This window comes from Microtus oregoni, unplaced genomic scaffold (genome assembly GCF_018167655.1).
Source record: "Microtus oregoni isolate MIOR12 unplaced genomic scaffold, Mior012 000020F_ref0000438, whole genome shotgun sequence".
NCBI classification, from domain to species: domain Eukaryota; kingdom Metazoa; phylum Chordata; class Mammalia; order Rodentia; family Cricetidae; genus Microtus; species Microtus oregoni.
In genome coordinates this window covers 9491527-9563446 of record NW_024543079.1, presented here as the reverse complement: position 1 = coordinate 9563446, position 71920 = coordinate 9491527, and the positions used below count along the sequence as shown (strand labels likewise).

Here is a 71920-nt window from a genome sequence, read left to right as displayed (position 1 = left end):
TGCGGTGAGGGAGACGCAGATGTGGCCATAGAGTTAGGTGTCTGGGGAGGGAGTCACCCTGAGAACAGACCAAGCACCAACCAAGTGCTGTAAGAACAGTAACGAAGCTAGAACAGAGGAAAGCGAAGGAGGGAATCATTTGCCCACTGGAGAGGTCAGAGAAGCCTTGCTGGAGGAGTAGGGGTTAGCATACTGCAAGTGTGAGGAAACACTGTGGCTTCACCTTTTAAGACTGAGGAAGGAGCTTAGTCTCTAGGGAGAGATGCCTTAAGTGTCACCAGAAGGGAGGCCACCAGCAGAGTTTCCCTGTTACTTACGCAGGATCCAGACCCAAGTATTCAAGGAGCTCTGAGATTCGAACTCAGGGCAGCTACAAGCAGCTGGCCTCAAGGTCAGCCTGAGAAATAAGGTGGAAAGGTCATTAAAGAGGCCTTGTGGGCATCAGCAGGGAGCCGTGCTGAAGGCACAAGGACCCCAGCCTGGAGAGGCCAACAAGGTCAAAGCAAAGGGGACAGAACGTGCCCAGGCTCCTGGCTAACCTTTAGCCCACAAGGACGGCTTCCATAGATCTCAGTAGCTAGAGCCAAGTTGGGATCCTAGGTCTGGCTGTTCCTAACACTGGCACATCGTGTCAGATCCACCAGAGGCCTCTGTTAGGAATGAGAAACCACTCACTACACAGCCCCGCCTCAGATGGTCTCTGTTCTCGCCTGAACCCATGACAACCCACCCTCCCTAGGGGTTCAGAGTCAGTGTAGCTGCTTCGGAAGTCACTCCCCACCCATACCTAAATACATATACCTACATGGCTCTGCTCCAGCCTTGCCCTTGTCCCTTGCTCCTGCATCCCCCTTGTCCACCCTGCCCCCCCCCCCATTTTTACAGCTGTCACTGGGACCTACTGTAAAGCCACAGGGGAAGCCCTTGGCTGACATCCACCCCAGAAAATCACATTAGCAACTTCATTCATCAGGGTCAGTCTGGGCTTCCATTGTACACTGTAATCATTTGTTTATTTCAACTTTGGAGGCAGCCCCGTTTTATGACAATCATCACTGCCTGGCAGGGCAGACAATGCGCTTGCTTTCTACAAACGTGAAGCGATAGTTCTTGCGATTCATAGCATTTGCTTTATTCAGTACCACCAAATACATCAAATACTGTTAAAATCAGAGTATGAGCTCACTGGAATGCATGAGATACACACACACACACACACATCTGTTTTAATTAACAAATAAAGCTAGTTAAAATAAAATTTAAAAGGTAATGGCAACATACCGTGTAGCAAGCTAAACAGCAAACAGTAACACTCGGTGCTGGTAAGGCTGTATAAAAATTTCTAGATAGATAAAACTCGGCTGGAGGCAAAGAAAGCAAGGGCCTTTTGGGGATGTAAATTGGAAAATATGCACCACAGGCCACAAAACCATTCCCATCCTGAGAGCCACCAATTCTGCCTCTGTGAACACATCTGAAGGAAATGAGACAGACAAGAGACATGTTCTGTGGGTGCAAAGAGGTGTCCATTGAAATCTCATTCCAACTGGGGGGAAATGAAAGCCAAGTTCATCCTCAGTTCTATGAAGTCCCAGGAAACCCTCAGTATGGTAACGGCTCGCCTGGGATGAGGAGTAAGTTCCTGTGGAGTGTATGGTCAAGGCCAGCATGGACTAACGGGGTCCCCACCGCCCCTGCTAGGCTGCCAGCCTCAGGAGGAAAGGTTCATCCCTCACCCCCTGTTCTCCAAACATTCAGTTGGGTTCTCTATTGGTTTTATAGTTTCTCTTAATTAGAGTTAACAAATGATTGTGCTTCACCAAAGAACTACAAACAGCTTAATTAGCCTGAGCAGCTTTCACAAGACCCTCTGTCTGTCTGGGCCTCATTTCCGTCTTCTTTAAGATCATCTATCCCATAAATCGAGTGTGGGAAGTAGCCCTGGGAAGGCTTTGTATGTCTTTGTTCATCTTTAAATCGAGGGTAAGGAAGAATGACTTAGTCAAAATACTTACTTCACGGCTGTCAAGTATTAATGCCCAGCCATTAAACCTGGTGCTACCAACTAAACCTGCAAAGTGTGTGCTGTTGGCCCATGGCAGAGATGGGAAAACTGAGACTCCCGAGCCAAAGGGCTCATCCAAGAAAGACGCAGACAGTGGGAAGAGGAAGGAGAATCTAAATCCACATCTCTTCAGTCTCCAGCCACTGTCGTTCATGAAGTTTTCAAGTGTGTGGATGGTTTCTTTCAATCGGGTCTATGTGGAAAGTTGATTCATTGGAAGATGGTAGAGGGTGTGGTTGGAAGGGGACCCCAGGCAGCCGGTTCAAAATGCCTGAGGGGTACGGCACTTCCGTCTTAGAAGGGCATTAGCAGCCTCAGAACCTGGGTCCCTGCGCTGAGACTCACTCAGAACCCACCGAGTACAAGAACACCAGAAGAAAGCATCCACTTTCCCAAGAATCTACCTCAGGCACCACAGAAACAAGCCCTGGAGAAGAAAAGTAGGGCCAGGGTGTCGCTGATTGGCTTGTGGTGATGTCATGCTCCATCCCTGAATGCCTGTAAAAGGGCCTGCTCTGAGCCACTTTATGGGGGCCTCGGGTATCTACGTGTGCCAGGCCAGCATGATGGCTCCTGCTCATGGCACCCCACCCAGCCCCCACAGGTCCCCAGTCTCCCTGCCCTGGGCCTCTTTCAGCCTATAATTACCCTCAGTGCCCAACTTTATGGTCCCCGAGAGGGCAGACAGGCAGCAAGAAGAAGCTCCCTGAAAGGGAATCAGTCAAGCATGTTCTCTTCCTTCCTCCCCAGGAGGAGCTCTGAGAGCATGCCCAGCTGAGCCTGCCCGATACCAACTTAGCTTCTAATTCCTTCTTGAACTTCCCTACCTGCAATTCTCTGTTGCTGCCCAAGATGCAAGGATGGAGTACATGTTGTTCTCTGTGGTCTCCATGATCTGCCTCGGCATCACAGCCCCGCCCCACCAGATGCACCTGCACTGAGCCATAGACCCCCACTGTGCCGCCCAGATACCCCAGATCTAACGGGTCCCCTGAACACTCATCCCTTCTTCTCTCTCCATCCTCCAGGCCCCTTCAGAGGGCTAACCCCCATCCACTCTGAAGACTTCCTTTAGATTCTTTGAGGATATAGCTGGCCCCATATCTGACTCACAGACCCTGTATGGCTTGTTTTATGTCAATTTGACAAAAGTTAGGGTCATCCATGAAGAAGAAATCTTTATTAAGGAAATACCTCACAAGATTGATCCATAGGCAAGTCTACAGGGCATTTTCTTGATTAATGATTGATATGGGAACGACCAGCCCATTTTAGGCAGTGCCACCCCTAGGCAGGTGGTCCTGGGAACCAGAAGGAGTGAGCCAGTAATCAGAACTCCTCCTTGGCCTCTGCATCAGCTCCTGCTTCCAGGTCCCTGCCCTGTTTGAGTTCCTGCCCTCACTTCCCTCCGTGACAAACTGTGAGGTGGAACTATAAACTACAATAAGCCCATTCTTCCCCAAGTTGTTTTTGGGCATGGTGTTTTGTTCTAGCATTAGAAACCCTCTAGTTTGCCTTACATCTCTGAAGCCTTCCCCCTCTTCTACAGGGTACCAGCCAAGTTCCCACTACAGGCAGCCAGAAGTCTGCGCTGCTGGGACTGTGGGGGCAGAACAGGCACCTAAATCCCCCAGTGTGACTCCCCAGGCTGTCACTCACCAGCCGTGGGCATTCCTGGTGAAGATCAATCTTTAGATTGCCATCAGCACTGACAGTGTAGACTTGGGCAGTTGAAAGTAGGGTAAGATAAACAGGTCACCCACAACCCCTATGACTACCACAGCCTAGCACTCTGCCCTACCAGGGCCTCTCCCTGTATCTGCCCTGCCTTATTGAGAGTTATATTCCCAGGGCCTCATCTGATTCCTAGCATAGAGGAATATGTGGTTAATCAAACTGATGTCCTGTGTGAGGCGGCCCCCCAAGGCCACCAAGGGTCCAGGGATCCTATCTTCAAAAGATGGAGGAGGCAGAACAGCAGGAAGGAACCAGAAACACCTTTACTGACATGTGTTAGCCAGACATTCCAAGGGCTGTCTTTCCCTGGAAGAGCCATAGGGAATGACTGCATAATTACAGTCAGGGGTCTGGGTTCAAATCCCAGCTCCACCCACTACTGTATGGCCTGGGGCTCCTTGCTCCGCTTCTCCACACCACAGTTTATTCAGCTGCAATCATCCTATAAGCTATGAATGATGATTGGCACTCTTAACATTTTCAAATGAAAACACAAATACAAGATGCATGGTCATTAAGACAATAACCCTTACCTCTGGACCAAGAAAATCATTTTGACTAAACAGCCAAGAAAGCCCTACCCCTGAAGCTAAGGAGTTACCTGGTATGACCCCTTTGTTTGATGCCAGGCTTTGGGCTAAAGGGCCCACCTTCTGCAAGCCTGCCTACCATAGCACTCCTGGCCCACTGTGGTCTCAGCTCTGCTAGTGGGAGGAAGTGTATCCCATTTCAAGGGAATGGATGGGTCTCAGACAGACCTAACTGGTAACACCACCACGGTTGCCATTCAGCCAGCATGAGATGTTCTTGGTCCCATAATCAGCTTCCTCCCTCCCATGCCAGGGCAGTAGCGTCTCATGGCTTTGAAGTCCTGTCTTCAAGGTCTTGTTCTTTCCCTCTCCTGGAAGGAGTCTAATGTCTGAAGTAAGTAAGCACTCCCATTAAGATGTTCCAGACACACAGAACACAATGTGCCTCCCTATCCCCTCGGGACGTTTTGCTTCAGTGCAAACAGTTGGGTGCTATATCAGTATGCTGGCAGCTAACACACCATGAGGCCCTGGTCAAGTCACTTTGTTTCTCTGAGCTGTAGTGTCTAGCCATAAGGTGGGGGCAATGCAAAAACCTCCATCATAAAGATATTGGTGTGGTTAAAAGAGAGTATATATGAAAGTGCTTAACACCGCACTGAACAAGCATTAGGCCATATTAGGAGGCAGCTAAAAGTCTAATTCGGCCTTGCTCACATGACCCTTCCTATCTTTAGTTCTTCTGAAGTCGATAAGCTGTCAGATTTTAACTGGATCTATACAGACAACTAGGAACAGACCGGAAGCATATTGGAGACTGACATCAGGGGCTCTGTGGCCCACCGAGCCCAACTCCAGGAGCACAGGCCACACCCACCATGCCTCCCACCACCTCCCATGCCCACTGAATGCAGATGCCCCAAGGACTGACCCGAGGTTCTCTCTGTATCTTCGTCTCCTTACTTAGCAACTGACCAAAGGACAGAAACTGAATCCCTTCTAGCCGTGGCTGGTCTAGATCCAGGAAGACAATTTGAGAGGCCGTTCTTCTGACTTTCGACAAGGAAGAACAAGGATGAGGACAAGTAGGAGCCATCACTGGGCTCTCGCCAGGTCACAGCCTCCTCTAGTAGCTCACTAAACCTCAACTATGGTATCAGGCTGCCCTGTGCTACTGCCTCCGCTATAGAGGTGAGAAGCTGAGCTCCAGGTGAGGTGAGTGGTTTGCCCAAGATCCCGAGGATTTAGTCATAAAACTAGGCTTTGAAGCCAGGCCTGAGAAGCACCAAGCCTCTTCTCTCTTTGGAACAGATAACTAGAATGTTCTTTACCAATGTGAAAGCTGAATCGAAAGTGGATCTGTTCTTCTGTTTGTTGCGTAATCGTGGGCCAGCCTGATCCCAAAGATCGACCACGCAGAAGTCACTCATGGCGGTTCTGATGTCGTAAAGTCCTCCCACAGTGCTTCCGTGGGTCTGTGGTCCGTCCCCTTGAGCTGGGCCACCTCTGAACACCAGAATACAGGGGTGACACTGCATGTCATACAACCTCCACTTTACAGACTAGAGCCCTTGGGGGCATCAGCTTCCACTAAGAAACTCTACTTCCCCATGTGGGATTCCATGATCCATGTTGCATTGGCTGCTATGGGTCAGGAAACTTCTTTTGCAGTGGCATCGATGACTGAGAGAATGAGAGACCCTGACAACCTCTCCTTACCCTCCTACCACAAAAAGGAACAGTCCAGGCAGGAAACTATTGGAGAGAGCCCTTAAAAACTGTGATTGGGATGCTGAAGTGTAGCTCCTCACAGCCTCCTCACCAGGCTTCAGGCAGGGGTGGGGATGGGGAAGCACTCAGTTTTTATTAAGGAACTGGCCACTGGAAGTTTGACCATGTTTCATTGAGTATATGGGCAACAGTTTTTTTTCTTTTTCTTTTTTGGTGGGGAGTAGGGGTGGGGTGGGAGGGTGGACTTTGGAGGAATGGAAAGCAAATATGACCAGGGTGCATTGAATGAAATTCCCAAATAATTAATAAAAAAATTATGTTGGGGGAAAAAAACAAATAAATCCTTTTCTAAATTGACATGCATTGTTACTTTTATCAAGCTTTTGTTTTTGCTCTATGAAAAAGATGCCCTTAAAATTTAACAATCTGAGAGGAATCTAATGTGTCAGGAATAAAAACATGGCGATAACTGAAAAGATATTTTCCCAAAGTTACTTAAAAGAAAAATAATATTCTTGTAACTTGAATCAGACTTTCAAATAAATTCTACCTAAAAGTCAATAAAAAAAAAAAAGAAAGGGAGGGAGGGAGGGAACAAGGGAAGGAGAGAGGAAGGGAGAGAGAGAGAAAATCCCTACTTCCTGAGACCATGATACTTGGGACCACGTGTGGTTCTTCAGATGACCATCCACCAAGCCCGACCTTGAGCCAACCCAGCCCAGACCCCAGACACAGGAGAAAACAAGTGTCTTGAAGTGGATCCCTGTTCTAGGCATCGCAGTGGTACCAGCTGAAGTGCCCACACACTGCAGGCCAGAAAGGTGCTGTCTCCTCATGTCTTGTACCGATCTCTGCCCTCAGAGCCTGTGAGCAGGCTAAAAAGATATGGTGTGACCGCAGCAAGCTGTGAGAGGTTTGTTGTGCCCAGTACCCACGTCACCAGGACACCTTCTGACGACACAGGCCCTTATTTCCCAATGCTCTGGACTTGACCGTGGAATTGATTCCAAAATCAGAAGCTCCTGTGGACCACTGGAACGTTCTCATCTGGCCCAGGTTTTTGGCTGAGTAGGAAGCCAGGCTTGGTAAAGGCATCAGCCCCTGGCAGCCATTCATTCATTCCTCGGTAGTTATTGTGTTGCTATACCTGTGCCTGTCCTTATGCTAGGGACAGGGTGACAGTGACACCAAAGCGGAGACAGGCCTCGCCCTCAGGTAGCACTTGGTCCTGACAGACGTCAGACCAAACATTTTAAGTGAAAAGTGGAAACACGCAATTCAGGGACAGCAAACTGTATCCAGTACACGAGCAGGGTGGACCTGACAGCGTCTAAGTCGATGTGCGTCCGCCATGGACCATGGCAGGGGTGGAGGACTGGCAGCAGAGGAGAGAGCATGGGAAAGGCTCAGTCAAGAGAACTGAGGGGCTTTCCAGGACACAACAGGTGGGCAGGGCAACTAGAGAAGAGCCCCAGGGGCAGAGGGGAGACAGGGAGAGGGATGTGGCCTGTGGACTGTTTCCTTCCCTCCTTGCTGGAGCTGTCCCCTGACTTCCCCTCTCTGATGTCCCCACCTCCATTTCTGGGCCACTACCCCTTTTACCCAGTCACCAACATAAAGAGAGCTTTCTCTCCTCACAAAACAGGTACTGCTTCCCCACTGCCTACACATTATTTAGATGACCCCAAAATGTTGAGTGGAGACCTGCGGTCACAATATAAATTTGTAGTTGATCTCTTTTAAAATAATAATAATAATTTCAGTTGTTCTCCTTAATTTGAAGCTATCCCCTCTTGTGAAGGCCCAGTCTTTAACACAGAGCACATTCACTGTCTTCTGAGCTTTATCACTCTAAATTATTATGAAATTATTAATAATTTCTGACAGGCAGGTGGAATTCCAACACGCCCAAACCCTGTCTCTTCCTGGGTCTTAGATTTGGGCCTCACTACATCATTTCATCCTGGAGTTGTAACCCCATCTCATCTCTTCAAACTCCCTCACAAAACTGGGTAAAGTATACCATGTCTGGGTCTCAGCCACCGTGGGGGCCAGATACCAAGCACTCTTCCTTAGGGCTACCCTGTGTCCTTCTAGACCTGGGTGTTCTGGCACCCCTGATTGCTCTACAGCTGCCTCACGCCAACCTAAAACGTGATTGTGGCTATTGGAACAGCCTGTGCAGCCAAGCCAGGCCACATCTGACCATGCCAATTTGTGTGTGTGTGTGTGTGTGTGTGTGTGTGTGTGTGTGTGTGTGTGTCAGAAAATGTCACAAGAAATCAGGCACAAAGAGCCCTTCTGCCACCCTCAGTGGCAGCTGAAATGACTGTGTCTGAGGGCAGAGAAAGGAAACAGACACCTCCCCCAGTCCCAGGCAAAGCTCATAGTTCACAGAAGACGCTGAGGACTGGGCAAAGTCTACCGAGCACCTCACAGGCACCTGGTGCCTCCCGGTACCTCCTGACTTAATCAGCTCCCAAGGAAATTACAGCTAAGGAATTCAAAGCATAGGAAGGCAGTGGTACACCTGTGAGAAATTCCCTGAGAAGCAGGTGCCACGCTGTCTTTACTCATCATTTAATTCCCAGTGATTGTCACATAGGAGCCAGATACCCCATAACTCTCTGTTGAACATGTGAATGAATGAATGAATGAATGATCAGAAAAAAAGATTGCACCACATCTGGTGCATTCTAGACATTCCAAAGTCTAGAATGTCCCTTGTTTTTGTAGATATGTGAAAACCAAAGAGGACTGGAGAAATGGCCCCTACAGTTAAAAGCACTTCCAGAGGACCCAGGTTCAATTCCTAGCACCCACATGGAGGCTCACAATTGTCTATAACTCCAGTTCCAGGGAATCAAGTACCTCTTCTGGCCTCCATGGGCACCTGCACTCACTTGCACAAAACACACACACAGCACACACATGCATGATAATTTTTTAAGGTGAGTTAAGTCAACACAAAGCAGCAAGGAAGCAGAGACTATAGTGCTAGGCCCTATTGAGCACAAAGATAATTTTAAAAGGAGATAGGGAAAGCAGATATTTGGTGGAGCTTTTGAAACTTAAGTGGAAGTTTCACAAAGTGATCACTCATTTTCCAAATGTTTAGCAAGCACCTACGGAATGTGAGACATCACTAGGAAGTCAGGATTTCTATGCTCCTAGATCACGTGTTCAAGAAAACCCAGAGGAAATGGTATTCCAAGCAGAGGGTGAATAATCTGTGTCTCAGAGGTGGAGAATATGGAGCTCATTGGATAAGATAGGGGTAAAGAAGTGAGTAAGATCTAGAAGGTTCTGAGGAGTGGCTAGATTTTGTATGATCTTAAGACATGATCACTGTCCAGCCCCTGAACTGAGCATCTTTGACTATATTTGTAGTTATGTTTTTATGCATCCATCTTTATCCAGTCCTGACCAAAGATCTGGAGCTACAGAAGTATGCACTGAGCTACAGAAGTATGTACTGAGTGCCACTTAAGAGAAAATGGAATGATTTTTGCTCCTTATTCACTTTTTCCATATCTAATACTGATTTGAATATTGAAAAATATTTATTTCCACATTAAAAGCCAGCATCTTTATGTCAGGTATTCAGGTTCCTGCAAGGATGGTTAAGTTGCTTATAAAATATGTGACATGTTTTAATTTCTCTAAATCAATCAGTCAATCAATCACTGCTGATGCCTTTGGCAGGAAAAAAAGATAGAAAGCAGGCTTGTATTTTATTAGGAGGCAGCACTTGTCAACATTTCACGTGGGAAGTTGCCTGGCCCAAGTTTCTGCAGATTGCCGGAGAATGTAAAAGGAGCCAGCCAGCATTCAGCTGAGTTTGGGTGCGGCTCTGCAGAAGAAGTGCTGGTCTCTGGTCCAAGAAGGACCCACTGGGACAGGGGGCTGCTTGGAAACTGATCGGAAGCCAACAGTGAGGCCATAACAGCTGGGCTCTACTGGGTCAAGTGTCAGCTGCCTGGCCATCTGGGAAGCAGGGTCTTAGGAGCCAGTAGCGGTTAAGGATGTGAAAGAAAAGGAAGGGACCCTCGGGTCTCTGTGAGCCAGGAGTAAGAAGAAGGGTGGTGATGAAGAAGCAGGCACAGGAGTTGGGAACCAAGATTTGTTAATAAGACCTGGGAATAAGCCGAGGCCAAGTGATAAGATGCCCAACATAAAGCATGGCCCACAGCAAGTGCTTGGGGAAGACTAGCAAGCATTGGGGGAGTCTAGCAAGCATTGAGGGAGTCTAGCAAGTGAGTGACTTTAGACACCACACTCACATCTCTGTTTGGTTGAACTCCCTAATCACTTTGTTATATTGGATTCTTTTCACTTCATCCAAGGTCCCCTTGTGAAGACTCATCATCTGTTTCTATAAATGAATAAACCGGAGTCCAGGGAGTTTATGCCACTTAGCCAAGATCACAGAGCTAGTAATACAACCAAGGCCCAAACCCAATGCCATGTGCACCCAGCTTCTTAGTCTTTTGTTTCTTGAGACTTCAACCCTTGAAGGAAGGGAGTGCAAACACTGGGCTGTGTATGGTTTTCATGGACCTGGAAAACTTTAGTATTCATGGGGCCCTTTCCCCATCAAAAGGTTAAACTTCCGCCCAATGTCTATTGACACAACAGCTTCTTGTTTCTTCCAGTTTCTTGCTTCTGGTTTCAAAGGCATTAAGGCATCTTCTTCAGCTTCTACCGGTATCCCCCGCTCTATTTCCCATAGCCTGTGCCTGCTAGGGATGTTAGCCACAGGGTGTGTCTGTGTCTAACACAATCAGCTCCTGCACAACTAACCAAGGCCACACATCAGGGTGAGTTGCCCGTGAGTGAGGAGGGTACCCACTGCAGCACCTGCCAGCACCCGACTGGGTCACCTCGGAGGCCATGGTGCTTCTCCTGAGACCCTTTGTTCTTTTCAACTGGGCGGCTGCATGGGCAGGAGAAGCAAAAGCCCAGCTGTCCTGAGACTCAACCAGGCCAACTTCATGTCTACCGAAGAGCAGCAGAGGAATGCAGCCTGCCCAAGACCAGCTTGCTGGAGTCTGCTGGGAGAGAGAGGCTGTGGTGGCCCTTGCTTCCTGGGAGAGTCAGGCCCCACGGGTGACCTTTGGAATCTCTCTTTCCTCTCCACCCCTCCTCCCATCACTCAGAAGCTTAGGGCAAAGACAATGGGCATTGGGGGGAGGGGAAGGCTGCCCAGCTCAACTTCCCAGAACTGCTAGGCCCTGGCCCTAGAGTTCCCTTTCCTGAGGCTTCCAGATACTCTACTCAACACTAGCCCTGATGTCAGTATGAAAGAAAACATGGGCATTGACAGCCTTTACCATATGCCCAGCTCTGAACAAAATAGGGCACTTAATCAATGCTGAAAACAACTCCGCCTACAGGCCTTCCTTAGGGCTCACAAAGCAGCCATAGGGGGTCAAGAGACTTGCTCCCAGAAACAAGTGACTATGTCAGGATTCAAATGCAGCCTTCCACAGGGACCCATGCTCCAAGCACCAGGCCACTTTGCCTCTCAGGCGCTCCCATTTGGCAGAGGAAATCTTTCAGCATCTTTTTTGACTGTCGCTGACCTCCCAAAATATCTTGTTCAGACCTTTCGGAAACCCTATCAGGAGCCGGCACCCATACATGTGCACACTTGGGTCCTTCCACATAACAGAACGCCAGGCCCCAGCCCTGAAGTGTCCACACCTTTTCACCCTCCCTACTCTTCATTGGCCTGGAATACCTTCCCAAGTGCTCTAGCCGATGACTGTGGAGTTTTGAGTCAAACTGACCTAGGTCTCAGTCCCACCATTGCCTGTGACCTTTGAACAAGTCATCTGCTCTTTCTGAGCTTTGACTGTTTCAACCAAGCAGCCAGGGCCACCAGCCTGCTCTGTCGGCTGACGTGAGGTTAGTCAGGCTTGGGGTACTGGGTGGAGAGTCTCTGCTGGTTCCACCTGCTCAGCCTTCAGATAGCTTGGCTGCCACTCAGAGATGCGGTCTAAGAGACCCTACGCTATAAAACACAGAGGGTCAAGGTCTCCTCTAAATCCCATCCACAGCACAGAGCCAGCCTCCAAGTAGCTGTGGGAAGGAAGAAAGGAGGGGGCAGGGAAGAATCACGTGAGTCAGAAGGCAGAAGAGGGGGAGGTCTCTAGGTTGGGTAGTAGGGAGTGACAATAGGAAATGACTTGTATCTTAATTCTTTTGACCGTTAGTCTGTAAGTACCTGTGCATAGGAAGAAAGACTGTCTAGGTAACCCAGCTCCTTCTCAGGATGCTCCTGAGAGTGTTCCATGGCACACCTCCTTCTCAAGGCACTTTTATGGAAACAAGACCCCTGCTATTCCAGGTCCTCTAGCACTGCCCCCCTGCTTTGACCTCACAGTCCTGTTCACCCCCTTTCCTATTAACCCTTCCTCCATCTCCTCTATCTCCCCTCCCCCTCCTTTCTTCCTCCCTCCTTCCCTGAGAGCCTGGTAACGAGCTTACAAACCAGACTAACAGGTTCCTGAAGCCTAGCCCAGCCTTCCCCCTAGGCAAGTAGGGACCTGGGTAGGAACCGCCAGCTGCTAGCTCCCAGAAAACCGGGAATGCTCCACAATCAGTCGCCGGCCTGCCTAACCCAGGAGGACACCTCCCAAGAGCGGGACCACCTGCAAGACCCTGCTGCGGTCCACGTTCCTGCCAAGCCAGAATGTCCCCACTTCTGTGAGCTGACAAGCCCGAAGCCTTGTGCCAAGCCTCACACATTGACTCACCATGTGCAATTAATAACACATCACATCGATCCAATTATCTGGCTGAAGTGGGTGGAGTTTCATAAAAGGAAATGTGAAAGGCAATGAAAAACATCGGCAACTTTTCTTTCCTTGACATATTCCATTACCAAAAGCTTTGACAAGATCCAACAACAAAAACCCCTAGAAAGCTGCACCCATGGCTTCTCTTATAACCCTTAGACAGTAATGATAGGAGATAGGAGGGGAAAGAGAAGGGAGGAGAATCCGAAGGAGGGAGGCTGGTTAGGTTAGAACTGGGTAGTGTGTGTGTTGTGTGTGTGTGCACGCATGTGTGTACACAAAGTATCCAAAATGATAAATGTGACCTAGATAGCCTAGGTCCAATTCTAGCTCTGTTTCTTAGTTGTGAGACCCTGGGCAAGTTATTTAACCTCTCTGTGTCTCAGTTTCCTCATCTATAAAATGGGTAAATGGGACATAGGTAAAGGGAACCTGACCTTCCTCCTAACATCGTTACAGTGACTGAGCAGCCATCTGTGAAGCACTTAGCAGAATGCTAAGTGGTATCATCAGTATCAGAATTAGAAGACTAACATCCTTCTTCCTCCTCAGGACTGTGCCTACCCTTGTCTACTCACCCTGAGTTGAGGAGCAGTGTAATTGGATGCACATGCACATGTGTGCACAATGACCAGGGAAGGACCTACGGGTGGCTGAATGGAGCTTCCTGGAGAAATCACAGGTCTACTTTATGATTTCAGTCACACATGTGTGCTGAAAATTCATGGGGATCTCTTACAGCTAATCTCAAGGTACCACGTGTACCATTCTGGGAGCTCTTTGCCTCCAAGCTTGGGAGGGGCACCTCCTTGGCTTCTCCTACCTCTTTTTATCCCCGCCCCCCAAAGTTAGCAGTGCTGTGCTTCCTAACAAGGTTTGTCTAACCATACCTACCTTGACCACAGCTAGGAAAGCTTTTTAGTTGAAAGATCCCTTGTGATGACATGACACATGCCCCACCCCAAGGCTGATGGCCCCTGCAAAGTCCTTTTAGCCAAAATAAGGAAACATTTCAGGGTGTAGGGATTATGACATGGACATCTGTCTGAGGACGTTATTCATCTCCTGGACCCTGGGGATGACAGGAAAGGACTCTGATGGTTTTATGTTTGGGGAAGTTGGATTGTGAAAGTGTTTGTGTAGGGCTATGGATGCTGGGAAAGTTAGAGGCAGTCGGGCCAACAATCTTTACAGCCCAGAGAATCTTAGTGAAGAGTTCTAGATCCCACAACTGGACATATTTAGAGAGCCACCCACAGAGATCTAAAGGGACAATGAGGTATAGCACAGACTCTGCTCCTGGCTCTATTTGCATGGAAGATGCTCTTGTCTGAGCCTCAGAATTTCCTCATCTATGAAGGCCTCAGAGAGCCACAGGTACCAACATGTGAGGCTTCTGTGGTAGCACTGGACATGCTGAGGAGTGTCTCAGCCTGCCCACTCCACAACCTGGAGGTCAGGTTTGCATTCAAGACAATGGGTGGGTTGTGTGGCAAGGAAGACTCTCCTGGTATTAGGGACTCTGGGGTTCTGCAGTTCTGAAATGCGTGCATGCGTGCGTGTGTGTATGTGTGTGTGCACGCGCGCGCACACATTAGAAGGAGTGTGCAGATATGAGCAGCAGAGGGAAAGTCAGTATAAGAACTCACTTCCAGGATGGAAAATGTAGCCCTGGGCTCTTTTCACAGGTCAGTCTCCTCCACATTACCCTGAAGGCCACAATCAGCTACAGACTCCACAGTTCTCAAATCCTGGACACCATGAGCTACCATAGATTCAAAGAAACAGAACACGTCTTTGACGTCTCCTGCACGGCACATCTGCTGCTAGACTATCAGAGAAGGCCCAGAACACCTAGCAGTCATGACAAAGTGGAGGTCAGAGGATGTGCAGCCAAGATGTTCAAAAACCACACAGTTAAGGAGAAGCATAAAACAAATTTCATAACACCAGATGTAAGTTTTGCCCGCCGTGTGTGTGTGTGTGTGTGTGTGTGTGTGTGTGTGTGTGTGTCCCCATCTGACCACAGGTCTCAAAACACAGATGAATTCAAGGCGAAGAGTAAGAAGTTTGATGGCTGTAAGACTCCAGAGTGACTTTAGACCTTGTCAAACTACACAGTCTAAACTCCCTGCAAAAACATTCATATCCCGGGGCTCAAAGAAAGCAGTTGGCCTTTGACATCTGTTCTTCAAAAGGAAAGTGAAAGAGTGGGGGAGGGGAGCTGTCGAGAGACATTGTTTGTTTGCTGCCTATATGTGCTATACGTTTGGAGTCACATGGTGTGTGAATGGGGGGTATTCATGATGGTTTTGCAGTGAAAGATGAGCTTCAAGGGTCCTGCTTTCTTTCATTTGTTTTTGTTTATAATTCACAATTTCTTAATTTTATACAGCAAGCTCATAAAGACCTTAGTGCATTTTTGGTTTAAAAAGCCATTATTTTTCTGTCCTAAAAGCCAAAGACAAGGCAAATATTTGTATAAGAATAGTTCCCCAGAAAAATAGATACGGCTTGTCTCAGAGTTTCCGTGCCCTCGGTCTGCCGTACCAGCACTGGCCAGCTACAGCGCCTGCAGAAGGCCTGCTGGATGGGCAGAGGTTGTTCTGACCTCAGAGAAAGTCAGTGGCATCCGAAGGCAGGGTGCAGAGTGTGTACTGCCAGCCTGCACAAGTCTATGAGCCTGCACACAGAGGTCTATGAGCACCCTCACGCCACAGGTCTGTCATTCATTCTCAGCAGGCAGCAGAGTGGCAGAAGACAGGATCCATGCCAACTCTGCCCTGGCCAAGTGGCTAGCCGTTTTCTCTCTCCTACCCTGGCTTTAGCACTCTTGCTACAAAATGAAGGTGAAAGTGTTAAAAGACGCAGAGTTCCCAACACGGTGCTGGGTACACGTTGGTACCCAATGGGGCTTAGAAAGAAGAGGCGCCACGGATTCTGCAGTCCCTGACTCTGGCCAGCAAGAGTTATGTCATCAGAGGCCTTCTGGCTGCCTGCAGGGAGCAGAGTCCAGCTACCTTATCAGGCCAACCTCACTCTGCCCTATACAAATCTGGCCTCTGGCTTCTGTCCACCTGGACCGGACTGGTTCCAGGCCCTGTCCCCAAGGTTTATCTAGTGTCCCCAGGCTCAGAGGGTCCTCATTGCCTGCCTGGGAAGCAAGGAGGGTGTTCCCACCTTGGAGATAAGAAAACTAGAACTCAGAAAAACTGTGTAACTTCTCCTGGGGTATCGACTTTCATTCATTCATTCGGTATTTAAATGATATGCTAATGAGAACCAGGTCTACTGAGCCCCTGTTGCCTTGCAGTGCCTGGTGGTTTAAAATACAGTGCCAGATTTAATGGTGCTGCTCTCTTGATGTCTCAAGTAAAAACTAAAGCATTTTTTTTGATAATTTAATACAACTTATTTTTTTTTAAAGCAGTGTCTTACTACCTAGCTCAGTTTGGCCTCAAACTCACTATCTAGCCCAAGATGGTCTTGAACTCTCTGTATTCCTCCTCAGTCTCCTGGGTGCTAGGATTACATGTGTGCATTGCCACACCCAGACCTCATTAATCTTGGAGTAAGAAGCTATTGGTTCCATTTTGCACCGTTCTCTACAAACTAGACAGCTAATGGCATTTATAGCTAGGAGGATCATGGAAGAAAACAAATCCATCCCTATGGATGAATGCGGGGAAGAAAATCTGAGCAGACCCGAGAGAAACGAGGCTAATGAAGACAGTGGGAGCCAGAGTGCCTGACCCCATAGAGAACTTTAGGTACCAACGTGCTAAGGAAGTTATTTTATGGATGAGACCTGAGGACTGACTTGGAAAAGAGATTTTTTTAAAAAGGTGGAATAAAAATTATGGAAAGAGAGCCCATGAATTTGAGAGGGGGTGTAGGGGATTACAAGAGGAGTCTGGAGGGGGAGAGAGAAGAGGAGGGGATGCAATGAGGGATACATAGATGACTGTTTTATTTAAAGTGAGCGTCAGGGCGGGGATGTAGGGCAGAAGGTAAAAAGCCTACCTAGCATGGAGGAAGCTCTGGGTTTGAGCCAGGCAGGGTCATGCATGTCTGTACTCCCTGTGGAAGGAAATAGAAAGAACAGAGTCAGGAGCTCAAGGTCCACGGCTACCTGGCCGGCATAGACTACCAGAGACCATCCCAGAAACGACAACATAACCCTTGGCTTTCCTTAACTACAAGATGGAGATGATTTCTGACTTCACACAAGTGTGTGTGTGTGAGTGTGTGTGTGTGTGTGTGTGTGTGTGTGGTGTCCTCAAGTATATGCACTTAAGTGTGTGGTAGCAAAGGGTAACACTATATGACTGTGATGTGTGAAGGGCAGAGATTAATACTGAGATGCTCTCTGTTTATATATATTATAATTATATACACACACATACATATGTTTGTGACAGGGTCTCTCACTGAACCTGGCACTGGACACTTCAGCTAGGCTGGTTAGTCCACAAGCTCCCAGGATTCACCTGTCTCCATTCTCCAGCACTTGGGTTACAAGCACCTACTGCCAGTCCCAACATTTTTGGGCGGTCCTTGGACTTCCCACAGGTCAGGGAACCCTGATTGCTCTTCGAGCTGATGAGGGAGGGGAACTTGATCAGGGGAGGGGGAGGGAAATGGGAGGCGGTGAAGGGGAGGAGGCAGAAATCCTTAATAAATAAATAAATAAATTAAAAAAAAAGATCAGAACTCGGTCCCTTATGCTTACACAGAAAGTCCTTTACCCACCGAACCCTCACCCCAGCCCTAGACAAATCTTAATTCATTTATTCATCCCATTCGCTCATTGGTCCTGGTCTACTTGGGCCTATAGACAACAATACCACAGGGACGGGCACAGCACTCTGTGCCCTTGACACAAGTCCCAGCCAGGAGATGGAGGTTAAAACAACGGATTACATGGACAATTATTTATCTGTTCCTGGGATTTGAGGGTTGGAAGGCACATGGAGTACTAAGGGAGCACACGCTGAACCAGACCAGACTGAACCAGGAAACAGCCACTCTAGGACTAGGAGCAGAGAAAGCCATGGCCTGAGTGAGACCTGTCAGATTCTCTGGGGCAGAGCAGGTCATCTGCAGACTCAGGCACAGCAGGGAGCCCTAATCCCAACTGAGTTCCCCAGGCATCCAGCCAGCTGCCCGGCTATGCCCTGGTCTCAGGGGCAGAGGGAAAGGGCCAAAGAGAAATAAAAATAATAATTTTTATTATTATTAAAGGCAGGCAGCTTTCAGAGGACAAGAGGAAGTAAGCTAGCTGGGCTTCCTGATCAGCTGTGTGTGTCCAGTCCTTCCATGGCTCTGTCGGGTCATCATCAGAGCCCTCAGAGGCAAGTGCACCCTCCTTATAATAGACTGAACTAAAACTCAGACAAGTTAAAAACAATCTCCCAAGGTCACATGGGAAGTTGAACCCAGGCTCCTAACTCGCAGGATAAACTCTACTCCCTCCCCTCAATCCATCTGACTTAAAATTGACCCAAAATATTACCAACCAAAAAAATAAATAGAAATTTAAAAAAATAGATGTGTATACACACACACACACACACACACACACACACACACATCCTGTCTCCTACCGGAAACCTTAAGTCTCTCCTGATCACAGTAGGGTTACCTCTCTGAACTTAAAAGTTGATCTTTTTGTCCCCTTCCCATTGGCTGTTAGGGGGCTCATAGTTAATTCCTGGCCCACCGCAATACAGACTTCATGTCAACATGGTACTTTCAGTCAGCCTTACTTATAGACCTTTGCTTTTTGCTTTTATTTCCTTTTTTTTTTTTTTTTTTTGGTCAGAGATTTCTTTTGGTTTTTTTTTCTTGTTTCTTAATCATTTATGGGATGATCTGATTCACCCTGTCCATATCTGTCTTCACCCAGTCTTCTGAAACCTCTGCAGCCTCCTCCACATATCCACTCCATCCTTTCTCTGGCTCCTCACTCGCAAAGTCTAAGTGAAGTTTCCCTGGCTCTTCATCCCACCACAATCTTGCCTTCTCTGTAGAATCCAAACCTACATCTCGCAATAAACCCATGGCTAAGCAGCCGTGTGATGTGCGGGGTCATCATCACATAACGGAAACGTGACAGCAGACTGCACCAGGACAGGGTACTGCCAAACCCTGACAGAATTCAAGGTCCCTGACAACCACACATGGCCTCCCCTTTCTAGTCCTAAACCTGCTTTCTTATAGAACCCAGGACCACCTCCCCATCGGGGACCCCACCCACATTGGGCTGGGTCTCCCCACATCAATCACTAATTAAGAAAACACCCTGCAGGCTTGCCTATGACCTGCTCTTAGGGAGGCATTTTCTCAGCTGAGGCTTCCTCCTCTCCAGTGACTCCAGCTTGAGTCGAACTGATAAAACTACTAGCTAGTACAACTGACTGCTTACCAGCTCGGCACACAAACAGATCACTATTAATCCACAACCTTCCCTTTCTTATTCATCCCCAAGAGCTCACATTAAAAACATAACTTTAAAAGTCCCACAGCCTTTACAAATTCGAACACATTAAAAATTCACTCTCTTGAAAATATCCTGTCTCTTTAAAGACCCAAAATGTCTTTTAGAAGTTCAAAATCTCTCAACTGTGAATTCCTGTTTAAAAAAAAAAAATCAAATTAAATACTTTCTACTTCAAGAAGAAAGAACCCAGGTGCCGTCACAGTCTTTAAAAAAGCAAAACCAAACTCTAGTATCTGGAGTCCAATATCTGGGACTCCCTCATAATCTTCTGGGATCCTCCAAAGTTCTTGGGCCATTTATCTGGCTCTGCCCTCTGCAGCACATGAAGCTTGTCTCCTGGGCCCAGGCCAGCTCCATTCTCCATCTGCCATTGTCCTTGGTAGTCATTCCCCAAATTCTGGGGTCTCTTGCTGCAATCGGGCTACCCTTTACCAATAGCCTCTCCTAGGCTCTCTTCAGGGACTCCAACCCTGCCACACAGTGCTAAGCCTCAACTGCCCTCCGTGACTCCAAAACCAGCACCACCTAGGTGACTCTTCACCAAGTTCCACAGCCAGCATGAGGTGCAATCCTGGCGGCCTCTGGAACATAGCTTGCCTGTGGTGGGTCTGAGGAAACACTTCCCAGAAGATTTCTCCTCAGTGATGCTGGGTTCCTCTTAATCACCACTAATGCCTCAGTTCCAGCTGACCAGCATCCATCGGTCCAGGAAAACGAAGGGTTCACGTTAGTGGGTCTTGTATCTTGTTAATCATAGCTGATTCTTCAGGCCCAGTTAACCAGAACCACAGATTCTTAACTCAAAATACCAAATGGCCCTGATTCAGGGACTGTCAAACTTTCCTCCGAAACTTTACAAGCCTGGCCTCCATCGACTGCCCTGTTCTCAACATTTTTATCTTCCAAGCTCCCACTGACCAACTCACCAAGCTTTGAACACTCAATGGCTTTTCTCACACAAAGTTTTCAAAGTCCTTCTACAGTCCTCCCCCAAAACACATGGTTAGGTCTATCACAGCAATACCTCACTACCCTGGAATCAATTCCTGTTCTACTTAGGGTTTCTATTGCTGTGATGAAACACCACCACCCAGAGCAACACGAGGAGGAAAGAATTTATTTGGCTTACATATCCAAAGTTGCAGTCCGTTGAGGGAAGCCAAGGCAGGGACTCAAATGGGGCAGGAACCTGGAGGCGGGAATGCCGAGGCCATGAAGGAGTCCTTGGTTTTCATGACTTCCTGAACCTACTTTCTTATAGAACCCAGGACCACCTATTCACAGGTGGCCCCACCCACAATGAGCTGGGTCCTCTCACATCAACCGCTATTTAAGAAAATAAACTACAGGCTTGCCTACAACCCAGTCTCATGGAGGCATTTTTCTCAGTTTAGGCTTTCTCCTCTCCAGTGACTCTAGCTAGTGTCAAATTGGCATAAAACTAGGCAGCAGACACGTGCCCACTTCCCTCTTGGTTTTCGAGGACAGAGAAGAAGGTTACCATGAATCATAATTCCACACAACCCACCTCCCAGCCTGCTGCCGTCATCACTAAAGAACATTATTTTCTGTGGGCTCTGCACAAATGGGCACAGTCTCCATGAGTTGGTGTGCACATGCACACACAGGTACGCAGGCTCCATGAGTAGATAAACATGCACACATGAGCATCCACACAGCAACTCACAGAAACACAGACACCCAAAACAAGCTACGTTCTCATCAAGTTAGGGACCCCAGCCCGAGAGCTAAGAACCCTGATGTTCTCTCTAAAATGTGATTCCCAGGTGAAAGGCAAGTTTGCACCAAGGCCAAGCGGGTGTCCCTCCTTGAGAAAATGCCGCCAAGGCCTCAGTCTAGGTTCCTGGTTTGAGCATCTGAACAAAGTCCCTGTGGGTGAGCACGTTCACTCTCAGGGCTGGACCTCCTGGCTCTGTCTGTGCTCTGTGTCTGTAATCACTCCTCCAGCACTCCTGCTGGGGTATGCACATTGCCTTCCAGGCTTTCCTTCACAATCCAATTCAGAGCTATTGGAACCCAAGGTCTCAGCCTTGGGTAACCAGTTAGACCTGCTGGACGGTCTCTGCAGCTGCTTCTAGCAGCCTTTCCCTAGGCTTGCTCCTCCAGCAGGGCTGGCTCTGGACAGCATAAGAGAGCAGAGATGGCTTGGATGATGCGAGAATTTCCATGGCTGTGCCAGCCATCACCGTAGCAGCCACCAGACGACTGCATCTGCTGTCTCATCCCGCCCCCTTGCTTGCATGCACCCACACCAGGTATTTCTAAAAAGCTGTGGCTCCAGAAATCCCTCCCGAAACCAGATGTGGGCAAGATGTTCCCCATTTGCCTCAGAGGAAATTGAAGTTCAAAGAGGTGGCATGGCCTGCCCAGGTCCCTACAGCCAGCAAGCAGAGCAGCTAGAATAGAGCTGGCCTGCCTTACCTGTTTCCACCAGATGAGTTCCTCCAAGGTCCTGTTATGGCCCAGGACAAGAAAGAAGGGAAGATGTCCTCCTCCTCCTCCTCCTCCTCCTCCTCCTCCTCCTCCTCCTCGACTGCTTGCTTGGGACGGTGACCTCAAAAGTCAAAAAATGTGAATGTTAGGGAACTTTGTAGATTAAAAAAAAATGCTTAGGATAAAGTATGGAAGTCAGAGGCACTCAAACAGGGTCCGGAGTCAGTCTGCCCAGAGCATCAGATGAGGAGTTGAAGCATAGAGACCCGGGACTGCAGAGTCTTGAAGGCTAGCGTACACAAAGCTCTAAAAGTAATGGGAGCCATAGACGGTTTCGGAGCACAACTAACTGCTAATATGTCAATAAATATTTTTAAAACGGCGCCCCTAAGTACATGCATTTTAAGAAGAGTATGCACAGTGGCCTGAAGGGGGCGCTCTTCTCAAAGTCTGGCCTCATTGATGATAACCTCTAAACATTTTCCAGCTGGCTACAAAGTCACCCATCACCCAACCCTTGACCTTAAAAGGAATTGGAGTTGAAGATACAGACCCCAGACTCAGTCTGTCAGGGTTTGAACACTGTCACGGCTAACTAGCTGTCTGTCTTTGGGGAAATTGCCTAACTTCTCTGTAATTTTATTTCCTCATCCAGAACATGGGGATAGCATCTTCCCAGCCCTTAGAGTTACTGGGAGGGTTGTGTGAGTGGCTGGAGAGTCACAAACCATTTGACAGTACCAGGCACGCAGAAGGTGTTTGTTAGATACAGACCTTTGCATTCACAGAGACTAAAACAGGATAAGTCTTATACAGTGGGTTCCTCATGTCCTTTTCTAGATCCCATTAATAGTTACCAATGTTGCCAGGTGGTGGTGGTGCACGCCTTTAATCCCAGCACTCAGAAAGCAGAGGCAGGTGGAGGCCAGCCTAGTCTAAAGAGCGAGTTCCAGGAGAGCTAGGGCTACAAAGAGAAACCCTGTCTCAATAAATAAATAAATAAATAAATAAATAAATAAATAAATAAATAAATAATAAAGGAAAGGAAAAGTTAAAGTTATCAATGTCTTTGCTGCCTACACCACCCTTTTAATAATATGAGTGGAACTTTTACATATATGTGCCCATAACCCACAGAATAAACTATGACATATTAATAATTGTAGCAGCTTGGACCCAGTGATTCTACTTTTTGACTAAGAGTAAGTCTGAAGAGACCAGACTGAAAGATGACAGACCCCTGCCTGAGTCCCAGCATAGTGTAGCAGCATGGGCTCCTGGTAGAGAGGGGTTCTGAAGTCAACAGTCACCAAGGACTGGAGATGGGACAGAAAGAAAGACTGGAAGGGGCCACCAGGGAGAACCCCCTACTTTTTGAAAGCTGGAACCCTGGCAAACTTCCCTTCTTTGTGCAAGCAGAGATGGTGGTGACCCCTGGAGACACAGTAGGCCCTCCTTCTTAGAGACTAGAAGCCAAAAAAAAGAAAAAAGACTTAAATGTGTGATACATAGGATTCATAGGATTCAAATGACATATTTTGTACTATAGGAATCTATAATCTATAACCTTGAAGGACACAAAGATTTTGGACAGGCCAAAAGGAATCATCTGAGAGTACGAGCAGTTGGGTGCTGGGAGAGGGGGCTCTCCACTTAGCCTCTGTCCCTTGGCATCTCCAAATGTCATTAGAATCTGTGCTTAGCATCTGAGAATAAAATTTGGAGCACAGCTCTCCTCTAGAATAAGGTCAGACCAATCACTTGTTGAGTTTGTAAGCAAGCAAGTAGTGGGCTCCGGAATAAGTTTTTGAAAGACGCCACAACAGTCTCAGAGGAATGGGTGGAGCCCACAAGATGAGTAATAAAACTCTTTTGAACTGACCAACAGATCAAGGACCTTCAGGATGGTGTACCTGAAAGATTTGTCCCAAAGAAATCACCCTGTCCTTGAGACCTGGGGTAATAAGGACCTGCAGACATTCACATGGCCCTGTGGCATTAGCAAGTCCTAGAGAGACATTGTCTCCAGCTCTGCAGGCAGATGAGAATCCCCCCAACTATTCATCCAGCTGTGAAGCAGACATAGCAAATTTACATCTGATTCTTTCCCATGAGTGAGAAAAAACAGATACTTACAGAAAGGCAGAGGCTGAAAACCTTCAGTGCTTGAACTCCCACCGACATCCACGGCCACCTGTCCTCACTGATTTTCAGTCCTATTGGACAGCGGAAATGTCCTTCTTCAAGTATGCCCCACCCCTTCACCCAGGTTCTGCTTTCTGAGAACATCCTCCTTGATTGTGGAAACAGAAGACAAGGCTGTGGAAGGCTCTTTCCCTTCTCCCCCCCCCCCCCCCGCCTCCCCTCCCACTCTTCGGAGGACACTAAAGACTCTTTTCTAGGGTTTACAAAGTGTGTGGAACACAGAGCTGCTCCCCCCAAACCAGCAACTGCTTAAAACAGTAGGGTTGCTGCCTTCGGCTGTGTCCCCTTTTTAGGAGAAATACAATCGCAAGTCCGAAATTCAGACATATTTTTTTCCTTTTGAAGAGAATTAGTCTCAGATGCTTTCTTCTCAGCTCAGGAAGAAATGGGGAACAGTTTATTTGGGGAGGTTTTTTTCATGAGGCTAGAGCTGGGAAAATGATAAGTTGAGGAGGGAAAAAGACAGACGACCCCCAAAATGCAGCTCAAAACCCCTTCTATGGTCACCCTGTGCCCTCAAATATCAGATGCCCCTTCCTTTCTCCACATAGAAACTAGAATGTGTCCAAAAGTACAACCTCTGATGGTGAATGAGATTGTGGAGAATGATACACAGACTGGAGGGTTGGGAGAAGACTCAGATAATAAAGTGCTTGTTACAAAGTATCAGGACCTGAGTTGGATTCCCAGTGGCTACACAGAAGCTGGACACAGAGGCTGGGAAGACTGAAACATACAGACGTGGTCACCAAGCTTGCTGGCCAACCTGGCCAGCCTAACTGATGAGCTCCATGCTCAGGGAGAGACTCTGCATTAAAAAATAGTTGCTGTAGACCTCTGGGCCACAACACACATGCACACGCGCACACACATGCACTGCACACACATGCACTGCACACACATATGCACTGCACACATACATGCACACACACATGCACTGCACACATACATGCACACGCACACACACATGCACACGCACACATGCACTGCACACACATGCACACGCACACACACACATGCACTGCACACACACATGCACACGCACACACACATGCACTGCACACACACATGCACACACACACATGCACTGCACACATACATGCACACGCACACACACATGCACTGCACACACACATGCACTGCACACACACATGCACACACACACATGCACTGCACACACACATGCTCTCTTTTCTCTGCTGTGTGGATGCCTTCAGGGGTCAGGCTGCTCTGTTGCACGTGGGCATTCCATGTGCTGCCTGAAGGGCATCTCTGCTCTCCTATCAGACCGGAAACAGAAAAGCAGGGATGCTTGATGCTTTCGCTCATTGCTTTATCTAATGCTAGAATAGTGCCCAGCATGCAGATGATCAGCTTCAGGTGACAAAACCGAGCATAGAATTTGCACTGAACACAGTCGCGGCAGCTTGGGATCCTGAGATCCAGAAGACACAAAACTGGTGGATGAGAGCCGCTCTTGAATCTGGAACACACACACACACACACTACCACCCTCACCACACACACACACACACACACATATACACACACGCACACACACACACTGTATCAAATATGGCTTCTACCAGGACCATACCTCCTCAATCAGCTCGAGATGCTGTCCCTCCACTAAGCAGCGGAGTCTCGCATAGTCACAAAATGCCTCTCCACTCTGTAGGCCTGCAGGCAGCAGGCAGCAAGAGCAGCAGCAAAGGACTAAGCTGCTTCACTTGACTCTTGAAGTAGTGTCTCTAGGAGTGGGGTGACCCCGACATGTTTGATGGATGCCTGGTGAGGCAGTGGGATGACCACCCTGGGTAAAGAGACTTGGGAGAAAACCGGTCCTCAAAGATGGCTCTTTCTGACCCCCTCACCTACACTGAATTAAATGTCGTTGATGTGGAATTTATAGAAAGATTATAAGGCTTGCTTGGTAACAAAAATTAAATTTTATCACTTGGCAGGTATGGATTTCCGTTCTAGACCCTTTCCTGGGGACTCTTATCAAGAGATGACCACAGGGCCTTGTCCCCGTCACCTCTGACCCTTGGCTCCAGCAGCTCCAGCACGTATGTGTCGCCTTCGCAGAGAACAACCTGGATCTGACAGGTAGCACACAGCAGCCCGTGTGATTTACAGGGGCTCAAGACGAGAGGTTTCGTCTCCCACTTTGAGAGCTTGAGTGCTTCCTATAAATATTTATGGGAGTCTGGGGCCTCCATTAACCCCACTGGTGCCGCATTTCCCTTGTTACATGACGCCTGTGTGTGAATGAGCATAAAGGCTAGGGTTCACTTACACACACACACGGGTGTGAGTATGTGTGAGTCTCTGAGGGTACACAGGAGCCCTATACATTTTACACAAGCCTGTGTGCATGTGTAATCAATAATGCTCTGATTGAGTATAGAGGCATACGTCTGTGTACATAATTGTACACACCGTGCACACTATAACTGCACGAACATGAGCATTTAGACATATATGCATCTAACATGGATACATGCATTTGAGTACATGCGTAATGAGTTATACATACAAGTGAATATGACAGCATATATAGATATATGATGGATACATGCAAATTCTGCCTCTGCATATGTAAATATGAGTGTGTGCTTGTGTGTTTGTATGTGTGTGTGTCTGCATTCATTGGGGGACCAGCCCTAAGAGCAGAAACATATCTATGTTAGATCCAAAGCTTCACTATTGCACACAAAACAACCTTCCCCAATCGCCTCACCTAGAGGCCGCTTCTGCTAGGAACACTTGCTCCGTCATTAGGATCCCTTTATTGAATAGTTCAGTCAGGAGCAGATGAAGAGTGAGAGAACTGTTTGTTAATTTTACATAGCTCGAGGTTCCAGGACAAGGATGGTACTTCTATACTCACAGTCTCTGCACCATCATTCACCGTCAGAGAGCAGAATGAGTGACAGCTGCAGTTCCCACTGACACCCTTGTCTTCAAGATGGTGTCTGTGTCAACTGTCCACATCTTCACCTGGGCAGGAAGCCTTGTGATTGGAAAACATGAAGTATCCAGCTAGAAAATCAAGAACCACCCTGTGCAGAGGCTTAGGGGGGAAACCAACCCCCAAAGGGGGCTCTTTCTGACCTCACCTACAAAGGGTTGAATGTCTTTGATGAGAAATTTATATAAGGATTTATAAGGTTTATGGCAAAACAGTAAATTTCATCACTAGGTAGGTATGGATTTCTGTTCTAGACTCTTCCCCTAGTGACTACAGGGCCTTGTTCCCTCCTCCACCTCTGGCCCTTTGATGACACCAACTTATACTACCAAGTGAAATATCCTGAGACTAAACCAATGGTTGGACCACAACTCTGTGACCTACCTGTCCCACATCCATTGGAAGAATCTCGTGTACCAGAGTCTTCAGATCCCCAGGAAATAAAGGATGTCGGGGGCAGGCCCCACCCCATGTTAGGAAATACAGCCCTGCTCCACTCACTCTGAGCAGACAAAGCTGACTGCAGGGCAGCATGCCCCTATGTCCCTTCTGGCTAGAACTCAATGACAGAATTGTAACTGGCAGATTCAGAGAAGTGAGGGCAACAGACCAGAAGAAACAAGGGAACCCGAGTGAGAGCCAAACACAGCCTGGGCTGCAGAATCTGGTAAAACAATAAGCCAGGAGCAATGCCCACCCCTCAAGAAGACTATTCAAACAGTACATCAAGTACCCATCCCTATTCATTCACACGAGGAAGTCTCAGCCCAGGTAAAATACACAGCGCTCCAAAATGAAAGTGCCACAACACAGATGTATGGACTTTATCAGCTTTCCCACGTCAAAAATTGTTTGTTTCTCACAGAGAGTTCCAGGCAGGCCTTCCCCCACCACCTCTGCAGCTGCCCTCTCCAACCCGAAGACAGCATCCATTTTTTAAAAAATAAAAACATAAAATAAAATAAAACAGAATATATAATGAATAGCTGCTGTTTTACTTAAAAGTAGCTTCACTCACAAAGAACGCCACGAGGCTGCTGCAACCGAATTCTGCTTCAGAACAAATCCTTATTATTAATTTAGGTGGTTTTTTGTGTTGGAGCTGCAACTTTTCTCACATACTTAATTTCTTCCAAGTGAGAACAGCCAGCTCTGATATTATCTAAATGTACCGGTTAAGATAACGTGCGTAGGACAATGGAAAAGGGAATTTAAAACTGAGAGGCGTGGAAATGTGTACAGGACCAGTGAAGGTGTGCGGATGGACAAGAGAAGCTACACATGATGCTGAGGAACTGATGGGGGGGGGGCTTGGTGAATGCACTCCCCCCCCCCACTGAAAGAATGCTTCCTGACCAGGAACTATGGGAAAAAGGAGATTCCACCAGTAGCCTTCCCACAAAAAAAAAAAAAAGGCCCTGTCTTCTGAGCCAGAAAAGCCCCAACCTTCAAAGGCAAGCCCAGGGTTGCCTGCTCTTGATGCTCAGATGACACCGGAGACACAGGACCAGCCCCGCACTCTATCAGAATTGTCCTCCCTGGATGCAGTGCTGGACAGCAGCCCAGTTCAGCTATTCCCATTCCCGAGGAACTGACTCTCTGAGGGGCTGGAGAAATGCTGCCTCCAAGGATATGCGATGGAAGAATTTTATTTTGGTCAGAGGGGCGGAAGAGTTCCTTTCATTATAAATCTAAACACCAGAGCCTTCTGACTGTAGATGGTGAAAGTTACTCAAGAAGGGGTCCAGAGTATTCCTTTGGGGAAATCAAAGGGCCCAGAAGACAATGGAGCTTTGCATCTGAAAGCACACAAGAGAACCCTCCAAGCTCTACTCCAGAGTTTCCTGGCTCCCTCCGGACCAGGGATAAACTGAAGACGGGGTTGGGAGGAGGGCTGACCTGTGACTGAGTGAGGCCTTTGGCCCTCCTGGCAGAAACTGAGCCTCCAGGTCACGGAGTGGTCAGCCTAGTGTTGTGTATGGTGTGGCTTCCACTGTGAGTTTTGGTCCAGAAGCCCCTGAACAGCATAAAAGAAAAATGGGAACCTCTAACTGGCAAGGGCAGGGAGCCGTCCTGCCACAGAAAAGCCCAGAGGCAAGCGACAAAGACTTACTGTGACTGCATCTGTGGACCAGCTTCAGTCTCCCTAGAGATTTGAACAGAGTGTCAGCCTGCAGGCCCCAGCCAACCACAGCGAGGGCCATCGGCCATCGGAATGGAATGAAACTGGAGAGTGGGCAGAGGGAAGCCCAGACCCTAAACAGCGCAGGTGCAGAACGCTAAGTGGTGACTCCAGACTGGAGACCCGCCTGGCCATCCCTCCTTCCTCCTGCCTGGCTAGCGACGCCTCAGGACCAGCTTTCAGGCTGCCCTGGATTAAAGGGCAGGGGAGTAAACAAAATGGAAGATTAGGTTGGAAAGGCTAAAGAAATGGATAATAGGGGCTGGGGAGGGAGAGGGGGACAGAAAGAAAGGGGAGGGAGGAAGAGAGAGAGGAGGGGAGACTGAGACTCACGTACAGAGAAAAAGAGGCTTAGAGAAGGTAAACCGAGTTGTTTGAACCTCGGGAACCTGAGCGCCTCCCCGCTGAACTGAAGGAGGGGACAGCAGCGACTGCCCCAGGTTCTTAAAGCCGGTAAGATACCGCCGGGGAAGAAGAAACCCCGACTGTGGCCTAGACTGTTGAAGGGCAGCGGCTGCCCCAGCAAAGAAGGCAACCAGAGATAGAGCCTACGAGTGCCCACTGAGTGCTTCCCGGTGTTGGTGTCTGTGCGTTTTTGTCTCTGTCTGCAGGCGCCAACTTGTCTACGTGGGATCAGTGGAAGCCTAGAAGATTTTGGTGCAGGGAGAACTTTTCCTTCAGTGGGTGGTGGGGAGTGTAGGATCCCGAGCTGCCCTCTAGCAGTAGGGAGAAATAGAAACCGAAAAGAAGGATAAAGATTCCTGAGTACCGCGTCCCAGTTCCCCTGCTTGTGGCATCCTGGCCCGTACGAATTGCTGGCCGGCTGCAAGTAGAGGGGCTTGCCTGCTACAGAAACCCCGCTCTCAAGAGCATTCCACAAGATCTGGCCCTCTCCAAAGAGCTGCCGGCTCTACCCAGCTGTTCCTCCGTTTGTGGCCTGGGGGGAGTTAATATTCAATGGGTGATTTGGGAGCAGGCACTAAAGTGCCGCCAGGGCCATCAGTGTGAGTGCAGGGTGTGGGTGCCCTGGTGTGGCAACGTGTCACTAGGGTTGTGCCTAGAATCTCATCTCCAAACTCAGTTGGCAACTCTAAATGGGTGGCACTTCTTGTCCTTTCTGGATACACAAGGATGGTGACATCACTGGGTGTGTCTAAGTGTCTATCCAGTATAAAGACAATTCTTTGGAATTTACAACCTTCCTAAAATCCAGGCAATGCCGGAAGTGGACAACGCTAGTCTGTTCCGAATGGTTCTAGACAGAATCAGACCACCAAATTTAAAGCCTCTGCCACCAGAAGTCCCTGATCCACTCTTATCACTGCAGGGACCTGCACAGTGGAGTCTCTCAGATACTCCCCTAAGAGAGGCCTGTTTCCTTAAAGGTGGCATATCTGTACCTGTAGTGGCGCTTGCATAGGGAATTACAAATGGATCACTCCCGCCTACACGTGGGAGAACCGGGCTCAGCTGCCTTTTTCCAAATGGAGGCCAAAGCCTTGCTTGCCAACCCTTGTCTCCACTGGGAAAATTGAATGGGTTTGGGAAATCACTCTGAGCTGAAGTCACACCACCGACGCACTACAGGTGTGGATGGTGGTTAGTATTATTTTACTCTGTTTTTTTGTTGTTGTTGTCACTGTTGTTTGTTTAGGCCCCCAAACTTCTTCCTGAGATGCCGATCACTAGCCCAATCTCCCGGGATTCTAGCCAAAATCTGTTCCCTTGCAGTTTTTACTCTCCCTTTCTTTTCCAGGCGACCCCCTACTCAGGTCCCCAACTGGGCTTCCCTGCTTGGGTCTATAACTTCCCCATCTGGATCCTGAAATTCCCTGTTAGAAACTCCAATGACAAGAACTTCAAGGCATAGTAGAGTCTACGGGGAAGCAGGAAGTTCCACAGAGAGTTAGCCTCTGCCAAAAGAGGAGAGCTCCTCTAAAGTCTGGGCAGTCTGCCCCAATGCCTGCCGGAGACTGGTCTAAAGGCAATCTAAATGACAGACAAGGTTCTAAGGAGGCCACCAGGAGTGTGGGCCACAAGGTAGTACTGACCTTCATAGGACCAGGGAAAGGGAAGCGGCCTAGGGCCACTTCCACATCAGGAATCTTCAGGCTACGATCATAGCTGCTAAGCCAGCCTAAGCCCTTTCAGCCTCCAATTTGAGGACACACTGACATCCAAGCTCCTCTATGCAGTGTCTTTTTTGAGGGCGCTTGGCCCTGTGTACCCTGAACATACTAACCTGGGAAGAAATTCCAAGGAGGAGCTTCCTACCGAGAAAGTCCGGCATCCCAACATCTAGTGTCTGGTGTCACCTGCTTCCATCAACCTCGGAGAAAGGAGGGCAAGCCTCCCTTTAGAGCCTGCAGACTAGTTCTAAGCTGCCCGTGCCTGGCTGAAGGATGTTGAGACCCAGGCAGAAGGCAAGGACTACAACTTAACTGGCCCTGGACTCCAAAAGAAAAAAAAGACCTAACATCCTCTATCCAGGTGGCAACTCTTGGCCCGGCTTCTGTGGTTCACTACCCCGCTGCATGCCGGCTGGCAGCCCAATCCTGACCCTGATCGCCAAGCCTGAAAGCACTGGAGAGTGTCTTTCTCAGATATGCCCTCTCTCAGCGTACAGATGCACTCTCAACTTGGGTCTGAACCTGGGTGGAAAGCAGAGGACACATTTGAGGCTCACATAAAGCACACTCAGTCACACACTGTAGAGAACTGATCTGCCCGCCCTTGCTTGAGATCCATTGCTAACAAATGCCCCAAACTTGATATTCAAGAGAAATTCTTGAAGAAACAAGAGTATTAAAGTCATGGAAACACAGAGTCCTCTAAATAAACGCCATTTCAATGGTTTTAATAAGCAAAATAGGAAACCATTTTAATAACCAAAAAACAGAAACCAGTCTGAATTAAAACTACAATAAGACTAGATTTTAATATTTTCATATCATAAGCAGGGGGTTGAAATTGATCCCTTATTTTACATGAAATTAAAAACAATTTCTGTTGCGTTGCTGCAAGTTTGATTTCAACACAGTTGAATCAGTAAAAACCAAAGCTCGTTTCCGATGCAGGACGAATATCCACAATATTTAAAACTGCAAGCACCATGCGGTTCATACAATCTTGTTATTACTGTAAATTTATCAACTAATACAAACTCAAAAACAAACAAAAAAAGCATCCAGCCAGCAGCGCCAGCAAATTCAGATGGGAACTTAAAAAAAAAAAAAGTACGCTTTCATTTTGGTATTTTTGTCAGTGCAACTTAAATCCTTTTACTGACCCGCAGAAATGAAAGTAACAATAAAGAAAAACACCCAGACCTCCCCTCTAACTACTGTACAACCGACGGGAGTGGGGACACCACCAATAACTCTTCCTGCTATCCAGACAGCAGGGAGACACATGGTGCACTGGTCTAAAGAACGCACTTGGAAGTTGCAGCATTACCTGCCTATGTGTGGGTTTCTGGTACATTCTGAGAATGGCATTTGATTCGATGGGAGCTCAGGTCACCACTGATAAGTTGCAAGAGGTGTGTGGGGGGGAGTTCTTTCACCCTAAACCATGTGGGGGGGGGGGCTTGCAATTAGCACCTTCCTGGAGGGATTCCAAGCCAGCCCTTGGGATGAAAAGTCAAGGAGCCGATCTCTTTTCTTTTTCTTCTTGGGGAGCAGGGGGTGGTCAGTTTGACCAGAAGACCGGGTTAAGGACATGCTCCTGCACCCAAGGTGTGAATGTCCACAGTTATCTCCCTCCCTCACAATCTCTCCCTTAACACCAAAGAAACTGAAAAAAATGGGAAGGAAAGGGGGACCGAATATACAAATTCCAAAGGTTCCCCACGACAAAGTTGGTTGTTTTTCTATCTTTTTTATTTTTACTTACAAACAAAAATGCCATAATAATAAACCCAAACAAAGACTCAGCTTGCTGCTACGTTCTCGGTGTGGTTTGGCCGGGCGGGTAATTTACAAGCCGGCCGGCGACTGAAACTGCGCTCTCTTGCAGCCGCAGCCGCAGGAGTTTTGGAACTGCATCCCTACTCACTCAAAGAAACAAGGGGATTAAGATCCATGATCAACAACATGCTAAAGTTAAACAAGAAAATGGTACAAAATAGAAATTATTACCATACATGTCCAGCATGCAGGATTAATATTTTTAATGCAGATTTTCGTATTTTTCTATATAATCGAGCAGGCAATAAAACTGATGAAATTTTTTTTTCTTCGCGCGCCGAATGTCCTAACTGAGGCCCGCGTCTCCGGCTGAGAGCCAGTGTTCTCCGGACTCTGGACAGACAGATCTGTCTGTTCTTCCTTCCTCAGCCTGGCCTCTCGCCCTCGGGGACTCCAGAGTCCCTCTCCTCTCCTCTGCTCTTCCTGGGGCGACCTGAGCTCTGGGCTGGGAATCGGCCGCCCTGGCACTCACAAAGTTCCCAGAGCCAGAAGTGTCCAGACGGCCTTGGCGACTCCTTGGAAAAGGCCTCGAGGCCTTCCAGCCTGGAGAAAAAGTTACTCCGGGACCTCCCACCCGCCCGGGTCCCTCTGACTTTGCCCAAGTCCCCTCTGACTTTGCCCAAGTCTAGCAGGCTGCGCTGGCTTGAGCCGCTCTCTTCCGAGCCAAGGATCCCTACCCACCCGTGCTCCCGCCCGTCACCCGTGGCCCTCGCGTCCTTCCTCCCTCTCTCTCGAGTCAAATAGGTCAAGGCCGGGGCCATGGCAGGGACAGGGAGTCCAGGGTTAGGGACACAGGACAGGGAGTCTGGGCCAGGGCAAGGGCGGGGGCCCGGACCCGCCACGACTCACAGAAAGAACTCGGGAGAGGAGGGGCTGTCGCTGGTGGAGCCCGCCTCCCTGAAGCCGGAGTTGGCGAGTTTCTCGCACTTGACCTTGTAGGCGTCTCTCTCTCGGGCCAGCCGGGACACCTCCTGCTTAAGCTGCTCCACCTGCTGAATGAGCTGCGTCTTCTCATTCTCCAGGTGATGTTTCTGCTGGACGCGTTTATACCTGCACGACTGGGCGTATCCCCGGTTCTTCAGGGTCCGCCGTTTCTGCTTCAGGCGAATCACCTCGTCCTTGGTGAAGCCCCGCAGGTGGCGGTTCAGCTCACGCACCGACATGGACACCAGCTGGTCGTCTGAGAACCGGTCCTCCACGCTTCCGTTGCCACCCGCAGCCGTCGCTGCGGCCGCTGCGTGCGGTCCCGGCCCCGGGTGGCTGGTGGGCAGCTGTTGCGCCGGACTGGCAGCGCTGGACGGCGGCGGTGACGCTTGGTGATGGTGGTGATGGTGCGGGTGAGCGTGCGGGCCCAGTTCATCGTGAGTCACGCCGGCTCCTGGGTACCCGTGGTGAGGGTGAGGGTGGTGGTGGTGGTGATGGTGGTGCGCACTACGGAAGCCATCGAAGCTCTGTAGCGGCTGGGGCACTGGGTGGGAACCGATGAGTGCCTCCACGGCGTCCTCGGGCGTCAAGTTGAGAGCCTCGGGGTTCATCTGCTGGTAGTTGCTCGCCATCCAGTAGAGGTCCTCGAGATGGGTCTTCTGTTCGGTCGGACTGAAGCTGGGCGAAGAAGGCACCGAGCTGCAGGGTGTGCTGAGCGGGGTGGACGACACCGAGCCGGCCGGCTGCAGGCGTGTGCAGGGCCGGCCGGGACGCTCCGCACGCCCCAGCGGCTCCTTCTTCACGTCGAACTTGAGAAGGTCGAAGTCGTTGACGTACTCCATGGCCAGCGGGCTGGTGGGCAGCTCTGGCCCCATGCTCAGCTCCGCGGCCATCGCTAAAGCGAGGCTCAGCCGCCGCTGCCGCGGGGGAAACTTTGCGGCCGGCCGGGACGCTCCGAGCCAAACGCGGGGGCGAAGAGCGGCAAGCCGGGGAGGCGGGGTGCCGAGGGCGCTGCGGGCCGGGGCCGCCGGCCAAGCCTTTGTCTGGGGACTCGGCGGCGCGCCGGAGAGTCCTCCCGAGGCTGCCTGAGCTGCCCCGGAGCTCGGGGCTGCGGCCGCGCCGGGACCGAGAGGTGTCGAGCTGGGGCGGGGTGGAGAAGCAGGCGAGGTGCGCGTTGGGGCAGAGGGGAGGCGCGGGGCAAAGCGCCTGCCGCTCGCTCTCCGGCTCTTTGGCTCTAGGGCTTTCTTGCTTGCAGCCGCTCGCAGCACGGCGGTGCAGCTGTGCAGGAGCTGGCGCCGCCGCCGCCTTTTATCGCTTCCTGATGTCACAGGAGCGCGGGGGCCCAAGCGGCCCGGCGTGTTGGCCAATGGCTGCACGGCCCCCGCGGCCCAGCGACGCTGGGCGGGGCGTGCCTGACAGCTCCCCCGCCCCCCGAGTCAGCTGACTGGAGGCCGGAGGAGCCCCAAAGCCTCGGAGGCCTGGAGGAGAGAGCTGTAGCCGAGTGGGACGGCCGGCCCGGCCCAACCCCCAACCCCCTCTGAGTTGAGGCTCCCCCCCCCCCCCCCCGCACACTCGCCTTCGGTGCGCGCCCCACTTCTGGACCAAGCCGCCGTTCCCAACCCCCTGCCTACACTCACGCCTCCTTAGATACTCTTTGCATTCCCACCTTCGGCCCGTATCACCCTCAAGTAGGCTCAGAATAAGAGCCGGGATGACGCTTTCCCGGCCCTTTGTTCCCAAGCGGCCCCCGCCCAGTGGGCGACGCTCCTTGTGTCCTCGGCGCCGCGGGCCGAGTGAATATGTGTCGTGCAAGCCTGTGTTTCTGGAGGTCTGCGCAAATGTACGCGGTGGGGGAGGGCGGGGCTGGGACTCCAAGAGTTCTGTTCAAACCTAACTCTTAACCTCTAGGAAGGTTCTTCAGGCCAAGAGGCGCCGGTTTGGTGACTGAGCTCGGAGACAGTGGTCTGGGGGCTCGTTCTCTGTTCATTTATCCCTCACCCCCAAAATGCTCCCAAGGAAGGTAAACAAGAAAGTCTGCCCAAAGGCTCTGAATACCTTTCACTGGCCAGTCGTATGGGAACCTGAGTACTGAGAGGCTCGGAGCAGAGACCAACACCGGTCGGTGCACCGAGTGGCTCTGAGCTATTGGGGAACGGGCCCTGTTTTTGTCTGAACGTTTTGTAAGGATTAAGCTGATCCAAGCTTCTGAAGGCTGCGCAAAGGTTCAAACAGGCATAAAGTGCGACCCCAAGTGGCCACGGTGCGCAAAGGCGCCCTGAACTGGTTGGTTCGGTGCCGGCAGGCTTGGACGGCGCTTCGGACCCATACTGGTCTTACTAATTCACCCGGCCAAGCCAGGTCTGAACACAGGCTGTGTGCACCCTGGAATCCTGGACAGACTCCCCAGGAACTATGCATAGGTCGTGCGATCCCATCTTTTAACTCAACCACGAGTTCTTCCCGGTTGCTGTCTTTGAAATGGCATACCCAAGCCCTCGGGGTGTGCTTGTGGGCTACTCCCCTCTAGGAAAGGTCCCGAGCTGGAAAGATCAGTGTCCTAAAATGAAAACGCCAGGTGGAGAGGCTCCAGGGCTACCCGGTGAGAAACCTCTCTGGAGCGCAGACGGGGAGGTGGGAGGCGGGAACGCAGAACGCTAGACTCTCAGACGGGGCTGTAGAGTGCCAACGGAGCCTCCTTACCCTGGGCCAGAAAGGCAGGAAATATGGGACTTTTCTGAGATCCCCCTCCCCGACCCCGATATCAAAAGCGAATAGATGTCTTATTCGCTGGATCCGGAGACCGGACCCGCCTCCCGCGTCGCTTTCTGGCTTCCCATCTCAAGACGCGGAAAGAAAAGCGGTCGAAAGCGTGCGAGGTGAGTGTGTCCTGGCTGCCGGGCTGCGCAGGACCGCCGGCCAACATCGCGCACGGGGGTCCAGTGGACCGCGTCAATGACAACCAGACCAGAATTTTTTTTTCCTGTAACAGAAAGAAAAATATGACTCCGATAAATAAGAAAAACCCTTTCTCTATGGTCCTTAGAAAAGATAGGGCAGACAGTGGTCTCAGGAGTCTGTTTTTGACAAAGTGAACGTATTTGAACTAAAACTTGACCTAAAATGTTTAGATCAGTGAATGGCTAAGAAAATCTCAAACCCTTGGAGAAGTGAACTCGTGGCAGAAATGATTCGGCCGCCTAGGCAGAGAGCCTGCCTGGGCCGTTCGCCCCAACCTCTGGCAGATGAAGATGGGCGCTAGGGACCCACTTGCCTTGTCCCAGCCGCGGTCGCAGGAGGAGAGCGAGGAGAGCGCACGCTCGAACCTCAGCTCGGCAATGGGACGTTTTAAGGACATTTCGGGTTTAGAGTTCCAGGTCTCTGCAAACAGCGGTTCCAGCCTCTACCACCACAGGCGGACTCTCTAAACACCCACCTGGCTCCAGCGTTAGCTCCCTCCCTTAGCCATCTGAGACCCAGCGTTTCTCGAGTGCGAGTGCGTGCCTCACTGCACACCCTCCCCGGAGTACCGCGGAGTTCAGCAGAGCTGTGCTTGTTCCCCGAGTGTCTCGGTCACCACTGAGGACTGAAACCCACTTCCCAAGAACGTGGCCCTTGAAGAGGACTCTTGCAGCCACCGACCAGTAGTTGCAACATCCCAGGAGATGCGCTGCCCTCTCTGGGTTTGGATTACTCGGCCTTTGTCCTGGCAGTTTTGTTCCTCTTTGTCCCTGTGACTACCTCTCTGTTGGAGCCACTATCTTCCTCTGGTCTTTAGCTGAGCTATCTCGCGGCTTCTATGTTCACTCCCCCCCCCCAACCCGTTTCTTTGCTTCTACCCCTTCCAGAGAGAGAGAGAGAGAGAGAGAGAGAGAGAGAGAGAGAGAGAGAGAGATCTCGTGGGTGGAAGGGTAGAAAGGTTGCCCCAAGTGAAGACCTTTGCTCACAGCCTATTCTATTTCATGGTCCAGCCTCCCCCATTCTAATTCCTGATGTGCTCTGCTGCAGGGTCTCGGAACTAGAACTCTTGGGCTAATAACGTTTATCTCTAGACTGCCACCACGCTCTCGGTATCCTTGTGCGGGATTCTTCCCGGTCCTGGGTATCACTGCAGGACGGGACAAAGGACTGCTCCCCAACCCTGAAAGACAGGGGAGATGGAGAGGGTGCTGGGACGCATTTTGACTGGGAGCTTGATTGGAATGTTGGAAGCGGAGAGAGAAGCAATGGGAAAGAGGCCGGAGACCCAGGCAACCTCCAGCGAGCCCAAGAAAAGCCGGGATTGCCAGCGGCTAGAGCCCCTATACGGAGCAGTTTCTATCTAGCGCTTCGATATATCTTTGAGATTGTTTTACTCCAAAGCGAACCCGGTTGCATCGTCCTGGAATTCCTTAACTTCACCGCAGTGATACAGGGACGCTGAGGGGTCCTAGACACAGGGCCTTGAGGCACTTCTGTTCTAGGGGAAGAAATTGCTCCCCAAGACGTTGAAGAGCAAGAGGCAGAACGTGAGGTTATCTCGGTGCTGCCCTCGTGGCATCTCCGCCAAGCCATCGGGGTAACCTGATAGATACCCAGTGGCGCGCCTTCGTGCCTGCGCTTCCAGACTTGGGCGGCGCCCTGGCACCTGCGTTCAGCGCTGAGGTGCGCGGTTCACCCAGGTTTCCCGGAGGGAGGACTGCAGGTGCTTAGTGAGCGAGTAGGCGGAACTGTGAATGTAGGAGTGAGGTTTATGGCACGCGGGAGGAGTGTGCCTGTGTGCAGTGTGAGTACTGGGTAGAGAACCGCAGCTGTCTACGTGTAGGGGTTGGAGACTCGCAACCCTCGCAGCCCCCCTAGAGAGGAGGATCCTACTATCCGAGATCGCCGAGCAGAAGCCCTTAAATTCAAGGGTCACAGGGCTTGAGTTCTACAGGGAAGAGACTAGCGTTTGGAAAGAAAGCCTGCAGAAGCCTGCCTTCGGACGCTTTGTCACCCACACTTCTCTTGCAAGAAGCCTGGAGTTCTGCGCTGCCTTCACGGGACCCTAAAGGAAGAAGATGCCCTGTTGCCAACTCTCCCTGAAAACCTCCGGAAGTCTGTGGCTTCCAAGAGGCGAGTGGGGGGAGGGGGCGAGGGCCTCGAGGTCGTTCCACCCTACCTCTTCCTCCGACAGCAGCTACTACTTCCACTTAGTCTGGTCGGCCACATACAAGGGCCGTCAGAATCCAAACCAGCGCTTTCAAGGTTTTGTACTATAACAGGTCCTGGAACTCCTGTAGCAACCATAGTTATATCATCTGCCAGTCGAAGATGGAGAACCCCTCCCGCGCTAAGCAGAGCAGGGATCTGTACTACAAAAGAAATGTCCATTTTCCTTAGCTTTATTTTAGTGTGTCTGAGAGAAAATTGTAGGATACACACCAGGCTCACATTCCATAACCCACTGGGTAGTATGGCCTCAAAGAGATGTTTCTCGAAAACATTCACCTCCACCCACTCAGGAATTTGAAATAACTTTTGTTGGATTCTGATTCTCACACCTCTCATGGGGCAGCAGCTCTTGTTATTCCTCCTTTGCACAGATTGGCAGGCAGGTAGCTGGGGATACCCATCAGAGTCCTAAGAGCTTCTTGTTCCTCCATCAGCCCACCTATAGAGGACTCACAGAGGGAGAGACTCTCAGAGGTTAAGTGATTCATTTCAATTTACACAGAAGTGATAAACCAGAACCTCTGACTTTCAGAATCCTGTGCAGTGGGGGAAGGGTTCCTCTACCATGAGTAGACAGCACCCCCCCCCCCAGGGATGCAGGTGTCTGTATGGGTCTTCTCCAGCTGTTGTCTCTTTGGGGATTTCCAACTCTCTGAGAGACCAGTGGCTATTCTGGTCACTGCTGAGCCTCTTCCCAATTCTAAGGGAAGTGTCTGACTGCTTTTTTTGTGGATGCCACAAGAACCCCTGGCTTCCCCCTCTTCCCTGATTGTGTGGGGACAGCAAGAAACCACGGTGAACCGCCAGCCAAAGGAAAGGTTTACAGTCTTCCCATCGTGTCCCTCACCCTTGGCCTGCTGACCACGGAGGTTGGCTCTGAATCTCAGTCCTGACTTTGGTGGCCCTGCCTGTGTCCTGAGTTTGACCTTAAGTACAGTCAAATCTCTCTTAAACAGCTGAGAAAGAAGGAGACAGAGAATAAAAAGGGAGAGGCTTGGGAGATAGAAGGAAAGGGAGAAGGATAAGAGGAAGAGAAGGGGCAGAGAAAGACGGGGGAGGGAGAAAGAAAAAAGAAGGGAAAAGAAGGGGGATGTGGCTTGTGGTCACATAGAAGGAGCTGACACTGCTAACAGCCACAGCTGGGTGAAGGCTCGCCAGTGCTACTCCCTGTTCACCACACCTGATGGCCACCCAAGGCCATCATTACAGATGCTGAAACCACATCCTGGCTTTCACCTCTCACGGCCTGACCAAAACAGCAGTCTTCCTCCACCTCAGGCCTCCAGTTCCCCACCTGGCACCCACCCTCCTCATCCAAGCTATCCTCATCCATGGCTTAAAAGACAGCAGAGGCTTTGGCTATGGACTGATTGACTTTTGCTATTTCACAGAGCTAGTCAGTCTTGCTCTATGAGACAGGTCATTCTAGCTCCAGAGCTCTACTCCCTCACAGGACTGCATATGATGTCTCCCACCAGACCCTAATTGTCCTTTACGCCCCCCCCCATTAATGGTCCAGGCATACCCATTCCTTTAAGTTTCTCCACCTACTAAGCTGCTTTCAGCCATGGGTCTCTGCACATGATAGCACCCTCTACCCAGAATGACTTGGCTGCTTGCCTCTGAAGGACTTAGAAAAGGTAGGCTGGGTTTGGGGGTCAGAAGACATCCACAGCATTCTAGGAAAACTCCATTCCATGTTGTCAGACAACAGGGCTCAGGCCTCTGCCCCTCCTTTCTGCCAGGTGGATCAGGGAGACCTCAGGTTTGAGAAAGGCTTTAGGAAACAATACAGGGGAGGCCGAATGCGGTTTGATCAGTCAATCCAAATTATTTTCACTTGAGAAAATGCATTGAAAACACAGAGTATTCAACCACACAGATTATGGAAACACATTTGGAGAAACTACACGAGATGACCTTGAGCTCCTGGGGGCTGTTTCTGGGTTCCCAGTAGCCAGCATAATACCCACAGCAGGAGGTATCCAATTATAGTTATGCAATAAATGAATGAGTGAGTGGATGAAGGAATTGGTAAACTCAGAGACGTGCTTACTGTTCAGTATCTCTGAACCCTCAGACCTCTCCTGCATGCCCCAGTACCTTCCTCCCCCTTGTTATCATTCATCCCTAATCAAAGCCTCATTCCTTCCTCCCAACATTCACAGACTAACCCAAGGAATGGGGTGATTTGGTACCCCAAGCCCACTTGCCTGGATGCTCCTCCAGCTGGGGAGCCGATTTCTAGCTACTGAGGAAGTGAACAGCACCTTCCATCGCAGAAGGCTGGCAAAATGGTGCTGATGCTGGACTGTGATGAAACCCAGGCTGCGGTCAGGCAGGCACTGCAGTGACCACTCTGGATCTTTTTCCTTTTCTTTACTTTAAGATGAAATACACATGATAGATGCACAAGACTGGGTTCCTGGAGTAAAATATGCAACAATGTTGCTTGTAGCATCTCTGTCTCCAGCCTCAGCTAGCTTGTTTTACTCAGTGACCTCCAAGTCATATACCCAGATCTGCTTCTTTCTTTTTAATGTATGTGCAGAATTCTGCCCAATGGATGCCCTGTCATTTTTCTTTTTCTTCTTCTTCTTTTTTAGAGCAAGTCCCATATTGATGGGCATTTAAGCCATTTCTGAGCTTCTCTGTTGCAAACGACGCTGCCACCAACAGCTTTTATGCATGTTCCTTTTAACACATGTGCAAGCATTTCTCTTCAAAGCAAGGAAAGGGATTGCTAGATTGAAAGATAGGTGTATTATCAATGTTAATATTGTCAAATTAGCCTCCAACAAGATTGTACCTATTTAATTTCCCATCTAGAAGCTAGGATGGAAATCCATCAACAATGGATTTTTATCAAGGGTTTTCATTTTTATGTCAATTCTGCAAGCATTGCTGGGAATCGAGGGCTTCTCCATCCAGGAAATTGCAGGCCTTGCATTGCAGCTGGAAATGTGCTGTGGAGACATGGTGACAGTACATTCATAGTGCCATCAGGGCTCGAGAAAATGACTGCTAGAAGGGGCTGAGAAAGCTAAAGAGAGGAAGTGAAACTTGCCTGAGGCTTTGGAGGTGCAGAAATATATCAAACACAGAAGCAAGAAGACTTGACAGAGTCATCCAAGCAAGGGCCCTGTCTCCTGGGCCCCTGGGTGCAGCTGTTCGGGAGACAGAGCCACAAAGCTCTGTAAGAGCAAGCACTCCAGTGGCCAAAGAACTGGAGCTCTATCCTACTCTATCCCAGGAGCCAACAAACCATCTCCACAGGTGCAGGCATCCTTTTCATTCACTATGGGGCACATAGTAGGTGCTTAACAGACATTTATGGAAAGACAAACGTTATTTAAACAGTATGCTTCCTTCTCTTCCATCTCTTCCGTCTTCCAGGGACAGAACTGGGAAGCTACTTGCTTTCTAAACACCAGAGAGACGGTAGAGACGAATTCAGCCTAGGAACCCTCTCCTGGGTCTCAGCCCCCATCCCGGCCTTGTGCCAGATCCTTTCACCTCTGCCTGTTAGAGATTGCTTTTGGTTTCTGTGTTGACAACCCTTGTTTCTGTGTTTAGAGCGGCTGTTCAGTGCCATTTCCTGATTTAATATCGGTCCCGGCACAGAGCGAGGATGCACAGTTAGCAGATTTTGCTCCAAGTATTTTTCAAGCTCCCTTTTGATGTAAGGGTTGGGTTTTCAGCTTCCCTGATCTCGACAGGCATGCAGGGGGGAGGGGCTGAGGGAAGAAGGAGTTGAGAACAGGAGATGGAGGGGAGGGAATCAGGACCCTGAGGACCCCAGGCAGAGCTGATCGGCACAGAGAGCTTAGCCAAGACAAGGAGCAAGCAGAAGAGTCTGACGCAAGACTGTCACTACCCGCTGTGTGACTGGGAAGGGGGACATAGCTGTCTCTGAATTAAACAAAAGGCTCAAATAAAGTAGCATGGAGCCACTCCAAAACACCAGGTGGCAAAACCAAAATTAACCTGGGTCCCAACAGCACTGGGTTTTGTGTGACTTTGATGGAATGTCTACTGAACCCAAAGACTTCTGTGAGATTAGAAGAAAGAATAGACTAAACACTTCTTACTCTTCTGTTAGGAACTAGAGCTCTGTTAATGCAAAAAAGAAAAAAAAAAGAAAGAAAGAAAGAAAGAAAGAAAGAAAACTTAAAAAGCGGCAACTGATAGATGTACAGTGGAGGCAGGGGGCTCACAGACCCACAATTGAGGACAGAACCCAAGAAGAGACCAACATTTCCTGACACTGACACCCCCATCAGTATTTCCTGACACCTCCTACAGTATCCCTAACAGCATCCCCATCAGCATCCCCTTCAGCATCCCCATCCGCATCCCCTTCAGCATCCCTAGCAGCATCCCCTTCAGCATCCCCTTCAGCATCCCCATCAGCATCCCCTTCAGCATCCCTAGCAGCATCCCCATCAGCATCCCCTTCAGTATCCCTAGCAGCATCCCCATCAGCATCCCCTTCAGCATCCCCATCAGCATCCCCTTCAGCATCCCTAGCAGTATCCCCATCAGCATCCCCTTCAGCATCCCCATCAACATCCCCCTCACCATCCCTAGCAGCATCCTCATCAGCACCCATAAAGCTACTAGGTTTCATTTCTCCCTCTTCAAATACCCATTTGCAGGATTCTCCCTCTGAGACCTTCTGTGTCGATTTAGGTCTTCTAAGAAGCAAACAGAAGATTTATTAGAGTATCACTGGGAAGGAGGAAGGAAGGGGAGCAGGATGGGCAGGGAGGTCACACACACCTGTGAAAAGAACAAGAAGGAAGGAGCTGAAGTTTCAGCCTGAGCTGGAGAAGTTACAAGCTCCTGGGGATATGGAGGCTCCCTATCTCATGGGAGTTAACCAGCTCCCACACCAGTGCTGGATTAGGGGCTAGAAGCAGCCAGAAGTATAGCCAAGGGTCAGACACAAGCATGGGAGTGCCAGGGCAGGGATTATCAATCCACAGCGCTTCTACAACAATTGCTGTGAAGGAGACCTCAGCCAGGCCCTTCCTGGCTATCCCATCCCCTGTCTTCCATAGGCTCAAGGCAGATTTTTCCAAGTACTTACTCATAGCAAGCATGCAAGGGATGACATACAGTTAGTATTTCTTATCTCATTCAATCTTCCCCAGTAACCTTGTAGAGAGGCCGTTATGATCATGGTTGCTTCCATGTCATAAACAAGGAGCTAAAGTTCACATCGACCGAATCACTTGCCAGAGGCCACAGCTACCAAGCGGTTCAGCGTAGACCCAAAGTCCCTTTGACTGTAGCCATTGCTCTAAATAGCTTTTACTGGGAAAAAGTCCATAAAGGGACTATGAGAAGCTCCTTCCCCTCTGGGCCCCCACCTCTCCTGTTACTTAATCTCCTTCTGATCCCCTTAGGGTCCATACCCGCCTATTTCCAGGTTCGTCTGCTAGTCCACTCCAAGCAGGAGACACAGAATGTTTGCCAGAAGTAAGCACTGTCCAGCATCCACGTATCTGTGTTTTTCCTAAGCACCCTTTCCTCCAGGAAGCCCTCCCTGACTCGCCTATGTTTCCATAACCCCTTATACACAGAGAGCACCAAACTCCGGTTACATCTGTGTCCAATGCCGAGCCTAGCTTTTCTAAAACCAAAACTAACTCTAGAAAGAATGTGCGTGCTCATAGAGGAAGATTGGTCCAGGACAACAAAAGGACACCTTCGGAAGGTAAGGAACCTTTGCAGAGAAAACCATGGCTTTGACCTATGGAAGCACAGCCTGCAGTACAGGGCCTGACCACCAGGGGCCTCATCACCCTGAGGCAGGGCTAAGGTGGCCCCATGACAAGTCGGGCAAGATAGGGCCTCCCACCTCAACTATCCTGCAGGGGCCAGTCCCGGCCTCTGCACCGGCTCAGCCGCCAGTGGCCCAGTGGGTAGCCCCAGCTAAGGAGGAGAGTTATTTTTATTTATTTCTTCTTAATCATGAACTTAATTTAGCTGCTAATCAGGTTACCATGGTGATTTGCACGGGCTTTACAGCAGTTTCCTAACGCGCCTTTTTCTCACTCTTTTAGTAAACGAGCAAAATTTGGGCACTGCACAAGGAACATTTGGGCGCTGCACAAAGGAGCTGCCTACTGACTGTCCTAGACCAAGGTCAACCACATCGCTTTTCTTTCACCTTGCCTCGTGTGCTTAAGAGTCCGTCATGACTCTGGGCAGACCCCAAATACCCCAGGTACTTCTTTTCTGTCCCCTCTCCAAAACTTTCAGTTGGTCCCTGTTGCCAGCCAGATGAGGGCTGGGCCTTGTGCATTGCTTTAAAGGTCTGCCCTCTGGTCTCCCTTCCCAGCTTCCCCTGTATGCTCATCTGTTACTCTGTATCTTTGTTTGTGATGTTCTCCCAGGCCCGGAATATCTTCCTCAGATATATGGAAGCCCTCACTTGTTGGAGCCCTCCAGAAGAGTTCATTCTTCCCTTCTGTACTGAAGAAGGGGGTTCTAGCTTCTCTTGGGGGTCACCATATCCCAAGGGGTTATCTAAAAACACATTTGAGCACTGATACTGGCTCCATTATACCGCAGCATGGAAGTGGGTGTTGTCAACGCAGGGGAGCGGGGCAGGGAGGCAGTAGGAAGAGAAGACTAAGAGCTCCTGTCTTGACAGCTTGTTGTATTTCTCTGTCTGGAAGTTCGGCTTGCATTCCATCCAGGCAGTCAGTGGGTGGGGGTGGGGAGACAAGGATATTCACTTCATTTTTCTCCTGTCTCACCCAGGGGCTCAGAAACACTCCTTTCTCAGACCAAATTGAGTACCCCACCCCATCCCCCACAAGGGCCTCCCAGAAGGGACAGTGTCTCCAGATTGGAGACCACAGTTTCCAGGATCTCCCCAAGGACCTCAGGGCTGGCTGCCAATCAGAGCTGGAATCAGCCATAGTCCATTAGTGAATGCCCCGGGTGCAAGGCGCCAACACAGCCCCCCAGGCATTGGCGCCAGAGGCTGCCCAGGGAACCCAAAGCCACCTTCAATCATTATCTTGGCTTTTGTCATTAGACAAACTGGACCATGGACTATAGGCTGTTTCCTAGGTGAGCATCCTTTCCAGCTCCACCCCCCCCACACACACACACAGCTACTCTGAGCTCACAAAATAACCACCAGCGTTAGGTGTGGGTACAGCCCCCACGGGAGGCCTGGCCTTTTACAGCATCCCACCATGCCACTGAGGCAGTGTGGGCTTCTAAGTTGCTTTGCTTCTCGGAGACACTCTTATCTCCTCTGGAAGATGGGGTGATAGCAAGAGGACACACTCAGGCTTGGATAATCAGGGCTACACGTTAGAGCCTGAAGAACTTGGCTCCCAGAGATGCTCCGTACCTTTTCTGTGATTTTGCTTCAAGTTTGAGGCCCTGGGAGGTGAGGTTAGCAGGCTGAGACACCTATAGGGGTGACAAGAGAGGAACTACCTAGAAGACAGGCCAGACAGGCCCTGATGACTGAAGCCACTCTGGCAGGCTTGATTGTCCAACCTACTCTGCTCCCCCACACCACCCTTTCAACTTGTGAAGAATCCTGGCTAGAGCAGATCCAGCAGTGATGGGAGCATAGAAGGACGGAATGTCCAGGCACAAGTGCCCAAAGCTAGGGACAATCTGGGGTTCTAATCCTAACTTAGTTGGACATTTACTATGTGATTTTCAGGGAGTCACTTAACCTCTCTGGGATTTTGTTCCTTTTTCTGGGTAGGTAATACCCCACTTAAATAAAGATTGGACTTCGTGTTCTGCACCCGTACCTCCCGCGTGAAAGCTCTTGTGTGTCTACCTGTAGTGAAGGGAGAAAGGGCAGCTTGGAGAGATGGGAGAAGAGTGCAGTACCTGCTCCGGCCACTGGGGGTTGACTTACTCCACCCTATACACACTTTTAACTACCAGGTGCCTGTTCCTAGGAAGGGTTTAAAAGGCACCCAGTGTGGGAAAGGGCAGGGTCGCGGGTTGTGCAGCACTGGGTCTAAAAACACAGGCTCCGAGCCTGATGTCAGAGTTCAAATCCCGGATCTTGCTAGCTGGGTGGCCCTTGAGCAAGGTGCCTACACTGCCTGTGTCTACGCTTCCTTCCGTGTCTAGTGGAATGACCAGCAGTAGCCTTTTGAGACTGGTGAGTCAGAGCGCCCTGGAGAGTGACTGTGCACCAAGCAGTTCCCTATCTGCCACTTCTCAAAGCCACCATGGAAACACTCCAGGATGCTAAAGGCAGATGTAAAATCTCTCACCTGGGCCTGCGGCTCAGTCAGCGCGTTTGCCACCAGCCCCTGCCCATTCCCACTTCTGTTCAATATGATCGATGTTTTCAACTGACTTGTTTTGCAAAACAAGTTCATACAGCAATGGAAACAGACACAGGAGTAGGAGTTAATTAAGGGCAGGGTGAACCACACATCGATCCTAACATCGTTAAAAGAGAGACAACCAGACTTTAGGACATGATTCAACAAGGAGAACGCAACACTATCTACAAAGGCTTCCAGACAAAGATCGAATATGACAACACCCTAACTACCGGCTTCTGGGAAGCACTGGGGATGAATGGGGGAGCCCCCCCTCCTCGAATAGCACCAGGAGGGGGGCATCAGTCACACCCACAAGAAGATATAGTCTGGTGAGTGCAAGACCTAGGGCTACCCAGAGATAAGCAGATGTTCCAAAACAAACTCGTGGCACTTTCAAAAAGAGAAATTAATGACATTTCTCTTATTCTCAATGTGCACTATTAAAAGGACACTTAAGAATTATGCCAATTAAATGCAATTGCTGATAGCATGGTGCAAACACACAAAACGGAAGGATGTATTTTTGGGAAAATTTGGAATATTTGAATAACAAGCAAGTACTGGATATGAAGAGAACTGTTGGTTTTATTTTGTTCAATGTGATGCTGGTATTACTTATGATCATGTTAAAAGAAATTCTAAGTCATGATCGGTTAGTCATAGCTTCTAAAATATTTAGGTATAAAATGCACTGGTACCTAGGATTTGTTTCAAATACTCCAACAAAAGGGGAGGAAACAGGGTTGGAGAGATGGTTCAGTGGTTAAGAGCATTGCCTGCCCTTCTAAAGGTCCTGAGTTCAATTCCCGGCAACCACATGGTGGCTCACAACTATCTGTAATGAGGTCTGGTGCCCTCTTCTGGCCTGCAGACATACACACAGACAGAATATTGTATACATAATAAATAAATAAATAAATATTTTTTTTAAAAAAAAAAGGGGGACCCTGGGAGAAAGAGGACGTTTACATACCACTCAGAAACGCAGTCATTCGCTTTCTCACTGACTCCTCAACTCATCTCTCCGTCAATCATCTGTTTACTCCGTCAGCATATCAGCTTGTGGAGAACACACTATGTGTGAAATGCAGAACTGGTCATCCTAACAGCGTGGCACTGTTAAGGTTGAAGGGAGAGTTGCACGCTTGTTGACTCTACTGTCATGAAAACACATCTCTACAAAGCATGAGAAGTCTAAATAAGGATAGTTATGGGCCGTGTTGGCATCTCACACGGAGGATATGACTTGGTCTGGCCTGAGAGACGCTCAGGGATGCTTTCTCTGTAGCGTTTACGCAGAGACTTGAAGGATAAGATGGGCACGGTCAAGTGAGGAGCCTAGAAAGTGCACTGGGGCAAAAAGAACAGTAAGAGCAAATGTCCTGGGCCAGCAAGAAACAAGGAATTGGGGAGAGCATAAAGGAGTAGCTAGGACAGAGTGACAGAAAGGACAAGCCAGTTAAAGAGCTCCTGAGGCTGAGAATCACTGCTCTTGACCTTAGAGAAAGCTCTCTTCCATAAACATCATGGCACATAGAGACAGAGGCAGCAGGGACAGAGGCAGGGATAGCAACATTGGGCCTGCTAACAGGCACTCCTGTGATGGGTCAAGACAAGAACTGTAGAGGGTGTGCTCTTGTTGTCTAGAGTAAATGCCTCACTTCCTCCAGGAATTTTTGGTGGGGAGCAGGGCAAAGAGGAAGCCTTCTTGCTAGTGCAGAGAAAAAGTATTGACAAAGTGGACCATTGGAACTACCAAATAAGTAATATTTCTTATTAGGATTTTAAAATCTGGGGGAAAGCAGGCCCAGGCTCTTTCCATGATCCATTTTGCAGCCAGTCACAGTCAAGGACAAGACATTCTAGGCAATTTCGGGGCTGCTTGACCAATGATTTATGGCCCTGAGACAAAGGCTTCTAAGGAAAAAGCTCCACACAAGTCAGACATGTGGTCCCAGCTGTTAGAGTCCACCCGTCTGAGTCAGCCAGCATCTGGAAAAGGGACCAGGCTGGCATGAGCTGAATATCTTCATTCATGGTAAGTAAGCACAGAGGACCAGGAGCTGAGGAGAGAAGACCCATTTTTCAGATGAGGAAAATGAAGTACTGGGGGGAAAAGGTTTGCTCAGGGTCAACAGCTGGGGGAGTCAACCTCACATCTGTGTGAGTCCTAAGGCTGTGTACCTCAGTATGTGAGTGGCTCCCTGGAACTTTCTGCATCTGCCTGGTTGGTTGTCTCCTTAGGTCTCTTTCTCCAGTTTTCCAAGATTGGAATGCTGATGTCCCTGTAGGGGGAGCAGAGTGGCTTCCAGCCCCGAGCTGGCATATCCAACAGCAGCTCTTTCCCCTCAGAACCAAATGTTTGCATCCTTGTCTGGAACAACGGTTCTACAGAGACCTACAAGAAATCAGGAATGAGAAGCCCCCAGCCTCTAGAGTATGCAAAACATTCTGGGCCCCTGTGAGAGACAGCACTCTACAGCTCATGCGTGTCCCCAGGAGGATGCTAGGTCCTGGCCTTCAGGAGCACCATGCCTGAGTTAGCTCTGTGGTCCCAGTGTCTGGCTGAGAAGGAGACGACGGATGCTGCTGAGGACCAGCTTATAGAATTCCAACAAATGGGAAAAAAAACATTATTATGTTATTGGATAATCATTTTGATAAATATTCAAGTTTGGGGTATTGCCTGCTTTCCTGAACCCAGAGATAGCTGGGTGCCAGTCAGGGATCTGACATTCTGTGAGCACGGAGGAGCAGCCATGATACTGCAGACCCCAGGGCTCCCAGGATTCACACCAGAAACCTCCAGCTAGTCCTCTATCCAGGACGCAGAGAGCAGATGCCAGACCTAAGAGCCATCTGCCAAATCCTGGCATCATCAAGTACATTTCCAGACTCTTTCTCCATCACAAGTCAGTAAATCAAAGCCTATCTCATACAAAGGTGGGCCTTTTCTGGTAAAACACAAAAAAACTTAATCTTTGGTCCAGAAGCAGTAGATTGCGGCAGCAAGCCGGCAGCCAAAACCATTAATCTTTGCCGCGTTCCCCAACTGGCCCGAGCAGTAAAGAAGATAATACCCCAGCAGAATCAGTGACCCACTACAAATTGGTCCTGAAAGGTCCACCAGCATAAATAGACTTTTGCTGATCCAACACTTGTTAGGAACCCCAACAAAGAGACTATTGGCTCATCTGATGAGCCGCTTGCAATGGGCCCTTGCAATGGCTTGTGATGGATGACCACCCTCCCTTGAAGGGGAAGATGCAGCTCCTGGTATGGGGCCCTTTCTCATCTTAAATTTGTCCTCAATAAATCACAGGTGCAGAGAAGCCAGCATCAGTTTCATTACACCTACATGCTCCAGTATCAATCACGCCACCATGGCGGCCTGTCTAGGCACCGTTCATTTCAAGTGGCTTTTTCTGTCCTGAGTCTGTTTCCAGCGTGATGCACGCTTCAAACGGGCTGCAGCCCTGTGGGAAGGAGGAAGATGCTTCCTTCTGAAGGCCTCTGCTTCCTCGGCCTCAGCATCTATTCCCTCCTCTTTCTCCATTTACTGGTCCCCAAATGGGTGCCATTCTGAATTCAGCACCCAGTCCCCAGGCAGATAGCTGAAACTTGAAAATCAGAAAGCCTCCTCTTCAGAGAATGGCTCCTGACATTTGGCCATTAAAAAGTAGCAGGTTTCCTTTGTTTCTGAATCTGTAAAATGGGGTTATAACACGTCACTGTGTATATCCCGTGCAGTGTTATGGGTAAAGACCCCTGCATAGCACAACACAAAGCAGATGTTTGACTGAAGTGGTCCTGACCCCTGAACTTTTCTGCACTTGGATTCAGACTGAAGAGGAAGGATTGCAGAGGTGGCTGAAGTCACTGCACAGGCTCCTCTGCCCCAAACCCAGGACCTAGTGCCAGCACAGGTGTGTTAGTTACGGCCCATAATTCATAAGAAGTGCTGCCACGGTTCATTTTTCTGCCCTATTCCTTTCATTGTAGGCAGTTAAGATACACTTAAAACTAAAGGCACCAGCAAGCTCACAGACTACTTCTTAATGCATATAATCAAACACTTTAGTGTTATTGAATGCATGTATACGTTTCATCATAAAAACTGCAAAGTTAAAAAACAATCACAAATAGTGTCTTTTCCAACAAGTCCTCAGCCTAACCACCAGAGACGAGTCCAGCACACAGTCCTGTCCCAGGCCTCTGGGGAGGGCAGAGCTCCCACCACCTCTGCTGTGGGGTGGATCACTCAGGGGCAGTCCTGCTAATCATTAACCAAATGAGCATGTCTTCAACAGAGAGGGGAGTGCAAAGGGGCCTGCCTCTCTGAGATGCTCAGGGCCACAGACAGAACAAGCTTTCCAAAGGACACTTCCATTCACTCTAAACCCACAAGAGCAGGAGTGGCAGAACCATTTGCTTGCAGAAGAATCGGGGAGGGGACACAAAGGAGATGCAGAGAGACAGGATGAGAAAGGAGATAGGTACAGCAGGGAATAGCAGGAGAGGGGAGGGGAGAGGAGAGGAGGAAAGGAACTCCAGGACACAGGAGAGAGGGGAAGGCAGAGTGGATGCCGGACAGACTCTACTCCAGGGCACAGTGGCACACCAGCGATGCATATGACCTCAAAACCTGAAGAAAGAGCCCATGGAACCACAGATAGATGCTACCTATCAGAAAGAACTGACTAGGTTAGCAATGGTGGTGGTGGTGAGATCTTCAGCTCCCGACCACTTAATCTCCTATGCACTCGGGAAGGTAGTTACTATGTTTCACCTGAAGGTAGTTACTATGTTTCATCTGTTCAAAAGTAGACACTTTCCTTTGCTAATTTTAACACCTCTGAAGTGTTTGTTGCCATCATGGTGATTGAGCAGTGAACCATCTCGGTGCCGTTGTCATATCTGGGAAGATACGTCACAACTTTAGAATGGGGATTTTTGGTTTAAAATCCTCAGGCTGGTAGGGGAGTGTGGAAAAACATGAACATCGACAATGCCGATGTTCTGCCTCTAACTAGGTAGCTTGAGGACTACCTTACGCAAATTATTTTGCTTGTATACAACTTTCTACATGTAGTTACAAAGGCGTGTGATAAAAAGCTAAATAAACCCAAGGGTTCTTTCTGTAAGGCTATAGCTAACATTGCAAGTGGGAAGAGAGCATTATACGACAGTTTCACAGCATCGCGTGAACTTGTTGTGCAGCAAAAAAAAAAAAAAAAGGCAGCCCAGGTTCCATCCGCTAGAGCAGTGGTTCCCAACCTTCCTAATGCTGAGATCCTTTAAAACAGTTACTCATGCTGTGGTGACCTCTAACCACAAAATTATTTTCTTTACTACTTCATAACTGTAATTTTGCTGCCGTTGTGAATTATAGTGTGCATATCTGATAGGCAGGGTATCTGATATGTGACCCCTGTAAAAGGATTGTCCAACCCTAAAAGTCCACAGATTGAAACCACTCCTCTAGATGGACAAACCCTTCCTTGCTCTCTCTCTCTCTCTCTCTCTCAGAGTCGCATAGAAATCAAAGTCCCCACCTTTCTAATTCCAGATCTCACACTCTTGGCCATTAGCGTTAATCTTCTTTGGCATCTCTGGAGGCAGACCAATAGAGGCTCCAATGCCAGTTCTGTCCCTGAGTGCTTTGTGACCAGGACAGTGACTTCTGGTCTTGTACTCATAAGACAGAGATGCTACAAAAACATGCTTCTCAAAGTTATGGGTAAGGAAGTCCATATACAAAGAGAGTCAGCCAGGAAATAGGCCTCAAGAAGGCCCAAGATGCCTACAGGGCATCTATGGCACAACCCCTTTGCCTCAGCACTAACTAGTGAAAGACTTGGGTGGCACTGAACTGGCATTGGTATAGAGCAGAATAAGATACTTTCAGCCCTGACTCAGAAAAAACAAAAAAGCAGTTCTGTATACACCATGGCCCCATGCCTAATGAATATTCAGTCTTCTCTTCCACCAACCAAACAAAAACCACAGTAACAGTAACTAGAAACGGCCTGATGTTGTTTCTATTATGCTATTCATCTCTAAAGAAGGCCAGGAGAGTGGAGCAGCACATGAGATTGATTTGAGATGACCCGGGCCCACCCAAAGAACAAGTAGATTCAGTGTTTTGAGTCAATTTGATATTATTTATTGGAGGAGGTGACTGATGAATTAATTCCCTACTCCATCTGAGACCGGAAGAGTTCGTTTTTAAGTGCCTACCTTAGTGACAAATAAAACATGCATACTCTACAGTAAAATTGGAAGAATATTAAGAAGACTTAGCCACATATAACCCCATTGATATGGGTTGGATGTGGCTTAAATGCCTGCCCCTAAAAGTTTGATGCTGGATGCTTGGTACACGCTGTGGAGATGATGACATGGAGCCTTAAAGAGGTGGACTTTACTGAGTAGTACTTAAGACAATTGGGGGTGTAGCTTTGGAAGGGAGTGCAGGGCTCCAGTCTGTTGGAAGGTTCCTGCTACGTGGACTCCAGCCCTCAGGATAGAACTGCCATTAGCTCCTCACTGGATCCAGCATCACATCCTCCAAAATGAGGAGCTGATAAACCTCTTTTCTTTGTAAAGTAATGCTTTTGGCTTTTTGTTATATTAACAAAAGCAGACTAATACACCTCCTCGGTCACATTTTGTTTCTTACCATTCTTATTCTTGTCCACATTTTACACAGTTGATTCATGAAATTCTATATCTTGATGAGGTTTTTTTGTTTTGTTTGTTTTGTCTTTTGCTTAGCATCAGCATTTCTCCATATTAGGAACTCTTTGACAGCTTCATTTTTATTGTTGCCCATTTTATTATTAAATGAGTGGATCACAATGTACCAAATGTTCTCCTAAGCATGGGACTAGCTGTTTCCAAGGCCCTGGTGGAGACCTGAGTGCTGAAAACGTTGCTTATATTTGTATTCCCTTGAGGTAAATTATGTACAGAAGCATTACTGAGTTAAATGACTTATACATTTTCAAGACTCTCTGTTGTTATTAAATTGCAATTTATATTTAAGAACTTTGAATCTAGCCTTCCCAACAGTGAGTGTTAACTTTTAAAAATTGTCTATAAATTAGTTAAGTGAAATTTTTATAATTATTCATCAAGCTTTGTTTATTAGTCAGCCTGGGCTCTTCCAGCTTTATTCCATAATTATACCTATAAGTCTTAAGACAACAGCAATATAGTTAAGAGTTCCTGCTGGACAGTGAGACTTGGGATAGAGGCCATCTTTATCTCACCCCCTCCCCTCAAGGCTCAGTATCCTGTAGGGGGTTTGGGGGAGATGGTAAGAGCCAGAGGTGGTGGTTCAAGGAAATAGCCTCTTCCAGACAGAGCAGGACAGGTTTAGGTATGGACTCAGAGACTGTGGCAGCATGCACAAGACCCACATGAGATGGTGCCAGACAAAATCCCAGCACTGAGAAAGGGAAGGGCACACACTCTTAACTAAGGAGCTATTTGCAATTGATTTCTACTAGGAAAGGGAAAGTCAGTTTGTTTGTTTGTTTGTTTGCTTTCAACAGAATGTCACTGGGTGTAGCAACCACACTCCAGGCCAGGCTACATGCTCCGGAGCAGCCAACCAACAAAAACCAGGTTCCATGGAGTTTTCATGAGCTTTGTTTTGTTTTTTAAGAGAAAGAAAGAAGTTGGCTGGGTAGGGAAGTGAGGAGAATCTGGGAGAAGTCAGGGAAAGAGAAAGAATATGGCCAGAAAATATAGGAAATGCTCAAAGAATAACTGAAAACATAAAAAAGACAGTCCCTGCTTAAGCAAGCTTCCTTACTTTGAATCATAGTTCCCCACTTGTATATGTAATGTATATGTGTGTTTATGTGTGTGTATATGTGCACATATATATGTGTGTGTATATATGCATATGTGTATATGTATATGTGTGTTTATACTATAATCGTCCTGAGACAGAGAAAACCATCCTCCCCATTTCTCAAAACCTTGTCTTTTCTTATATTTTAATAGAGATAAGACAAGTAACAGTGTCTTTGTAAAGAATACAACAGATCTTAGGGAAATAATATCACCTACAGCAAAACTCAGTGAGTATTAGCTACTTGATTTTTGTCTTTTGTAAATTTTCTTCCATATGGGCCTCACTTTTCTATTGAGAGCCTGAAAGGTTTTTGCTGCTTGCTTGTTTGTTTTTAACCAGTATTGGGGATTGAACCCAGAGTCCCACACATGCTAGGCAAGTGTTCTACCACTAGACTGTATCTTCAGCCCTGTAGGGATTTTAATTGCTTCGTTATTAATTTGAAAGAGTTCTTATACGAAAGGCAATATCCCTTGTCACTTGTGAAGAGTTTCTAATTGGTCCTTAGAACTATGATTCTCCCTGATGGCCCCATGAGATTATCTTGGAGCTACTCTGGGAGGTAAGACTGCAGGGAGGAGCTATAGGCAGATTTGGGAGGAGCTATAGGCAGATTTGGGAGGAGCTATGTCTATAGGCAGACTTAGGAGAAGCAAAGCATTGTGATTCCCAGTGATGCACTCACTCGCTATACTTGCTTTCCGTCCACAATGGTGCCCGTCTCACAAGTGAGGTAGGAAGGGATGAGGAAGCCCTCCTGAGGCACAGGCGGTGTGGCCATGGCTGAAGCTCATCTGCGCCTAAACACAGCCCATGTTACTATACGTTGGGCAAGAAAACCATGGAGCCTTCTGAAGCCATTCTTCCTTAGTTTATAAGGATATTTTGAGGGAGGAAAAGTGGCTACATTTTACATCTCCATTCCTATAAACTCAATGCTTTTCTGTCAAAAAGGGTTCCAAGGAGTGAGAAAGCCCCTGTTTTTGTTTTCATTTTTTATGTCTATTAAAAATAAACATGCTGAGAAGCTGCCTTTTAGCTCTTTATCAAGCCTCAAATGACATGTAGCCCTTGTCAAATCAGCGTTGACGAAAGCAGCCAGCACAATTTTCGAGACATGGGGAATAAACTCGGTGTAGGGCGGGTTTCCCCTCCATTGATCAAAACAGCTTTTGCTGAATTGATGGGCAGCCAGAAGCCTCCTCGATCCCGCCAAAGCTAAGATGTGCCTTAGCAGGAAACTGCCCCCAAAATGGCCTGCCTGGGTTCAACTCACGGGGCACCAGGCAGAATATTTAACCTGGGAAGTGCACAGACGGGCACATCTCCTGCCGAGTCAATTTAATCAATACTTTCCTTGCTCTGGAAACTCGGGCCGTTTACAGAGAGCAGAGCCACACTCCACAGTAAAGGGGCTTTAAATTCTAATGAGCTTTCTCTGGCTAATTAGTGACTTTGCTAAGTGGAGGCTTTCTTTGTTAGAAAACACACCCTGGCCTTAGGAAGTGCCAGCTTTCTTTCCCCTCGCTGTCTCCTTTCATCTTCTCTCTTCCAGCCTGCGAGGAAAGGACTCATGCCCTGCTGGAAGACGAGGTTTCTGGTTTTTTTGTCTTTAACTGATCAGCATTGCATTTTATTTGTAAGAATCACAAAGTACAAGAGATGAATTTCTCCCAAATCCTACCTGTCACCAGCCTGACAGGAAGGAGAGGATAAACACAGCCTCTCTGGCAGAGACCAGACAGCATGCCCCTCCCAACACCCCCCACCCATCTCCGGTAGCACAATAAAATTAGGTAATTATAAATCAAGCAAATCTAAGGTACAAACAGGGTCCACACTCTTGGCTATTGAGAACGAGGCCCAATCATTTGTCTCCACAACGCACAAACTCCAAAACCCTTGGTAAGTCTCAGCCATAAAGCTGATTACTCACAGGGATAGTTGTAGAGGAATATCTTTTTCATCTGAAGCAGGGAAGGGAACACGATGAAGGACGAGAAGAAAGAGATGAGCAGGGGTGGCTACCACTGGGGGATTTTGTGCATCAGAATTAAGAGTTGGATAAGAAGTGAGATTTCTCTCCCTCTCACTTTCCTGCCTTGTTGTCATTGTCCTCATCTGGATCTCTCTGTCACCAGCTCCATCTCCACTCTCCTGTCCCTTCTGAGTACTTGATGAAGACACCATGCCTGGAAGTAATTGCATTCAGACCCCTGAGTCGCACTTAGAAGTCTTTGGGACTGATGGAGATAAATCCCCGGCAGGCTTTTGTTACCTCTCGAAGTGGCCCCTGTCATTTATTAGACGAATTAAAGTATCAATTTCTGTTTAAACATTAACAGGGTGATGCCAAATATTAGTCAGTTCCTAATAATTTTGAGGGATTAAAAAGATAATAAAAGTAATAGTCCATTACATTACCTACTTCAGCAAGATTGTAATGAACGTAATAAATTCTGGATCAGGGTTGTAACAACTTCCATCTATTTAAAATGAATTTGTAGGGTTACTTTCATTAACTATGTATATGGGGAAAATGATCTGACATATTACTTTAAAAGAGCTGTAAAACCGATTAGGAGAAAATATGCTTTCCAGACAGGGATGCTGGCCACTGGAGGCAACTCCATCCCTGTGAGCACGGACCAGAGCAGCAGAGCAGGTCAGCCTGTGTGTCCTTTCTGAAAGTACCTGCCCTTTGCTCAACTCAAACCATATCAGCAATACCGCTGGCAAATGAGGGAGAAAGAGCCTTCTTTCCCCCTTTCTCCGTTTGTTCTCTTCTCCCTACGTACATCTCCACTAAGGAAACAAGCACAGCTCTGGGAACTTGTACAAGGAATCAACCCAATGCCTGAGGCCCAGCCTGTCCTTTAAGCCCCCCAGGGAAAGCCGCCATATTAAAGGGGCCCATGCCCTCATTGCTAGAGGAGACGGGGGAGCGAGCACTTGACTGCGCCACAGAAATTACTGCTGTACCTCGAATGCCCGCTTCATTTATCAATTTCATCGCAGAAAAACCCATATGACTGCCTTGTTCAGTCGCACGCTAAATCGAGTCACAGAAAGCTCCCCACCACCAGTCAACTGTGTTATGCACGGGCCTGGATAAAGTAACTTGAAATACCAGTAATGATTTATACTTAATTGAACTCCTAAGTGATTAAAGTGGCAGTAATGAATGAAGAACACCATCCTCATTCCGGCCTGCTCCACACAGCCTCTCCGAGCATCATAGCACTGACTGTGCCTTGGGAAGTCAGCAAGGATGGTTGGCTGAAGCCTGCTCATTCCCTGGACTCCCCCAAGCTGCCCATCTGGGTCCTGGCTAAATTGCTCTCACTTGCAGTAAATGACTCCATAAGCACCGAATCAGACCATTGATCCTTTTTATTAGATTACCCAATTGGAAGGTTAATGCATTTGCATTTGGCAAACGGAATCGGTCAGCCTGAATCCCACACAGGGATGGGTGTTTAAATGGACACACGCAGCGAACAACTCTGTCAACATATTGATTCCTTGGCAGCGGAAACCAGATCTGATGGTCTTCCTACTCCCAAGAAGCCAGTCACTCTGAAAATTCACTGGAGAGGGAGGGGTCTTCTTCAGCAGGAGGACAAGAGTATTCCCCACCCCCAACCTCTGCATCCTGCAAAAGTTTTCCATCCTTCAGGAAACAGTAAAGGTAGATAGTGTGAGTACCTTGGAACAGGAACCTTACTACCTTCTCTAAATGAAAAAAAAAAATACCAAGATTTAAATTAGTAACAGTGACAGACCTCAGAAACAAACAAACAAAAAAAAAATCTGGACTGTCGAAAACTCAGGCTAGGGTAATCATTCCTACACAGGTTTCTACACCCAAGTGAAGGTATGATCATACAGTCTCAACACACCAAATGCAGCCTATGGAGTCAGCTTTTTTTTTAGGATTTTCTGCTAAGGAAATTCATTATTGATCTCCCAAGTAGTTCTGCACCAGAGAACGCAGCCACATTTCAGGGAGGATTAGAAGTTATGCTAAGTCACTCTAGGCCACCCAGAAATCATCCCAATAGACAATGTCCTCTATAGATGGGGACAGTGGGGCTCTGAGGGAGAGTAGGGCTTACGAGAGAACCCCGCCTGCCCACCCACCCACTCAGGGAGTGCATAGACAATTCTCCAGCCTTCCGCCTTCATGATCAGCCTCATGTTTCATCCTGGGGAAGAAGGCAGAACTCCACCAGAGGCGACTGGGAGGCTATGACAGTGAAGAAATGGCCTTTTTATACAAATGTCCTGAGACACAAGTCATATTTCTTATTCAGCTACAAAACCTAGGTCTTTGTCTAAAGTGTTGTATGAGGTAAGAGGCACTGTGAGCATTGCTTGCAGGATGGATTTGTTCAGCGTCTTGCTCTGAGGACCAGGGACTGGCTTCATCATTCCAAATCATTTCTTTTCTTTTTTTTCTCCCTATTATTCGCACTCCAGTAGCCAGGAACCCGGGGCACGTGAGACTGAAGGTTCAAGTCCCTGCACAGCTGCTCAGAGGTAGGGTTATCTTTCTGAGTATCTTCCATGTATTGTCCTGGCGTTACAGGAGATAATATATGTGCTAATAACCAACATGGATGTGGCCCTTATCCATGTCAGGCTCTCTGTCCATGAATCCTCTCTCCCTTCTAGGTTCACAGTGAAAGGGATATCCCCAGGCACCTACAGCTAATAACTGACTGCTATCATGTAACCTAGGATAGCCCACAAAGGAGCCCTTTTACCTGGCTCTCTGTTTTGCAGGAGAGGCCCCAGGCTTCTGTTCACTCTCTCTACTCCCTCCTGGGTGACCCACTTTTGAGTCTCTATGTGGACCCTGCCTAAGTGTCAGAGTCCTTGCATGCAGGACCTAAGATTCCATATGTATTAAAGACCTGTTTCCATAATGATGATCTGATTCACGAATATTCCTTTTAAACTTTTATTCATCTGTTCAACCCCATCAAAGGCTCCAGCAATACTATAAAGTTCAAATGGCTATTTGTACTTCACAGAAACAGAAAACGAAGCCTGCAGAGACCAGGGATGGACCAAGCCAACATGGCTGGGAAGGGCTGAACTGGGCTTTAACTCTGAGCCCCTCAAAACCCAAGATGCATGCTCACCCCTGAGACCCTTCCTAAGACTCTTGGTATCACTGTGACAGGAGACAAGCCAACATTCAGCAGGAATCCTGGGCTCTCCCTTCTCTTTCAGCTTGCTAATCCACAGGACCATCAGCTCCGGGGCAGACAAGGATAGGGATGTATCTGTCAAGGGGAAGCGGAGCATCATGGGTAAAGGAGGAAAAATGCTGAGTGGACAAGAGTTGACCTCAAGAAGTCATTGAGAAAGTGCCGAGGTGGCACGGTGTGGTGTCACAGGGGCCCCGGGACCCACAGGAGAAATTCCTATCTGATGGAGAATGCAGGGTGGACAGATTCTTCCTCGTGATAGTCACAGCTGGGCAATGTGAGGATGAAAGAGAAGGACTCCAGACAGAGCAGTTATTCACACACAAAGACGTGTTGGTACCCACAAACTTGAGGCCTAAGCAGCCCGTGTTTCCAGACCCCACAGGTTTATAGGACACGGAGTGTCTGAGGTGGGTGAGGCACACATCCTAAAAGAAACTGGCTGGATGTTCACAGACATGAGCACACTCTCTTATTGCCTAGAGACTTTTAGACCTTTTAGGAAGGGTCTACACATATGTGCAGGCTGTGTGTGTGTGTGTGTGTGTGTGTGTGTGCGCGCGCGCGCGCGTGCGCGCGCGTGCGCGGGTGTGCCTGGCACAGATCTCTATGTGATTTGACGATGAGGATGGGTGGGCAATCTTTAAGTGACAGTACCTGGGCGTGTGATCGCCCATGCATCTACACACAGGTGTGGGTATTCTGCCTCCATAAGGGTTTTCTACTCACAGTTCTGCTGAGCTGCAGGATGCTGGAGCAACAGTAGGTCCAAGCAATAGAGATGCTATCCACAAACCAAGAAAATAGCATCTGCTTTGCCGTGCGAAGCCAGGGAAGCCCACCTGGAGCAGTGAGCACTTGCAAAAGTGAGACCTTCTTTAGTTTATAACAGGATAGGCCTGAAATCGAATTTGGTTTGCCATCCTCAGAGCCAGCTGAAGTGAACCAAAGCGCAGGCTAGGCTAAGAGAGTTAGCCAGCTCTCTCCTCTAAAAGGCAATCATGAGTTTCCTGCCAATGCCCATGCAGCTGAACGCAGCCAGGACATTTCTGGGCCTCGTGAACACATTCCTGGGTCACCTCTGATTCCTAGACTTTGGGGCTCTTCAGTCCTTTTGTGGTTGTTAGTTTTTCCCTACCCAGATCAATCTGACTTTCCACGCATGACCCAGGACAGGCTCCTGTCCGTAGCTGAGCACTGCTCATCACCAGAGCCGCTGAAGGCCAAGGAGCTCAGCTTTCTGTCTCTGGCCTGGACACTACAAGAGCTGAGCCCCACTTCGTGGCTGTGTGGTTTGGAAGAAGACTTTGCAGCAGCTGGAGCCCCACTTTACTCATCTGTCAGATAAAGGGGGACCATCGCTCTTGTACCTTGATTCCATGAAGGGACCTGAGCACTGACCTTTGGCAGCCTTGCTCCCTCAAGGAGATCACCGGGTCTTCTGCAGTCTGGTTTACTCACCTGTGAAGGAGGAGCAATAACAGCAAATGAGCTAATACAGAAGGCCACACTTTAAAGTTTTAGAAAGTGAGAATATTCGAGAACAGTCACCTGTGAACTTGAAGGCCTCAGTTAGATGATCGGTTCTTGGTCCCATCTGCCTCTTCTGGCTGGATATTTCTCAGGGAACTTGAGTCTTGGCTTCAGGGTAAGGGGAGTGGGGGTGGGGGCACAAAGAAAGTCAGACAAGCAATTCCAGGACCCAAAGGATAGGAAGGCCTGGGGACAGAGACTGCCGGTCAGTAAGCACTGGCCCATGGCTCCCTGGAGCTGCGCAGCAGTGATTCAGGAAAGGGCTGACAAGGGTATTAGCGATGTGAGGGTTTTTTTTTTTTTTTTTTTTTTAATCCTGAGTCCAGAGAAAATGCACGGTCAGGAATAAAGGCACCCAAGAGAGCACGGAGAAGGAGAAATAATCAGAATTAGCCAGCAGGCGGGCAGCAGGAGCTGGGGCAACACAGCCTGCAGAAGTCCAAAATCCCCTCCAGGACCCCAGGCTAGGGAGGTGACTTAGAAACTGGCAGGTCAGGCCAGGAGGACAAGGACACCTGGGCCCCCTGGAGCCTGGTGAGCAGACAGACAGATGGAAGGTGGAAAAGAAGCCATCTCCAGGTGAGTCCAGCACCCCCTGAGGCTGCTGTGTCCCCCCTGAGCCCCTCCAGCCACAAAGCACTGGAAAAGGTGCTAGGAAGGGCGTCCGTTCTCTGCTCTTCATTGTCCACAGGGCTCTGGATGCGGGCACTCGGGCTGGGGGGAGGCCAAGAGGCTGCTGCTCAGCTACTGCAGAAAGGCTGCTGGCAGGCAGGAGGCCTCCACGCCTCCCTACAAGGCTGAAGAGAGACACGGATGACAGAAACTATGAGTGGGCATTTGCCTGGGCTCCTTCCCAGGAAACTGCACGGGGTGTGTCAAGGTGTTCCCTGAGGTGGTCTCAGGACCTGCTGGGTGGATGGATTTTGATGAGCTAGGAGAGGATATCTATTTACAGGGGCTGTGGAATTGATAAACTTCCTACCTGATGTCTGCCTGTAACAAATCGTTTATCCCCTCTTAAGAAGCAGCCCTGGTTCTGAGTGTGTGTGTGTGTGTGTGTGTGTGTGTGTGTGTGTGTGTGCTCGCACATGCTTGAGGGCATGCGTATGTGTTGGGGGAGGGCAGAATTAATACATCAGCTCCTCATTCCACTGCAGATTCCAAATTAATGGAGTATAAATTAATGACAAGCGAAATGTGTGTGGTATCTTGGAAGCCCGTGTGTCTCCAGTGCCCCCGACTCTGGGTCCCTAGGCAAAGTGTTTCCCTGAACTGCTGTGCTATGAATTGGATACAAAAGAATGAGTCTGGGGTCACCAGCTCCCCCTTACCATGCAGCTTTTGCTTTACAAAAGGCCTTATATGGAAGCTTGCTCACTGTCGGTGTTAATAATACAATTGTATAGAATTCCACTTTGCACGTATTAAAGCTTTTCACTTGATGAATACAATATTTATTTTAACATAATCTCGGGAATCTCATTTTAGTCTTTTTGTTCTTCCATATTTTCTCCAATAAATAAAGTCACTGGGGCCTCCCTTATTCTCTGACCTCTGGATTTCAATCCCAGTTTCCATCACATAGGTTCCTCTCAATGGAGATAAATTGATATCTAGATTCAGATGAGCTAAGGAGACAAAAGAGGTTCCCCCCAAATACTGTTGATTGTCCAAAGCCCTCTGTGGAAGGTGTTATACTATAGTTACTGATACAGAGATCCCAGAGGAGGATTCCCAAGAACCACCATGTTCCTTCCCAATGTCCCATCAGAGCTGCACAGTGTCCGGGCCAGTGGCTGAGCAAACACCTGCTCCTGTTTATACTCCACCCTGAGATACCCAATCAAGACAGGAATCACCTGGACCCCTCATCGCCACAGCCCACACTCTTCGGGTCACCTATGTAGACATCAAACCCAAATCACAGCCCCCCAAATTTAATTTATTTCTACCTAAACAAGTTCTTTTATCATAAAGCAATAAATTTGCCTTCGTGCTAGCAATTTGTTGCGGGTGACATAACATTGCAAATTGATTAATCGCTACTGTACGCGGCAAAATGAGAAAAGCAAGGAATTATTATGAATAGCGTCCGTCTTTTACGGGCGGGAGTCATTATTCAAAAGTGTTCGCTGGTGCTTACATGTGCCCTCGGTGCAGATTACATCCATTTACAGACTTCCCACATCATGCTTACACAAATCAACAAATGTTCATTTATTAAGACATAGAATGAAGGCTATTTAAAAGTGAAAAATGGCCTTTTGCATTACTTTTCTCTGAAGAAGAAAATCCGGGTGGTGCGTTCCTGGGACGCCACCCCCAAGGCTGTCACGTGGGTGCCTTTGGATTTGGTACGTGCTGGCTCATACAAGCTCTACCAGATCTACCTGGCTTTGCTCTGACAGTCCCAGAAGCACAAACACCCTCCCCAGTGGTTCTGGAACTTTCACTCTGGCTCTGGAGACTTTAGCCGTCAACGGGTCACTGCCTACCAGAGAGAGGCGCAAACAGATGAGCATTGTTAGTTCTCTGATGATGCGTCTCCTGGGAAGCAGGAGGGAATCAACATTAACTAGCAGCTGCCTTGGACCAGACACTGTCCTTGGTGCCTTCCTCCCATTGGTGAGCAAGTACATGCAGCTCCCTGGAAACTCCTAAGCCTGATGTAAACTAGAAGAACCACTATTGCACACAAAGTGCAAAGCAGATAGATGCTCAACACATCCGAGCCATCGTCAGTGCTATAATATACTGTTGAGCCATCTGACAAATGGAAACACTAGGCTTGGTGAGGTGGTAAGGACCCTCAAATCGCACAGCCACTTAGGAGCTGGCTTTAAACTTTGCATGCTCTTTTTCACTAAATTGGCCTCAGAGCAATTTGATCCAAAGAGAGTGTAATTGCTTCCTCTAATCTGACACAGCGTACCACATACCACACACTTCACCACCCACTCTTTGCCCTCAGGTATACCCGATGAGGCATTTGCAAGAAGGCAGAGATGTTGAAACCTGTCCTTTCCCGGTCTCACATTTAAAGCCCAGACCACCTCTAACTTGGTCCCCTCCGTCCTCTTGTCCCAAGAGCTCTTCACCAAAGAGAGAGCTCTTCACCATAGAAATGGGTCATCCACGGCCCCAGGAAATGCTGACGGGCAGTTCATACTCCAGTATTGATTATTCCCACTGAACTCATGCTTTGTGTAAAAATAGACAGAGATCTCAACTTTCATATTCTAATTCGATTTCAAAGCAACTTTTATGAAATGAGAAAAACCTTCATCATGTCACTGCTGCATTCAGGGCCATTAACCACTCCACAACCAGACTAGGGTTCCCTCTAGTCCGCAAGGCCACCCAGCAGGCAGGGAGAGCTACTCATCCTCTTCTGAGAAAACTGAGCCACAGGCTTTCTTCAGATGCCCTGTAGCCAGGGATGGTCAGGCGATAAGCCTGGGCCGGGACCCTGTGAGCAGGCCTTGCCAGACAGCATTTTTTAAAGGGTACTCATCAGAGCCGCCAGCCCTGAAACTTTCCTGGGATTGGTATGCTATGCAAATCCTGGGCCTCCCCCAGACCTGCCAAAGAATCCTTTGCAGATGTAGCCTGGCATCAGAATACCTGATAAGCTCCAGGCGTGATGTGTCTTTGCACATTAGAATTGGTGAACTACTGTCCCCAGCCGTTCTCAGACTCCCTACCCTGTTTGAAACCACAACATTGAATCACTGTTTACTGCAAGCCCTGGTTGACTCACTGGTGTGCCTCGCCTCAAGAAAGGAGACAAACCAAAGGTGACTCTTTGCTCTCTTGAGACCTAGTTAACCCTCTATCAGCTGCTCTCACCCTCAAGGCCCCCATGGCATCTCTGGGCTTTCAATAAGAGCAAGGTACCCCAACAGAGCTAGGCTGTGGGTTACCCACTAAGTGCTCTATAAACCTTCCCAGGGTGAAGACAAGAAGACAGCAGACTCCCAGAGTGGAAGGGACAATGACCTCACCATTCAGTCTGGAGCTGTTTGCCACTGTTAGAGCCACTGTTGTCAAGCACCGTTGCCTCTGACTATTATCATACCCTGTCACTATTTTATGTGTCCTCATGGGCAGATGTCCTCAAACTGAAGCATGCACGTATCAGGACAAGCAGGGAAGCTTGCTGGTGCCCACATTGCTAGACCTCACCTTCCAGAATCTCTGATGTGTGAAGTCTGCGTGAGGCCTTGGTGCTGCTAGTCTGGAGGCAGGATTTTGAAAGTCTACACTTTATTTAAGGTCTGTGCCATTCACCCATGTCTAATGCATAGTAGGAGCTCAATCTGTATTTGCAGAATGAATGAATGAGTGAATGGCTGTGCAAGCTTTACGGACTGGCTTCTGGCTCTCTCTCACGGTGAGTCCTCCTTCCTTTCTGTGGTCACACAGCACCTGTCAGACATCAGCAAGAACACCCTGGAGGAATGTGTAGCTAGGGGTCAGACAGTGCTATAGCTGTCTACACCCTCAGAAACAGGTCTTCTTCCCCATCTATGATGGTGTGGAACAGACCCTTTTAAATCCTGGCCCGCCATGTCTCAGTGGGGTGATCTCAACACTGAGGTTCCAAAGAGTCTCAGTTTCCTCATTTGCAAGGCTAGGAGTTGATAATTATCTCTGAAGTCACAGTCAGCACTGGTCTGAGGCTGTGTGTGAGAGGTCTCACCAGTGTCTGGCACGGATAGGGGGCCTGTTCAGTGTCTGTCCCCCATTCATTCCCCACAGCGAACAGACTCTGTGCAAGGGACGTCTCAGGAGTAATGAATCCCCTCATTGCAGCTAAACCACCCGTGGTCCTGGCTTTGTGGAGATGTACGGTGAAACATGATAAATTACTGTCTTAAGCGGAAGCTTCACCCAAATATCCATTTCCCTGTCAAGCTAATTTTGTTTCGTGTCTTTTCTCGAGGGTTCTGACGAGGAGCATAGTTAGTACATAAACAGCAGAATGGACGTCTCTGCCGACTGGAAAGCTGATTCAGGGGGAGGGAGTTGGAGGCTATGGTGGATAAGAAGCCCCACCTCCTAACCCCGCCTGACTGGTGACATAGCTCTGAGGATCAGTTCTCTTCTGGTCAGCCTTTCCTCAGGGCATGGCAACACCTCACTTTCTCAGATGGATGCGTTTCTCCATCCAAGAACATACAATCCTTTTGTGGAAATGTCTGGGAAAACATCCCTGAACCCAGTCTCTGGTCACGTCAAGAGCCAAGATCTCCTTTGTATAGTCTCCTCTAACCCTTAGCCCCTAAAGACTTCATGTCCTAAGAATAACACAGTCTTACATACTTCAGTGCAATGGTTAAGATTAGGAGGCTGGGTGGTGGCGGCGCACACCTTTAATCCCAGCACTCGGGAGGTGGAGGCAGGTTCCACCTCTGTGAGTTTGAGGCCAGACTGGTCTACAGAGCTGGTTTCAGGACAGCCAGGGCCACACAAAAAAAAAACCCTGTTTCGAAAAACCAAAATAAATAAATGAATAAATATAGAAAAAATAGGAAATTAGCACAGATATGATAGAATCTGGTTCATTATCCATTTCCAAAATTTTAAATTTCTCCCAGTGATGTTCTTGGTAGCCATTCATTTCCTCAGTTCAAGGTCCAATTTAGGACATGCTTAGCATTAGCATGGAATTTCTTTTCAGGTTCATTCCACTTAGAACTGCTCTATCCTGTCTTTGTTTTCCATGACTATGTTTGTCACTGTGTGTGTGTGTGTGTGTGTGTGTGAGAGAGAGAGAGAGAGAGAGAGAGAGAGAGAGAGAGAGAGAGATTTCTGAGCAAAACATCTCAAAGGAGGAGAGGTCTCTTTTGGCTCCTGGTTCGATTGGTTTCAGTTCATGGCTATTTGGTCCATTTGCTGTGGTTGTGGGAAGGGAGAGAGCATCTCAGTAGAGAGGGTAGAGCATACCCAAGCTGTTCACTTCCTGGCAGCCACGAAGCTGTGAGAACCATCCCACTAAATTGCCAAAGACAAGGTACACCATTCAAAGGCACAGCTCCGGTAACCTACTCCCTCGGTGAGGTCCCTTGTCCTGATAACCCATTCAGCTTGAACTTCATACAAATGAGGTCAGCACCCTCGTGGTCCCAGAATCTTTCAATAATACCACCAGTGGAGACCAAGCTTTCAACACATGGCCATTTTAGACCCAAACTGTAGCAATAACCTAGATATATTTGAAGAGTTCAAGCCGGTTGTGTTGTAGCAGGTAACTTCACTTGTGCAAGTCCAGTGAACTCATGGTTAGACTACGGCTGTGCATTTTGGGCTACCCTAAGTTCTGTTGCTTTCTTCTCAGTCTCTCTTATCGGCATTATATTGGTGATGTTGACTTCATCTGTTTGCTGGTCACCCAGGTTTCCCTACCATAAAGATGTTATTTTCCCTTAATAATCTATGAGTAACTGTGGGGAGAGAATTTAGATGACGTAAACACCTTTGCATTTCACGCTTAAGCCTCTTTCAAGGACTCCTATCTGTATTGGTTATTACGGTGATGGTTGGAAAATGGTGACCCCCACCCACCCTGCCGCCAGGTTCATCAAATCTTTTACATTTCCCAGTTGGCATTGTGCTGTGATGAGGAGTGCTTCCTTCTCCCTATTTGTTGATGATTTATTTGGTTATTGGCAACACAATGGACTCAGATTCTCCTTCCTCTCAATACACTATAGACCACACACATTGTTCTCAGTATTTGACATTCAAATCACAGAATCGCTGAAGTTTTGTGACAGTTGGTCATGGTATCAGTGGTGCAAAGACTCCTCCCAGAAGTCCTGTAGCCATGGCAGTCCCTTAGTGGGCCTCTGCTCCAGCTCCCAAATGCCAGGCTCTGTCCGGGAAATGGTACTTTCTCCACAACACTGTGTGGCCACAATGTCCTTGCTGGGAGAACAGGATCTTCCCCAAGAGAGCACAGTGCCCTAGGAGGATGGGCTTCCCGGCATCCTCTTTCTCTTTCAGAGGCATCTCAGCCTGTAAGCTCAAGGCCAGTTACATAGCCTAAAAATGGATCATTTTGCTGTGACATCATTTAGTATAATACCTCTAAGAATGGTGAGTATTGGACACTTTTATAATCAGTGGGGCTGACCAAGAAAGCTTGACTAGTTCTAAGTTCATGATTCAATAAATATTTGCTGAGCTGCTGAGCATGTATTAGATGCAAGGCATTGGACTAACTAATAAAAAGCAACAAGCCAGTCCAGAAAGGCCCTTGTTCATGGAGTTCACAACAAGTGCAGGAGATTGGAAGCAAATCATCCCTTGAATAAGGACCTCAAGACCATGTGGTCGAGGATTATAGGAAGGAGCACAATGATGAACATGCCAGGCAGGGAGATTTGACATTGTCTAGAAAGTCAGAAAAATGATTTTAAAGCAAATGGTCGACAGCACATTTTCTTTGATGGCACAGAAAGCTGGAAAGAGGAAGTGGAGACTCAGAGAGATGAGATATCTTTCCTAGGATTCACAGTGGTGATACCACACTAAAAGGCAGGTCTGCTGGCTCCCAGCCTGGCAGTGGGGCAACTCCTCTGTCAAAGTGGCTCCCTAAGGGTGATTCTGGGCTTACAGCCTATGTCCATCTGTTCAGTTTAGCACAATATGTTCCCACGGCAGGACCCTGCTAAGTCCAGCCAAGGAGAAATGACTTCCTGATAGGTCCGAAGAGTCTCTAAATCAGTTACTGTTTCTTTAAGAAGCAAAGCTAGGACAATTGAACAAGCCTGAGTATGAAGGCTGAGGAAACTGGCTCAGTGGGTGAAGTGTTCATGATGGCAATATGGGGGCATGACTTCAGATTCCCAGCACCCATGTAAACAGCCAGGCATGGCACAGAAACCTGCAATCCCAGCACTGGAAAGTAGAGACACGAAAATCTCTGGAATTCACTGGCCAGCCACGCTAGTCAATCAGCAATTTCCAGGTTCAGTGAGGACCTGTCTCAAAAAATAAGGTGGAGAAGAGATAAAGGAAGACACCAGATAACAACTGGAGAGAGAGAGAGAGAGAGAGAGAGAGAGAGAGAGAGAGAGAGAACATATGTCACATAAGAGTTCTGTGGATATTTCCAAAGCTGTAAACTGAACATAGGGGTTAGTTCCATCCAGATAAGTTCAAAGACTCAGACTATGTTCTTAATCACAGCATTGGGTTACCCCTGAGGATGTCTGCCTGCTGTCTGTCAGTCTGAGAGGCTTCCAGCAAGAAAGACCTCAGCCCTGGAGCAGCCAGGCAAATTCCAAGTGAGAAAGGCCCACGCCTGCCCCCATTACTCAAGGCAAAGGAAAACTCATACCCGCACCCAGGTACAAGCCCACACCGACACCACCACCCCCAGTCTCCGGGTCTCCTCTAGCTGGCCTTGGCCACTCTTGGCTTGATACCTGATCTCCGTGGAAACTGACACCTCAGCATGAGAAGGATCGGGGCAGACATTGCAGCCGCCACTGGAACCTTAGCCTAACTTCAGGGAGAGACTCTGAGGTCACAGTCCTGAGTGCTGGCTCCCAGCTTCCTTCTCTGACACCTCATCCAGGGAGATATGTGTATAGATTCCCATAGATAACAATCACAGCAAGGAAGAAAAAGTCTCAAGATAAGGGACTGGCTGAGTTGACATAGCTGGGAAATGGGCTCAAGATCCCCTGCCACGTGGCTTAGGAGGTTATGCAGTTAACCCCCTCAGTAAACCGCCCTTCTCGGTGTGATCAGAGTATATGAGCATCCAGTGCCTGGGACAGCAATTTGTTTCCATAAAAACTTCAGCCAGGTGGTGGTGGTACACACCTTTAATCCCAGCATTCTAGAGGAGGATTTCTGTGTGTTCGGGGCCAGCCTGGTCTATAAGAGGTAGTTCCAGGACAGGCTCCAAAACTACAGAGAAACCCTGTCTCGGAAAAAAACAAAAACAAAAAACAAAAAAAGAAAAAGTAAATCACCAAATGCAAATATGTGTACATCTGTCTCTGTGCATGACAGTGGTTTGCATGTATGTGAGCACATGCATGGGAGGCTGGGGTCACAGGTCAGGAAGGTCAAGAATGACAACACATAATACTCTCTGTATCCCTGCTTGCCCTCGGGGGACAGAGAAGGACATAAACACTGTTCCATTTGACTCCAAGCATGATGTTTTGAGGAAACTGAACTCTCATGGACTACGGAGGCTGCCAGACCTGCTTCATTTCCTAGCCCCTTCCCCGCCACATACATAGGTTACAAGTGATGTCTGAGCAGTCCCTTTGTTCCTGTGCCTGGTGGATTCCTAACCTAGAAATGGAGATGCTAAGAGTTCTCAATGTGCCAGGTCCTCCTCTCTTCTGATAGACAACATCACAGTGGTTGTCTAAGCTTGTGCCGCCGTTAAAAAAAAAAATACCTGAGACCCAATAATTTATAAAAACATTATTTTCACACAGTCCCAAAGACGAAAAAAGCAAAGCTCACAGCTCCAGTGAGTTCAACTGTCTGCTGATGGCAGCTATCCCCTTCCAAGATGACACCTCCCTTGCTGTTGCTCAACAATAGCTACCAGATAGCTATCAGAGAAATGCAAGTTAAAACAATAAGGCATCCAGAGGGTAAAGGCACCTGCCTCCAAGCTTGATGCCCTGAGTTCGATCTCCAGAACCCACACAGTGGACGTAGATAACAG

At 48.6% G+C, this 71920-nt stretch overlaps 1 protein-coding gene across 1 annotated transcript; it reads right to left on the bottom strand.

Moving 5' to 3' along the window:
- Nucleotides 1-32095: 32095 nt before the first annotated feature.
- On the bottom strand, nucleotides 32096-35371 carry Mafb (MAF bZIP transcription factor B). The gene has a single exon (XM_041670931.1). The coding sequence runs from the start codon at nucleotides 34966-34968 to the stop codon at nucleotides 33997-33999; it is 972 nt and encodes a 323-aa protein (XP_041526865.1). The 5' UTR covers nucleotides 34969-35371; the 3' UTR covers nucleotides 32096-33996.
- Nucleotides 35372-71920: the final 36549 nt, after the last annotated feature.

Coding starts and splice junctions, on each gene's coding strand:
- Mafb (XM_041670931.1), bottom strand. CDS start 34,968: ATGGCCGCGGAGCTGAGCATGGGGCCAGAGCTGCCCACCAGCCCGCTG.